Below are 72,089 nucleotides of genomic sequence, written 5' to 3'. Positions count from 1 at the left end.
GATATACACCTGAACATCAACAGGAGAGGACTCTTTAAAGTAGAGACTCTACATACTGATATACACCTGAACATCAGCAGGAGAGGACTCTTTAAAGTAGAGACTCTACATACTGATATACACCTGAACATCAGCAGGAGAGGACTCTTTAAAGTAGAGACACTACATACTGATATACACCTGAACATCAGCAGGAGAGGACTCTTTAAAGTAGAGACGCTACATACTGATATACACCTGAACATCAGCAGGAGAGGACTCTTTAAAGTAGAGACGCTACATACTGATATACACCTGAACATCAGCAGGAGAGGACTCTTTAAAGTAGAGACTCTACATACTGATATACAGCTGAACATCAGCAGGAGAGGACTCTTTAAAGTAGAGACACTACATACTGATATACACCTGAACATCAGCAGGAGAGGACTCTTTAAAGTAGAGACACTACATACTGATATACACCTGAACATCAGCAGGAGAGGACTCTTTAAAGTAGAGACTCTACATACTGATATACACCTGAACATCAGCGGGAGAGGACTCTTTAAAGTAGAGACTCTACATACTGATATACAGCTGAACATCAGCAGGAGAGGACTCTTTAAAGTAGAGACTCTACATACTGATATACACCTGAACATCAGCGGGAGAGGACTCTTTAAAGCCAGAGTAAACATTGGAGGTTCCTTTCCTGCTCTTCACTAAACCAAATGTATATCTATAGGTAACCATGGGCAGTTAGTCTATAATAAAATTCATATTTACACATATAGACTTACGGACAAAAGGGTCATTCACCAGATTAGTGGGAAACACACATTTAGAGCAGCAAACCAAACCAGGAACAAGGACAGAGGCACAAAGAAGGCCAGAATGGACGGTATTGTGCAAGTCAAGAGAAAACAAGTTAACAAATATTCAGAGGAAACGCTAAATATAGGACAAATGACCAGCAGTGGGCTATACTGGTCTCTGTATCTAAGTTAGGCGAGGGTTTGTGGTTTCAGGGAGTCAGTGTGGGTTTCTGTTAGGACACCGACTGAAAGTGTGACACTGCTATCACACAGGCACTCACATGGGGACAGAGGCACCCTGCGTCAGGCTTCACATGCTGCTGGATTTACAAACCCAAGTGTTATAGAAGCTCGGTCTAGCTGCTGAGATTTACAACCTCAGAGGGATGTAGTTGACGCACTTTGCTAATTGTTAGGCTATATAATGCTAGGCTACATAATGCTAGGCTACATAATGCTAGGCTACATAATGCTAGGCTACATAATGCTAGTATTGGCTGTGTTAATAAATCTGCAGACAGGTCCTTAGGTTGTCGTGAACCCATAAATCATAGATCATGTGTTCATGATCAAAGGATTTAAAAGAGTACAAAATAGTTATTCTATGTGTCTGAATATTGCTCTTAATTTATTGCATTTCACTTTAAAATGGTGGTTATAAACAGGAGCGTGACTATACGTACAGTCATGGAGCTTTTAGCAGGTAAAGAGGAAGATATCTAGAGACCAAAACTGAGCAACTAATGATAAGATTGCTTTTTAATCGATCATGTGAACTCGACTCAAATTGAAATAATGCTGGTTCCTGTGTTTGCCATACTTTAAACATGTCAATGACAGACAACTAGCCAACAACTCATGTCCATGTCAACATTGGTCGACCACTTAGAGATGTCCCGCCCCTTAGCCTATCACGTACAATGTTTTGGAGCGCTAGCCAATAGGAGGGAGAGTTTAATTAGTGATGTCACTATGTTCCGGGAGTAAACAATGGAGGCGTTTACATGCACAGAAACCTACACCTACATCGAGCAGAGAGAGAGGGATGGAAGAGATCAGCTAATGGAAACCAGTGGAAAGCTCAAAACAGTCCCATCAGAGAGGCCAGCTGCTCTGCATGAAGTGATGTAACTGGTGGATCAATACTAACTCTGTTGAGCCTGACGCAGCCGGGTTAAGCAGGATCCAGAGCATCAGAACATCCCAACCTGCTTTTCTATTCCACGCAAGATCTACCAAAAAAAAAGGCAATTTCTTTGCCTTTTTTCTGTAGCTGATATCCAAATACAATGCAATCTGTTGGATGTGAAGGTGATGTAATGCGGGGAGGGAGCAGCCATATGCTCTCCTATTTCACCAACAGAGAATCAACAGACAGGGGAAGCCTGCCAGAGAGGGTCCAGAAATCTATACCTTCCACACAGAGAGAAGCTAGTGTTACTGCAGCGCTAATATTATGACTCACCATGCAAAGCAGAACAGGAGAAGGGAGGTCTACCTGTAGGTACCGGCCGGGCGTCTTTAAGTGGAAACGGGGAAGGAAAAAGCTCCATCAATCAGGGACAAACCCAGAGCACACAGCAGTTATACAACAAACTGAGAGCCAGCTGTGTCCTCCTCTCTACTGACAACGACCTTGATGGACGATGACAAAGTCAGAGTGAGGTGAGGACAGGAGGAGACGTCACTGCGATGCTCTTTTCCCTCAGAGGTCCCGCAGCGCTGCAGGGCAAACACACCGCTTCAGCATCGATACAAAAACACTGTGTATGAATGGCACTTGCAGGGGCACTATTGGAAGGGCATGAATGTAGGTCCACTTTTTGGCGTGTGTGTGTGTGTGTGTGTGTGTGTCAACTAGGTGTTTTGTGAATGAAGAGTGCAGCTGACAGGCCTTCTGCCCGACAGGCTGCTCTCTCAGCGGGGGGTGGGGGCAGGAACCAGAGGCCCTTCCACCTCGCGGAGCAAACCAAGCTGGGTCCATACGCTCGGCCCCCGGGGCCTCTGACGGCATCCAAATCTCACACACACTCACACACACATATATGTATACAAACACAACACTTAACACCCGAGCATACAGCGTCAACAAAAGACACAATGCCAAAAAACGTTCCCCTCTACCAGTGGAGAAAGTGGCATTATATGAAAAAAGTGAGGAGAGATGAGTTCTGAGGCGAGTCAGCTTACAGATGTCCCGCCCCTTAGCCTGTCCCGTACAATGTGTTGGAGCGCTGGCCAATAGGAGCGCGAGTGTTCCATAGTGAAGTCACTATGTTCCGGAAGTAAACGAAGGAGTCCGATTGAGACGTTTCAGGTGTTTAATCCTATTTCCTCTCTATACTGACACGTTTACTTTGCATATATTAACAGTTCTGTTGAATTTCTTAGATGACTTACAGTGGGGTCATATATTCTCACTGCCAAACGCCGGCTGTAACGAATGGGCCTTTGAATCTTTGTAAAAGGAAGTAGATAAAGCTGTGTAAAGATCAGAGGTCATTTCCGCTCCCGTAGTCTTGGACCGTTTTCCGGCGGGGAGGAAATCTGCTCGCTTACGGCACTTTTGACATTCAACTTGAGTCTCGCTGCTGGGGGAATCCTAATGATGGATGAGGGCCACCCGAGGGCCCCCTGCTGCATGACGAGCTGAAGCGTTGACACCCCGAATCTACGTGAGGATGCACCGCTTACACGACACATCTTAAATCACGAACACAGGGTTCTGCGGTTCTGCACAGAGCTCTGTGATTTATTACTGCTGTGTTCGCTGGAAAAAAAGAGTGTGTTTTCCAGGTTGGGAGGCAGGAGGTGTTTGATGATGTATGGCGTCGGGAGGAGATCTGTTCCAATAAGAGCAGTGCAGCTTCAGCATTATGCAGCGAGCAGGGGACGGTCATTTCCTGCTTCCTGGTCAGACTGCTGTGGATGAATGGGATCCGGAGGGTTGGAGACGCACGGAGTGAATGTGTTAACCAAGACCGTGGTTTAACCATCTGTGTCCAAAGAGAGGATTTAAAATGGATTCGTAAAACATTTATCTGCTATATATTTGATGAGGAATTAAAAAGTCATTTGATTAAATATTCTGGAGTATTTCGAAAGATTTTTTTATCTTAATTTATTTGAGTTTTTGCCTTTTATTTTAAACCAAAGAAAGCGTATTGTGTTTAATTGTGACATGCGACATTGTTAAGGCCATTTGTCATGAACTCTGACGTATCACAACACAAAATATGAATCAAATAATTAAGAAATGTAAAGGTAGATAAACTAATAATTACAAATGGTCATTAGTTGAAGGCTTTCTGTTGTTTATCCGCACTTCTGTCTCATGTATGTCACATTAAATCAGTTATAATGTTGAACATCTATCCGTCCACCAACAGCGTTAGCTAACCATGCTAACCTTGCTAGAAATGAAATTGGTTTTCTGACTTGTTTCACCGAAATGCTACCAGCTCAACATCTTAACCAGCTCTGAGTCAGACATCCCAGTTTAAATGGAACACCTCAAAGACGAACACCATCGACTGTCTTTGCAAACGATTCTAACACTACCAACACCATCCCGCTGAGCATACCACGCCAACACCGAGAGCAGCATCCCGTCAGAAGCAACTGGAAATGATCCCCAAAAAAACACAAATATTTTTGTAACTCACAGAAAAAAAACAACCCAATATTTACATGATGATAGAGTGAGGTTGGGCAATTGGACCAAGAAAAAAGCCAATTGGCAAATTCCAACACTTTCGTCCAACTGATTATACCAATTTGATTAATTGGTGCAAATTACAAACTCCAACGGAAGAGAATCAATCAATCCCTGCACCAGACTGTACGTATACTTGGCATGTTCTCCTTTTGCTAAGTGCCTGTATGAGTGCCATCACCGTTCACCTGCTACCAAGGACACTGTGAGGACTGACCGCCCATCGCTGACTCCAGGAGATCGAAGCTGATGTGCCTTCAGAGGGGTTAACTTCATGTACAATCTAAAATAAAAACACCATTTGGGCTCCAGTGGAAAGATATTTGGGCCTATTAGTGTCACAGAAAGTCCATTATGTGTTCCTCTTTAGCACCCATGAAACATCAGGGTTGATAGACTCCAGCTCCACAGGGATCCATAACAAACTAACAAGCAGGAACGTCGATAATGGCGCTGATGATGGTTTTGTTTATGCCTGACATGGAGGAAAACACAGCAAGAGAGCTGGTCTGGATAAGAGTGGATCAAAACACATTTCAGTATCAGAACGTTGGACTAACATGTTATTAAAGGGGACCTGTCACGCTCCTGTAGTGTGTTAATAGGTTTTAGTGCATGTTAATGGTCTGCAAAGGCTAAAATCCCTCCAGAGGAAGACAAAAATGGGTCGTTCATGGTAGCATCCTCTGTCAGACCTTTTTCACGGTCATCTTTCAGACGGTTAAAAGCTTTTTTCTCAAAGGCAAAGAAGAAATGAGACAACAGTATTTTCCAGGTAGTCCACTCTTAGGGCAGGTAAACAGACCATAATGTGTTGAAACGGTTGATTTCTTCTTTAAATATGTATGTTTTCACAGTACAAGTGACAGCTTTATGTCCTAAAGAATATATTCTGTGCTTTTAATAGACCCAAGAGGTCAATGTGGCCCTGACCAGCCGGCTGCAACAACACAGCGACAGCACGGTGATTGATGCAGGTATCAAACCGGGAACACGGAGTCGTGGATTGTTGTGTCCCTGCTGAGGTGAAGGACACCTCGGGGGAGAGAAACATGATAATAAACAACCACAGGCTCGTCTACGGAGGAAAGAAATCCCCTGTCGAGGACGCCGTGGACCAATATGTGACCTTTCAGATCGGAGGGAGACAACGTGACGGACTGAGAGGAAGCGTCCGGCTGAAGGATGCAAACAGAAAGACTTAATATTGCAATGATGACTATGAACCATTCTCCGGTGTCTTGCTCAAGGGCCTCTCCAAGTAGCAGTCCACAGTCTATATTTTTAAAGGTCTGTTCGGGGACTTGAACCGCCGACCCTACGGCTTCCATTCCAAGTCTCTACTGACTGAGCCACTGCCTAGCTAACAAGCAAAAACAAGATCAAAAAACACTGACTGAGCAATTAAGGAACTGGAAGTGCACTACACTAACTAAAAACCTTTGAAAATATAAAGATAATACTATGGTTTAACCTTATTTTAATATGTTAGACTACTTATTTTAACCCGCAGCGGGTCTAAAAAAGGATTTCTTATTCTGATTCATTATTTCTAACGAGATCCTTTCCCATTATCCAATTAGACAATTACAAGTCAATTGATCTAGGAGAGGTGTAAGGCAATTCTCAGGCGAACAGTGATAGACAACTATTCAAATCATGAGGATTTTCTTACATCTTAGACACAGTTTATACGTGATAATAGAGCAGAGTTGTTGTCGATAATGCCGGAACAAAGAGCCTTCTTCAGGGTGTAGCCAGAAAGCAGTTCCCCCTTCTGTAGAAACATGATAAATGCAAATATCTAAAAAAGAATCTGGTGGGAAATGCATAGCAGTGCCACCAAATACAGTGATTTTGATCATTAATCAAAGAAGAAATGTGAAATAGTCTCTGGTTCCAGCTTTTTAAACGACGATTTGTTCATTTATTAGGTTTGATATATAGTTAGATTGACTACGTTTAGATTTGTTGGTCAAAAGAGTGATCAGGATATGAATCAATAAAGAAATAATCATCCTTTCCCAGAGCATACCCCCTCCCGCCCTCCCTCCCTATAGCAGGACAATCCCTCACATTATTGATCAAACTCTGTAAACCCAGACAGATATAGCTCCACTTTGTGCCCAGAAATGTTGAGCGCCTTCGGAGAAATATTCTAAATCTTGTGATAAACCAATAGAGGAAATGAAAAAATGCCTTGTTGTTCCAAGTGTGTGTGTGTGTGTGTGTGTTTTGTTTTTTTTGCACCAGCAGCAGAGCAATGTTGCAAGCTGTCCTCAGATGCCCTCTAATCCAGCAGGCAGAGGGTTGGTGCTGCAGTGATGGTGTGGACAGTAGGTCAGCTTCCTGCTCTTTATAAACACACCATAATGCACATTAGTGTTTATATTAAGAGGGGGGGGGGGGACATTCAAAGGAAATACGAAATTCCCGGTAACATGGGACGTTAAAACCACTGCAAATCATGCCCACCAATTCAAGTTCATATGTGATTATGTAATATTATTGGCGATTTGATCCAGCAGCCACAATATAAATAAATAAGTCCGCCTGTTTCTCACGCATGATGTCATGTTGTAAGCAGGTTTTATGCAGAAATGACCGAGCAGCAGCAGTTAAGCTTTCTGTTGCATGTGGGGAAACAGACACAGCGAATTCAGTCCAATAAATCACACATTTAAGTCTAAAATGTGCTTCTCAACAAAATGCATGAATTAAAAAACATGATAACTTAATTTCTGTGTAGTGAAAGTCTGTTTGTTAATTCGGCATGATGAAATTAGTGCATTTGGATCTCTGATACCAATTCTAACAATGATTTTGAAGCACAAATACAAAGCAGCGACGCCAAATTCGAACATCTAAGTCTTAAATGTGCATTTCAACAACATGTAAGCATTGAATATCATGATAAATGTGTTGTATTGTTATGTAATGTCTATGTGTTTGTTCGGCATGATCAGTTTCACACAGGTGCACCTTTAGTACCGACTCTAACAATGAACACCAAAAATCGAATTGGACGACGAATTCCGTTCAATACATCACACATTTAAGTCTAAAATGTGCGTATCAACACAATGCATGCATTAAGCATCATAATAAATATATTTTATGGTTGATAAAGGTCTATTTGTTGATTCGGCATGATCAATTTAGAACAGGTGCACCTTTAATACCGATTTTAACAATGAATAGCAAAAATTGAAACAGCGACGCCAAATCCCCTTCAATAAATCACATATTTCAAGTTTAAAATGTGCTCTTCAATTTAATGCATGTATTACATATCATAATAATTGTATTTTAAGTGTACTGTAGGTCTATGTGTTTATTCGGCAGTTTAGTACAGGAAGACGCTTTAGTACCGATTCTAACAATGATTTTATACCAAAAATCGAATTGGACGACGAATTCCGAGTTAATAAGCTTTTCGACAAGACATTATATAATAAACAACATTAATAATGCCGTTGTATTGCTACTGAATGTATTTGAGTTCATTCGGCATCAGTAAATGTCTCACCAGGCATGCGCACTTACAGAATCATTATTATAATATATTGGAGGTGCCGGATTTCTTGAATGGAGGCAGGTTTGCTACAGGGGCGCAGAGCTGTAATACAGCCCAATGAAACAACCAATAACCAAAAAGCCAAACATGACACACACAAAAACAGTCTTATATGTGGATTAACAGCACATGCATTTACTCCGTTATAGAGCAACAGCAGGGGTAATATCGATTAACAAAACACCAGTGCACCGTGGAGGCAGATTACTCCACTTCTCCTACGTAGCCCCTCACACACAGAACCATGCAGCTACTACAACCAGCGTCAAGCCGGCAGCAGGAACACAGGTACAGTATTTTCAAAATGAAACTACATCAAATCTGAGCAGTTCAACCCATGCAAGTGTTTCCTGTGTTCAAACACAGCGTCAGCCAATTGAAAAACACCGACTGTACATGCACTGTACAAATAGAAATGCTAGATATTCACTAATTGTATGGGCTTTATATTTAAAGTAGTTCCACTATAGTTTTATTAGCGATATCCTTTTTTAAATTGGTCTTTTAATCATTATTTTTCTTATGATCTATTTTTTGATTATATTATTTATTTCTAAGTATTATTATTTTATTGTATTTATTCATTTTCATTTTTTGTCTCATGTCTTTATCCTTTTATTGTATTTTATTGTTATTATTAAACCTATTTATTTTTATTTATTATTATTATTTTATTTGCTTTTTTTATTGTTTTATTTAATTATTTATTTTCTAGGTTTGAATATTTTATTTTATTCATTTTGTCTTTTCGTTGTCCTTTATTTTACCAAGAGGGATTACTATGAATTATTGTTGTATTTTATTGTTGTTGTTGTTGTTATTATTATTATATAGAAAGTGCTAAACAAATAAAGCTTATTATTATTGTGAAAATCACCATACTTCCGGCTTCGTTAGGTGCATTGTGGCTGACTTGCCGCATCTCGCCACCTCCTCCCTCTCACAGACAATGAATGAAGCCAGTTTTGGGAATGAATAAACCCAGGATCACTACAGCTATCAGAACACGCTTTCTGCATGGCAATAACAAAACTACACACAGCAGATCCAGATTCAGCTCTGGATAGTCTGTCCATCTCCCCCTTTATCTCACCAAATAGCGACAGGAAAAACACTCTAATCAATAACACCCCGCCATGTCACACCATGTGGACATTTAGAATAAAATAAAGCCTCTCAATACGTGTTAGCATTTCCACTAAGGCCTCAGTGATGAATGAAGGAGCTTTCATTACCTGCAGATGATCAACTTCTCTGCGCTGCAGCGGCACGGCGTTACAAGCTGCGGCAAGTCCGCGTCATTCATCAACAGCGGACCGGAAGTGTGACGCCTTCAAAATAAAAGCGGAAGCGTTGGGGTGTTGATGAGATAACGTGCTTTATTGATTTAATTTTTTCGCTACTGCTGCATGGTCAACAAAGGCATTGGACATCATTTGAAAAACAGAGAAAAAGATAAACCCCCAAACGTGTAAAGATCTCAAAATACAAAATAAAACAGAACAAAAAGTTAGATAGAAATCTGTATACTATCTGACCAATAAAAACATAAAGCGCAAAATTACAGCTCACACACTTTTAAAGTAGGATATTATTTACATTAAGTGTGCAAGCAATGGCATCATAAAATATAAATGTAAAAGGTACAGTGTGAAAGCACAAATATTTGGTGGAAAGTAACTAAATACATTAATACAAGTAACTACTTAAGTACTATTTGCACTTTTCTAAAGTATTTCCATGTGGTGCTACTTCACATACCTACTGTACTTCATTTCAGAGGTGGAATAAGTACTCAGATCTTGTACTTGAGTAAAGTAGAAGTACTCAGATCTTGTACTTTAGTAAAGTAGAAGTACTCAGATCTTGTACTTGAGTAAAAGTAGAAGTACTCAGGTCTTGTACTTGAGTAAAAGTAGAAGTACTAAGGTCTTGTTCTTGAGTAAAGTAGAAGTACTCAGATCTTGTACTTGAGTAAAAGTAGAAGTACTCAGATCTTGTACTTGAGTAAAAGTAGAAGTACTCAGATCTTGTACTTAAGTAAAAGTAGAAGTACTCAGGTCTTGTACTTGAGTAAAGTAGAAGTACTCAGATCTTGTACTTAAGTAAAAGTAGAAGTACTCAGGTCTTGTACTTGAGTAAAGTAGAAATACTCAGATCTTGTACTTGAGTAAAAGTAGAAGTACTCAGATCTTGTACTTGAGTAAAGTAGAAGTACTCAGGTCTTGTACTTCAGTAAAAGTAGAAGTACTCAGATCTTGTTCTTGAGTAAAGTAGAAGTACTCAGATCTTGTACTTGAGTAAAGTAGAAGTACTCAGGTCTTGTACTTGAGTAAAGTAGAAGTACTCAGGTCTTGTACTTGAGTAAAGTAGAAGTACTCAGATCTTGTACTTGAGTAAAGTAAAAGTACTCAGATCTTGTACTTGAGTAAAGTAGAAGTACTCAGGTCTTGTACTTGAGTAAAGTAGAAGTACTCAGGTCTTGTACTTGAGTAAAGTAGAAGTACTCAGATCTTGAACTTGAGTAAAGTAGAAGTACTCAGATCTTGTACTGAGTAAAGTAGAAGTACTCAGATCTTGTACTTGAGTAAAGTAGAAGTACTCAGATCTTGTACTTGAGTAAAGTAGAAGTACTCAGGTCTTGTACTTGAGTAAAGTAGAAGTACTTAGATCTTGTACTTGAGTAAAGTAGAAGTACTCAGGTCTTGTCCTTGAGTAAAGTAGAAGTACTCAGATCTTGTACTTGAGTAAAGTAGAAGTACTCAGGTCTTGTACTTGAGTAAACTAGAAGTACTCAGATCTTGAACTTGAGTAAAGTAGAAGTACTCAGATCTTGAACTTGAGTAAAGTAGAAGTACTCAGATCTTGTACTTGAGTAAAGTAGAAGTACTCAGATCTTGTACTTGAGTAAAGTAAAAGTACTCAGATCTTGTACTTGAGTAAAGTAAAAGTACTCAGATCTTGTTCTTGAGTAAAGTAGAAGTACTCAGATCTTGTACTTGAGTAAAGTAGAAGTACTCAGGTCTTGTACTTGAGTAAAGTAGAAGTACTCAGGTCTTGTACTTGAGTAAAGTAGAAGTACTCAGATCTTGAACTTGAGTAAAGTAGAAGTACTCAGATCTTGTACTGAGTAAAGTAGAAGTACTCAGATCTTGTACTTGAGTAAAGTAGAAGTACTCAGGTCTTGTACTTGAGTAAAGTAGAAGTACTTAGATCTTGTACTTGAGTAAAGTAGAAGTACTCAGGTCTTGTCCTTGAGTAAAGTAGAAGTACTCAGATCTTGTACTTGAGTAAAGTAGAAGTACTCAGGTCTTGTACTTGAGTAAACTAGAAGTACTCAGATCTTGAACTTGAGTAAAGTAGAAGTACTCAGATCTTGTACTTGAGTAAAGTAGAAGTACTCAGATCTTGTACTTGAGTAAAGTAAAAGTACTCAGATATTGTACTTGAGTAAAGTAGAAGTACTCAGATCTTGTACTTGAGTAAAGTAGAAGTACTCAGGTCTTGTACTTGAGTAAAGTAGAAGTACTCAGGTCTTGTACTTGAGTAAAGTAGAAGTACTCAGGTCTTGTTCTTGAGTAAAGTAGAAATACTCAGGTCTTGTACTTGAGTAAAGTAGAAGTACTCAGATCTTGTACTTGAGTAAAGTAGAAGTACTCAGATCTTGTACTTGAGTAAAGTAGAAGTACCAGAGTGTAGGAATACTCTGTCACAGTGAAAGTATTCTAAATGTTCCTCCAGTGAAAGTAGAAAGTACTCTCCTCTAAATGTACTTAAAGTAGCGACAGTAAAAGTAGTCATTGTTTGATTGGTCCATTTCAGAATAGTATCTCTGGTATGTTTAGCACACAGTGGGAAATGAACATCACAGTTTCTCTTTATTTATAATGTAATATTTATAAGTTCATGATTAAAGTTTTTTAAAAAGTAATCAAAAATGGTCCCTTTCTTATTTCTGGATATTATGGACATAAAACCTTCAAATAAATAAATCCAGCAAAATATTTTTAATTACTTTTAGTTATTATTATTATCATCATCATCATCATCATCATTATTATTATTATTATTATTATTATTATTATTATTATTATTATTATTATTATTATTATTATTATTATTATTATATTATTATTATTATTATTATTATTATTATTATTATCATTATTATTATTATTATTATTATTATTATTATTATTATTATCATCATTATTATTATTATTATTATTATTATTATTATTATCATTATTATTATCATCATTATTATTATTATTATTATTATTATTATTATTATATTCATATTTTTATATTCATATTTTTATACATTATGAGGATTTTTTTCTCCCGCAATTTTGACTTTTTCAGTGTCTCTTAAACCACATTAAAAATACATGAATACAAAAAGGATGGAGCCTAAGTAAAATATGAATCAGGAAATACCAGCTAAACATGACTTCATTCTTAATGGTCTCATCAGAGTAATGAACTCATTAATTATACAATAACTATTCAAGTCTATCATTTATTGTATTGAGTTGAATAATATCCAATGACACCTTCATCAGATTCCAGGAATGTGGAACAAATCCCGACATTACTTTATTCCTTTTATTTGGTTTAATCCAAATAGGAAAGATATAATTACATTATATAAACAAACATTAAAAAAAACTTAAAATCCTTTAAAATGATTTTAAACATAAATATACAATTACACAAATATTCACATTCATAAACGGATTCGTTCTGAAAATGGTATCTATGGTTCAGCGTCTTAGTTAGCTGCAATGAAGCATAAATAAATAATACAATCTTACCTTTTTCTGGATCAACCTGTGACACCAGGTGAGTGGATCACCATGGAGCATCTGATGAACACAGAGAGAGCCTTCAGGTGTCGGAGCTGCATTCAGCTTGTTTTCTACCTGTTGCCAGGTGCTCTAAAGCCCCTGAGGAGGAGGAGGAGGAGGGTTGAATCTGTTGGGAAATGAGGATGAAGATCCCCCAGGGTCAATCAGATCCCATAACTAACGGTGTTGTGCAACAATCAAGAGTGTGTGGTTATATCAGAGCGGGGGGGTCAGCCTGCTGCTGGACGGGGACTTCCTCTGTCATCACAACAGCAGGGTTACATCACGGTGTCACAGAGAAGGGGGTCCCTGACTCCACACGGTGAAAACATGAGAGGGGGGGGCTGATTGGATGGAGGGATTACAGATATCACTTTGCAGAGTGTTCTGTAAGTCAACATTCAGCTCAGAGGAAACACTAACTCTGATTAGCTCCAGGTGTTCTGGTTCATCCTGTTGTCTGATTTACTCCCAAAACACCTTTCTTCACCATTCTCTTAAAAGTACAACAATAATTAGTTGGATTTAAACACTACGCTGATCGTAGCTTCCCTGGACTTGATCACATGTTTACTCCAAAAGTTGCAGTTTTGCTACGCATCTAGATTGGTGTAACTGGTTCCCACTGCATGCTGGGAATGTCTTCAAATACTGAGTAGAGGTACTAACTGAAATCAAGAAAGAAACACACAGATTACCAAAGGCCTCAGGATTTAAGACTTATTGCCTAATTGATGTAAAATGCTTAAATAAACCTGGATTTGAATAGATATTCATTTTAAACCCTTCATTAATTTGTATTAAATATTATTTTGGGTTTGTGAAGCACTTTGTGAAACCTTCTGTGTATCATGTATAAACACAGTTTGATGAAGTGGCTGAAACTGAAAACTACATTTTCTTTAAATGAGTAAGTTGCTACTGATTGGTTGGAGCTGATTGTGATATAATGAAAACCACTCAGGGGAAAGTTAGAGGTTATCCCGTTTAAAACAAATGACATAACATATTATTGTTGAAGGAAAGATTTTGAAGATTGTCGGTTTTCCACAACACCAGCCTGTGAGAGTATAGTGAATAATGAAGTGTGTGTTCAGCTGCTGCTCATGCTGATCTTGTGATATGGTGTGTGTGTGTGTGTGTGTGTGTGTGTGTGTGTGGAATCCTGCATCGAGGGAGCACAATAAATCACATTTTGCAGGATCATGTGATAAATGTTCAGAGGGCAGCGGAGCTTTTTGAATCGCAGACTCAGAGGACATCTTTTATAAACAATAAACTGCCATTACAGTTTTTAGTTTAAATGAAGAGTGACATTTTACTTGTGACGATAAATGTGCTGATTGTTCCTGACCAGGGTCTGCAGACAGAAATGAGCTTTTAGCTAAAAACTGGCGTCATCTTGGATTTCATTTTAAAATAAAGAAAAACTAATAATAATAATAATAATAATAATAATAAACCAGAAATAATAAGAATAACTAAAATAAAAATACCAAAACAAATGTTTTACCAATTTTTCTGCAATTTATTTTTCTAAATGACAATATGTTGAATACGTTTTCTCTGTAGTTTAATCAAAACAAATAGACATTTCCGTTTCATATCCATTTATTCTGTGTTTTCAATGTGTTCTCTTTAGTGTAGGTCTGAGTATTCTCTCATCTTGTGTCTGCTGAGAAAACTACTATTTAATATGACTCAAAATAAAATGTAAAACCAGATAAACTGATCATTTACTTTATTATTTTTATGCTGGATAAAACGTCTGATTTGATGTGCAGCAGCGCCCTCTGCAGGACAGGGAAGCTACTCACAATCACATTAAACAACTTTATCGATTATAATGAAACATACTTGTTATTAAGGAAGTAACTTTACACCCAAGACTTTAAAAATATAACAAGGCACTCAGTATAAAAGTGGACAAAGCTGCGTCATTAAAATAAAAGAAGGCATAACTAGAACAATCTTAGACGACACCTTTCCATAAAGCCTGATTTAAATAGAAGAAACAACCATAACCTGATATAAACTCCTCAATGGGATCATTGAAGATGATTTGGTCCAATAAAAGGCAGGTAGTGCTGGATCATTATGATTGTAACAGTGTGAAAAAGACCTGACGTTGATTAACGGAAACATACTGTTGAATTAAAGCTCGATTTCCAGCGAAACTGCTCATTTTAATTCAGTATAATGGCTTCAGGTAAATAAATCAAAGCATATAACCGTTAAATTCTCCAATTCTAGCTGTGGAGATGCACAATAGTGCTGCACAATTAACCGAAACGTTGGTTTAAGGCTGAGAATGTGTTTAAATGTAACTTTAAATTAAGTTTTGTGGAGCTGCAGAGATATCCCAGCCTATAAATTGTATCCATAATCATATTTTCCTGGCACGAACCCTCTTCAAACACTCAATAATAAAAAAGGATAAAAAGTGATCAAGCCATAAATAAACCTGATCGCAATTAGTTAATTTTCCCAAATTGTGCAGCCTTAATGCAAGTAAATACAATCAATTGGAAGCTAAAGCGGTATTTAGGTGTATATAGCCACATGCTAACATGATAGCTGCTGCGTCTGTCACCCTGTTTTCAGCTGAAGTCTCGGTCGGACAGAATCACCGGGGCGATGAGCGTCCAGAGGAAGATGGCCAGGCCGAACCAGCTGGAGCTGATCTTGACCCACACCGAGGGCATGGTGCTCTTCATCGTCTCGTAGGTGGCGTCAGGTCTGGGGAACAAATCAGGGAGAAGTCAGCGGGGATGGGAGGTGGATCGAATCTACTCAATGTATTGTGTCTCGTTATATGCTAACAAGTTTCTAAATGAGACTGTATTTATGCATGATCTGTAGTTCCTTTATAGCACAACATTAGCCTCCTTTAGCTTAGCGGTGGTGAGTGAAGTCATGTGACGTGCTGTAGTTCCTTCATAGCCCAACATTAGCCTCCTTAGCTTAGCGGTGGTGACGTGAAGTCATGTGACCGTGCTGTAGTTCCTTCATAGCCCAACATTAGCCTCCTTTAGCTTAGCGGTGGAGACGTGAAGTCATGTGACCGTGCTGTAGTTCCTTTATAGTCCAACATTAGCCACCTTTAGCTTAGCGGTGGTGACGTGAAGTCATGTGACCGTGCTGTAGTTCCTTTATAGCCCAACATTAGCCTCCTTTAGCTTAGCGGTGGAGACGTGAAGTCATGTGACCGTGCTGTAGTTCCTTTATAGCCCAACATTAGCCTCCTTTAGCTTAGCGGTGGTGACGTGAAGTCATGTGACCGTGCTGTAGTTCCTTTATAGCCCAACATTAGCCTCCTTTAGCTTAGCGGTGGTGAGGTGAAGTCATGTGACGTGCTGTAGTTCCTTTTAGCCCAACATTAGCCTCCTTTAGCTTAGCGGTGGAGACGTGAAGTCATGTGACCGTGCTGTAGTTCCTTTATAGCCCAATATTAGCCTCCTTTAGCTTAGCGGTGGTGAGGTGAAGTCATGTGACCGTGCTGTAGTTCCTTTATAGCGCAACATTAGCCTCCTTTAGCTTAGCGGTGGTGACGTGAAGTCATGTGACCGTGCTGTAGTTCCTTTATAGCCCAATATTAGCCTCCTTTAGCTTAGCGGTGGTGACGTGAAGTCATGTGACCGTGTTTTTATTGTGATATAAATCATATATTGTGGCAAAACCTTATATCAACCAGATATTATTTATAAGCAGAAGGATAAATAAGGGATACTTACATGAACCAGTTGGTGAGGGTCATCATGATGTAGAGGGAGGCGAGGCAGAGGCTGAAGTGGAAGAAGGAGTAGCTATAGGTGACTCCGTCCTCCTCGTTGTCCACAGCGCGGTGGACCCCGTCCTCCCCGGTCTCATAACTGTCGCTCGTCAGACCCTGGCCCTCCTCCGTCTGCATCAGCTTGTTCACCGTGGCATTGTTGGAGGAGCGGATACTGAGAGAGCACAGTAAGTTAATTCACAGTGAAGAAAACAAGCAGGTCGTTCTTACTCTGCCTGCTGATTACTTATAGTGTTTACTCATGGTTCTTTATTTATACAAAACCACAGCATTTAGAGTAACGCACCTGGCGTAAAGCGTGCAGAACAGGAAGATGATCAACCCGACGATGCCCTGGGCGTCCCACCACTGGGTGGACCCTGGGGCCGTGGTGGGAGCCGGTCCTGGAGCTGGAGTCGCAGAAGGGTCCGTCACCAAACTGAGCAGGCTGGGGTTACACTTACGGTCTGTGACGGAAACACAGAGGCAAATATAAAGCTACTGTCACAGCTGCAGGGGCTGGGTTATTCTGTGTATCTATACTTCTGAGTGGTGCAGGAATAAGTCTTAAACCCTGGAATGAGTCAGCATTTTATCATTCCTGTCCCCTGGTCTAGAAGTCAGATTTTTTTATGGATATCCTGAAATAAGGTCTGTGGTTAACACAAGCTGTAGTTCCTTTATAGCCCAACATTAGCCTCCTTTAGCTTAGCGGTCGAGACGTGAAGTCATGTGACCGTGCTGTAGTTCCTTTATAGTCCAACATTAGCCGCCTTTAGCTTAGCGGTCGAGACGTGAAGTCATGTGACCGTGCTGTAGTTCCTTTATAGCCCAACATTAGCCGCCTTTAGCTTAGCGGTCGAGACGTGAGGTCATGTGACCGTGCTGTAGTTCCTTTATAGCCCAACATTAGCCGCCTTTAGCTTAGCGGTCGAGACGTGAAGTCATGTGACCGTTCTGTAGTTCCTTTATAGCCCAACATTAGCCGCCTTTAGCTTAGCGGTCGAGACGTGAAGTCATGTGACCGTGCTGTAGTTCCTTTATAGCCCAACATTAGCTTTTTATTTCAGAAATCATAACATGGTGTTAATATTTGGAGATTATCCTGCTGAACTAAACGTGTAAGTATCATCCCTGCACTGCTCTAACGTACTGGGGTTGTTGCTCATGGCGGACCAGGTGATGTACATGGTGTAGAGCGAGATGAAAGAGGCCTGCAGCAGGCCGGAGCTGGGCTGAGCTTCCTGTGGAGACATGAGGAAATCAATCATCTTGCAACTAAAACAACTACTTTGTCTTTTCTTTTTATTTGACTTCTCAACCATGTGACAGAAATTGTCTCACCTGGACTTTGGGCAGGATGGACACGATGGACACGATGATGCAGAAGATGAAGTTGAGACTGATGAAGACTTTGTGCTCGGTGCAGTCATCGGGCTTGGTGTAGTAAATGTAGAAAACCACGACGAAGCTGAACGCCAGGGCGTAGAAGATGACGGTGACCGTGAGCAGAGCTGTGGAAAACATATTTAATTAATGCTCTAATGAAGTCTGAGTCCTAAGTGGTCCAATTTATTCATACTACTAGACCCATATTACTGCAGTGCATGAATGTACCTCAAATAGTAACATAGACCTACCGGTGTTGGCTGGGGCGGCTCATGGGGGAAGTAAGGCTTGTACCAATCAGTGGTTTGAAGTGTCTTATGGCAAGATACCACGTCTGCAGTTGGTGTTTGTACGTAGTGTATGTAAAGAAAAACCACTGGAAGAACCCTCACTGTTGTATCATTTTGGGTAATTACCTGCGAACCAGAACTTGGAGTTTCCGTCTTCGGCCTTCAGCAGCCAGGACTGGTTCCAGGAGTGAGCGAAGTCCACGAGGAGGATGAGCTGCACCGCGATGAAAAAGAAAGAGCCCACCATGCCGAAGTAATACCACACTGAGGGGAGACAGGAACGTGTGCGCATGACATACTGTACAATGGAGGTTGATGAATGCAAATATCATACCGAAGAAATGACGTGTTCTTTGTCTCTAACTTGAGCATAGCAAGCTTTTTCAACTAAAACCTATTATCATTTAGCAAAAGACAAAAACGTAAACCTAACAATGAAGGTGATGCTTTAAATCACAGGTTTTCAAGTAAAGAAAAAGGTTGAAAAGTGAGCAAAAAGTCTATTTAGATAATCACAGACCTTTAGAATAAACACTGTTAAAATAAAACCAACAGTCTATCTGAGAACCTCACAATCCTTCAAAATAAAAGCACAAAGAGCTGCTCAAACCAACTCATAAATAATGTTATGATCAAATAACATTATCAAAAACAGCAATAAAATAAATACATGTTTTTAATAAACACTACAAACAATGAATACCTGTGTTAAAGATCCCGTCTGGAATGAAAAACGCTCCCACGGTAATTCCCACCAGCACCAGGAACTTGAAGAACCAGAAACTGAGAGGAAAAGGAGAAGTTATTCCAGGTGTTTCTGCTCTCTGTTTAGAGACGCAACAATGTGCAGTCCCTGTGTTTCACCAGCAGGGCGCAGCACATCACACAGTCACACACACCTAACACACATCTCACTGAAGGTCTGACTGCTTTTCCAATTTCTGATTTCTTTTCTAAATGTTCACTTTTTTAGATCAAATTCGAACTCCTTTTCAGAATTCTGAGTGGATCAGGTGTTACTCTTCTCTGTAAACTGTAAATGTTCTGAAGGCTAATACTTTCAGTGGTGATTATGGCCACATGAAGAAAGAGTTAGAATAATAAGAAAATAGTGGGACGTTTTTAGAAGTCGAACATTTAGAAGAAAGAAATCCGAAATTTGAAAAAAAGTCAGATGTTTGAAAAAGGAAAAAAGTTCACATTTTGAAGAAATATTCGGAAATTAAAGAAATCTATACACTACTGCCTGAATCTGCTTTATTAGATCTTGTGGCCCTAATCATCTAGTTTCAAAAATGTAAAACTAAATGTTTTTGTCTCCCGATTTCTTTTCCTTTTGATTTTCTTTCCAAATTATTATTTTTTGCAAATTTTGACTTTTTTGAATTTGCGATTCTTTTTCAAAATGATCTATTTTTCCTAAAATCTGACATTATTTCTAAATTTCGACTTTTAAAAATGTCCCAGTTTTTTCTCATTATTCTATCTCCTTCTTCATGTTGTCCTAATCATCTTCTTTTATTTCCGGCTATCCCTTCAACATTCTAACTTTTTTCCTAAAAAATCAGATTTTTTTTTCAAATTTCAGATTTTTTTAAACTAAATATCGACTACTAAAAATGTCCAATTCTTTTTTTGAAATTATCACGTTTTGCTAAATATGAGTAAAGTATTTTAACATCTTTTTTTAGGAATACATTGAAATGGGTCACAACAACAATTACATTTGGCCAGTTTCTGAAATATTTTAAATCACATCCGGGTTTTAAAACATCAGTTTCATTGCAAATTTGAGTTTTGTCAGTATCTCATCAGAAGGTAGAAGGGATTTTGTGTATTTTTAGAAATGCACTGAATACTAGTACACAGGGAATTAGATCTGGTCAACTCATTTAAATCAGATCTCTGTTTTTAACCCTTTTTCAACATTAAAATGTGAAGTGTTTCGGACTAGTGAATCATGACCATTGTTTCCCCATATCATGATTATCCCTCACAATTTCAAGGTTATATCTTATAATAACAAACCAGAGCAGATCATCCAGCTGCCAGTGGCATCTGCATGAGAACAGCTGATGTAAACAACAGTGTGAGGCCATACAGAGCCGATAGCTAGCCTACAGTATTCAATTCTTTATACACAGACCCATTTTGGATGGCGCCTCGGGGGTCCTTGCTGCTGCGCACTCGGATCATGATGATGGAGAAGAGGAAGAAGAAGCAGGCCATGGCGAAGCACATGCGGTACACAGACTTGTAACCCACGATGATGTCACAGTTCACCTTGTTCTCTATCCCTGGTACAGAGGTTCCTCCGAGACAGAAACCTGGAATCTGAGGGATTTGGATTAATGATGGTAAATATAATCTCCCTTAAATCAGACTTTAGTTCACCTGCAGTAAATCCAGCAGCTACCCTGCAGTATACAAAGCCATTCAAACTAGCTGCACCTTTACCAGCTCTGAGAACACTTTAATGATCAATCATTATAAAACATATCAGAGATATTATTCTGAAATGGACCAATCAGACAATGAGTACTTTTACTGTCGCTACTTTAAGTACATTTAGAGGAGAGTACTTTCTACTTTCACTGGAGGAACATTTAGAATACTTTCACTGTGACAGAGTATTCCTACACTCTGGTACTTCTACTTTACTCAAGTACAAGACCTGAGTACTTCTACTTTACTCAAGTACAAGATCTGAGTACTTCTACTTTACTCAAGTACAAGATCTGAGCACTTCTACTTTACTCAAGTACAAGACCTGAGTACTTCTACTTTACTCAAGTACAAGATCTGAGTACTTCTACTTTACTCAAGTACAAGACTGAGTACTTCTACTTTACTCAAGCACAAGACCTGAGTACTTCTACTTTACTCAAGTACAAGATCTGAGTACTTCTACTTTACTCAAGTACAAGACCTGAGTACTTCTACTTTACTCAAGTACAAGACCTGAGTACTTCTACTTTACTCAAGTACAAGACCTGAGTACTTCTACTTTACTCAAGTACAAGATCTGAGTACTTCTACTTTACTCAAGTACAAGATCTGAGTACTTCTACTTTACTCAAGCACAAGATCTGAGTACTTCTACTTTACTCAAGTACAAGATCTGAGTACTTCTACTTTACTCAAGAACAAGATCTGAGTACTTCTACTTTACTCAAGTACAAGACCTGAGTACTTCTACTTTACTCAAGTACAAGATCTGAGTACTTCTACTTTACTCAAGTACAAGATCTGAGTACTTCGACTTTACTCAAGTACAAGACCTGAGTACTTCTACTTTACTCAAGCACAAGACCTGAGTACTTCTACTTTACTCAAGTACAAGATCTGAGTACTTCTACTTTACTCAAGTACAAGACCTGAGTACTTCTACTTTACTCAAGTACAAGATCTGAGTACTTCTACTTTACTCAAGTACAAGATCTGAGTACTTCTACTTTACTCAAGTACAAGATCTGAGTACTTCTACTTTACTCAAGTACAAGACCTGAGTACTTCTACTTTACTCAAGAACAAGATCTGAGTACTTCTACTTTACTCAAGTACAAGACCTGAGTACTTCTACTTTACTCAAGTACAGATCTGAGTACTTCTACTTTACTCAAGTACACGACCTGAGTACTTCTACTTTACTCAAGTACAAGACCTGAGTACTTCTACTTTACTCAAGTACAGATCTGAGTACTTCTACTTTACTCAAGTACAAGACCTGAGTACTTCTACTTTTACTCAAGTACAAGATCTGAGTACTTCTACTTTACTCAAGTACAAGACCTGAGTACTTCTACTTTACTCAAGTACAAGATCTGAGTACTTCTACTTTACTCAAGTACAAGATCTGAGTACTTCTACTTTACTCAAGTACAAGATCTGAGTACTTCTACTTTACTCAAGTACACAATCTGAGTACTTCTACTTTACTCAAGTACAAGACCTGAGTACTTCTACTTTTACTCAAGTACAAGATCTGAGTACTTCTACTTTACTCAAGTACAAGACCTGAGTACTTCTACTTTACTCAAGTACAAGACCTGAGTACTTCTACTTTACTCAAGAACAATCAAGAACAAGGTCTGAGTACTTCTACTTTACTTAAGTACACAATCTGAGTACTTCTACTTTACTCAAGTACAAGACCTGAGTACTTCTACTTTACTCAAGTACAAGATCTGAGTACTTCTACTTTACTCAAGTACAAGATCTGAGTACTTCTACTTTACTCAAGTACAAGATCTGAGTACTACTACTTTACTCAAGAACAAATCTGAGTACTTCTACTTTACTCAAGTACAAGATCTGAGTACTTCTACTTTACTCAAGAACAAGATCTGAGTACTTCTACTTTACTCAAGTACAAGATCTGAGTACTTCTACTTTACTCAAGTACAAGATCTGAGTACTTCTACTTTACTCAAGAACAAGACCTGAGTACTTCTACTTTACTCAAGTACAAGATCTGAATACTTCTACTTTAATCAAGTACAAGATCTGAGTACTTCTACTTTACTCAAGTACAAGACCTGAGTACTTCTACTTTACTCAAGTACAAGACCTGAGTACTTCTACTTTACTCAAGTACAAGATCTGAGTACTTCTACTTTTACTCAAGAACAAGATCTGAGTACTTCTACTTTACTCAAGTACAAGATCTGAGTACTTCTACTTTACTCAAGTACAAGACCTGAGTACTTCTACTTTACTCAAGTACAAGATCTGAGTACTCCTACTTTACCTCACACAGTACGCAGTGTAAGTATAAGGGGACTGCAGCAGCCTCAGTAATGACGGATATTGGGTAATGATGGTACTGGTTGAACTCCTGACTGCCTCCAGCTGCTCTGCAGGATCTCTGTTGCCGGGTTACAGTCTGAGCCTTAAGAGACTCATTATTTCCCTTCTTTATTTCTGAATTGGAAATGATGCGAGGGTTGAGAAGATTTTAAAAAGACACACTGGTGTTACATTAGCGCACATCTTGTGACATCTGCGTGTACTTCTCTATTCACCTCGCTGTAAACCGCTGAACCTCCTGTTGCACATCTTGCAAAACACAACCACTTTAAAACTGCACACGTCTAACCCTTCTAGATTCAGATTTACGGCAGATATTTTACAGGAAAAAGCGTCACTTTATGTTTCTGATAAATGTATTTTAGATTATTCTTTTTCATAAACATTTTTCTATATTTGCTTTAATTCAAACTATAATACTGAGAAATAAAACTCTTACTGTGCACCTTTATACACCACATTTATATTCTGAGAAAAGCTATTAAAATAAAAATGATTTGAATGAAAATGTATTTAATTTAAGTAGTTAGCTACTTATTAAGTCAGAATAAAATAAATTACATTTAACTTTATAAATAATGAAAAATATTTATAAAAGTTAAATTTAAAATGAAAATTATAGGATAAAAAAATACTATTAAAACAAAAGAGTTCTTTATTTGAAATTTCCAATAAAATAAAAATAATTAAGATTAAATAATACTTTTTTTTTTTTTAAAGAAGCAAAAGTTAAATGCCCAAAAGTAGTTTTTAAATACAAAACATAAGAAGTTAATTAAAAGAAAATGTTCCTATAAATTGAAATAGAATAGAAATAGTAATATTAAAAGTAAAAACTAAATACATGTCAAATATAATAAAATATAACAGAATGAAAGATGAATTTCTCAAACTGTATTTGAAGGTGAAAACCCTGCAAACAATGAAGCTGGTTCTCATGGATTAACTAAAAGGTGCCTCATGCAGCAGCGCAGTGAGGAGCATTGGATCTGCTGTACCTGCTTTAGGTGCTCCTCCATGCCCGGCAGGATCATGATGATGGACACCAGCGTGCCGAGCAGCAGCAGGAAGGAGAAGGCCAGCCGGGTGATGGTTGAGTTAAAGGCTGACGGGCAGCAGGAGGACAGCAGGCAGGAGGCCGAGCCGCACAGACACGACGCCTGCAGGGAGAAGAATAACAACAATAATTAAGCTGTATTTGTAGCATGTTAGATACACCTGGTGCCACTCAAAGCGCTTTAACAAGGCACACATCACAGTTTAAAACAGAACGATGTGCAGCATGGCACCGTGATATCACAGGTTCAGAGAGACACGGGGTAAAAGATGTGATAATGAAAAATAAAACACAATAAAATGAAAAAGAAGACAAAACCGATAAAAACGATAACATTTTAAACCCAAAAAATACACAAATTTAAATAAAAACCCATAATATTTAAAAAGAAAAATGAAATAAGATAATACAAATGAAATAATAATAATAAAAAGATGTAAAGACCAACTTAAAAAGGGAATGTTGCTAATAAGATTGTACAATAAATAATACAATAAAAACCTGTTAAAAAAACAAGCTGATATAAAACAGGTTTAGAAATTGAATAATCCAATTAAAAGCAGCGGCAAAAAGAAAAGTCTTCAGTCTGGATTTAAAAGGACCTGCAGGAGTCTGGGAGTTTGCTCCAGATATTTGGAGCATAAAGACTGAACTTCTCCATGTTTAGTTCTGGATCTTAATGATATGAAACTCAGGGCTCAGGGATAACCAGCGTGATGAATGCATGGCAGAGAAAGACAACAGATAACAATGAGTCTGCTGTCAGGGCAACTATCTTCCTCCCTCTCCTGCATGAGACAAACGATGATTTGGGGAGGCAGGAGTCAGGCCAGTGGGCAGGATCAGGGAGGACTCCTGCATGATTCAGATGCTGAGGCGCAGATCAGACATCCTTCACTAAACACGAGTGTGCAGCAGCAGAGGACCGGAGTAAACAATGCAGCCCTGACGAGATAAACCCTGTCTCCAGGGTTCAGAACGGCCTTGGCAACAAACAGCTCTCAGAAATAATGCTCATTCTAAAGCAGCCAAGAAGAAAACAAAGTAAACACCAAAACAACACTCAGAGTTTACTCACATTCGGACTCCTAAAGGGTCAATAAGGTCTGTGTATAAAAACTGCAATGATATAAATTATTATTTTTGAACAATTTACTCCAGTCCAGATCATAACTACCAAATACTGGATCATTTTATGAATTTTAACCCTTTAAAATAGTTTTTATAATAGGAAAAACACAAAATAAAAGTTCTTCATGCGTACTACATTTTAAGGGGATTTTGTTTCATAATTCAGACTGGCCTTGGCAACAAAAATGTCTTATAAAACGTTGATTCTTAATCAGTCAAGAGGAAAACTAAATTAAGTTCTCCCCAAATAACACTCTTTAATTAAGCTTTGGACAACACTTTAATTAAGCTTTGGATGTCCTTGATGCTTTCAATTTTAACCAAGCTAATTCCAGATTTCAACCATCAAATAATCAATATTTCAGAGCTTTAACCCTTTAAAGGCCAGTTTGTGAACATAATCCCACTATTGTTTTCAATAGTAATACTACAATATACTATAATGAGATTGTAGTCTACTGCGTCTGCATTTTTCTCACAGTGTGAGATATTTTAATGATTAGCAACCACATCTTAATACATAATACAGTTGCCATGCCAAATATGGCAAAGTAGCTCAATGTATTGGAAAATAGAAAGAAGGAGGCTCTATATTTAAAGACTGATGTAGAAATGAAAGCATCTATGGCCATGGGATCAAAATTGTGCACTTGATCAGTTTCAATTGGGAGATTTTTGTCAGTTTCAAAAGGTAATAATGCTAAACACCTGGATGCTTATTTGTTTTCAAGTATCTTTTATATCAAAATCATGCATTTTAGGATTGGAGGTTTTGATAAGCAGTGTGATCTTTCAGATAAAACAGCTAATTTGGGCTAAACATCTTCATCCAAATCTCATGTGTATGCTAGTGGGAATTAGGGTGACCAGGTAGGGTAGCCAGACGTCCGGCTTTAGGCCGGACAGTCCGGCTTTTCAATGCCCTGTCCGCAAGCCGGACGCGTATTTGTCCTCCTTCTAAGGATGGTATGCACCTAAGGAGGACAAAAAAAAAACGAGTCCGGACGCCGGACAGGGCATTGAAAAGCCGGACGTCTGGCCACCCTAGTGGGAATCCATGTTGTATATAATAAAACGTGACAAAGTCCAAAAGGGATAAACACCTAAGAAAAAGGTTCAATATAAATGAAAGGATGAATGGTTTGCATGGAAACGACAAGGAGAGAAAAACAAACAGTGACGCCCTGAGACTGAAACCCGGAAACTGCCGATTTTAAAGAAAGATCTTACAAATCTAACAAAACTGTAAAAATATTTATATTATTAATTAACTGCAGTCATGATAAAAATTCAAAGCAGAGTTTCCCTACAAGTTCATAACCGTAAATAAAGTAAACAAAGACGAACGTGTTCACACACCAAACTCCATTCACACATCTTGCAATTCAACACTAATTTCAGGTTATTTTTAATAAAAACACATTTAGAGTTTGTAAGAGTTAGTTTAAGTAAAGTATAAGGTTAACATTTACGAATCGGCCCAGGTTTGTCATCTTTAATTAGATGTTTAGGTTACATATGTTCACTATATCCTATGAGAGTTGCTCGTTAGCGCAGGAAGCCAAAACAGAGCTACTGTAGATGAAGAAAGTGCCCAGATGTGGGCCCACAGAGCATGCGCAGTAGAGTATTGCCGTAACCGACACCGATCTCCCGCTCGGGTCAGTCAACTGAATGGCGATGTAAAATAACTCTGGATTCAGCTTTTAGTGTGTTTTACAACTTTTTGAATCCAACGACTTAAATAAGGGTTACATAAGTGCACGTACTGAGTATTTCATTTAGCTAAAAAAAAATACACGCTGATTTACATACGTCTCTTTCGCCAATGTAAATCAAGTATCTTTGGTCCAAAATGACGTCATGGATGTTGTAGTACCACTGCTTGGCCACTAATTCCATTCATATAAAATCAGCTTCAACCGCCGGAGAAGAAACATACATTTATAATTAATGTAACCTCAATTGTTTGGTTCCCTGTTTTTTTAAATGTATGCCGAGTCTAACCAGAGCTAGGCTTTTATTCATAGTACTAATAATGTTAAATCTGTCTCCCGATACTGGGGTAGTAACATATTTAAGACTTGTTTATCTAGTTTGTCACATGACTTGATGTGGCTCTTATTTATTTTCCTTTGCGTAGTTAAAATAGTCAAGAAACCGTAAAAGTACAAAGTGTACATACATCATGTTACAATAAAACAACCAGTAAATGTTTACTTACACAACTGGCGAGGGATCCTAGTGCCAAACAAGCTCCCATGTTGATTTAATTCACAAATAAACAAGAAAGGCGTAAAAGGTTGAAAAGTTCAGGAAGAAACCGAAACTGTAAAAAGTAAAGTTGGCGATGTGAGAAGTTTTAAAATAAACAGACGCAAGCCCCCTTCAAAATAAAAGCAGGCAGTCACGTGAAGCCAACACACAAGTTGTAAATACATCGTTTGATGTAGATTGTTGATTTCAGTTTGAATTTGTAAGGCAGATATCTAAAGATACCACACATTTCTGGGATATTGTAGCATGATTTGTTGCTATATTAAGATTCACTCTGGCGTCCATATTTTATTTTGACTGCCATTTTTTTTAACTACTTCCGGTAATGTTAGGTTGAATTAGTATTTCTTTAAAATAGTTTAATATTTTATATTTCTTCGAATCTGTATGAATATTTTTCTGACGGATTCGCATTGTGTAAATATGTTTTTTGTGTATTTTTCCTTTATTTTTCTTGAAATGTAATGTAATCACTTTTTATTCAGATGTTTTATTGCATTTTACTTAGCTACATTCTTTATACATGTGTACCTATTAACTTATTTTAAAGTATTAACATTTGCTTTTTCTATATGGATTTTCTATTTCTTATTTCGTTATTTGATTGTATTTCTTTCTATTTTCTCGAGCATTATATTCAACATATTTCCATTATATTTTACACAGTTGTTTAGTATTGTTTCACATTTACATTATATTTGTCTTCATATCTTTCATATATTTTACAGTTTTTTCATACTTCAATTTAAATGATTCTTGTTCACATTGTTGTAGTTCTTTTCACGGTTTTATTGTACCTTAATTTTAATCTATATGTTTCTTGTACATATATCTATAGTATTTTTCATCATGTTTTTATTTTTCTGCTATTCTTATTTATGCTCCTTTATTTTGCAATACTTTTATTTGTTTACTTCATGTTATTCACCAATACAGCACTTCTTGGCATTTGTGTGCATAGTATCACAGCTAAACAACTAGACCCCAAAGTAAGAGTATCATGCATTAGAACATATTTGTATTTATTTCTACTAAAGGGAAATCATGGAGAATAACAGGCCATTGCAAAGTCATGGCCATATAAGAGCAGATAGGTAGAATACTGATTAATTTAGCAAACAGTAAGTAATGAGGTTTGTTGATAAAGGTCGGTGAGTTTAAAACCACAGGAGGTAAACTCTCCATCTGTCTCTGGCTGACCTTCAGGGGAACCGTGAAGGTGTTCACCTGTGAATAATGTGAGCAAAGATACAGCTCCTGCAGACCCTATGCATCCTGCAGCAGGCGTGTTATATCCTCAACGAGAAAGCAGAATAATGGTGTACATTAATGCACCTGTTAATGAGCAGCTTAACGATGCTTATCACATAATATACTCATTGCAAGAAAACCTGTTGACTGAACCATCACAGCCTCTGGTGAAAACACTTGCTATAAATGGACTGGATTACTGTTTTCTATGGCTATTTAAGGAGGTAGTATCTACAAAACAAGTGCCTTAATGTCATCATCTGGTTTACAACAAAGAGATAAGAAGAGGTACAATAAATCATCCTTATAATTTAGGACTGAAGACAAATTACTGAGTGATTTTATAATATCATAAACAGGATAAAAAGCAATACTTGTGTTACAATCTGAATGTGTAGAGACAGTGCACCCCTTACTAAAACACAATGGTACAAACCTTGGAGCAGCATCAGCAACACAAGACGTTCAGAGTTACACCGGAAACTCTACAATAAGGATTTCAGAATAAAACCACTTCAAAATACATGCCATTCGCAATCACTGCTGGAACTTAATAATACAAAAGAAATTATATAGAATATATTATCATATAACTTTGTGTTGTTTATTATCTTTACTTTATATATGTTCTGATGGATTTACTTATTTTCATTTGTATTATTGTTATTATTGTTATTATTATTATTATTATTATTATTATTATTATTATTATTATTATTATTATTATTATGATAAACTGTATAGTATGTGGTTTTATGAGCTAACCCAAGACAATATTTATTCTTTAGGTTTGACCAAAATATTTTCTGCACTTATATTATTTTCTTTAACAAAAAACACAAAAATCAAAATTAAAAGAATAATAATAATTCATTTAATTTATACATCACTTTTTTATATACTATAAGAAAAACATTGAATACAAGCATTCAAACAAACCTATATAAAAAATGTAAACACAAGATAAATGAAATGGAAAAGAAAAGCTCTGTTGGGCTTTTACTTTGAAGGCCTCCTCCCCCTGTCTCCTCCGGGCTCCGTGCTGTCAGCCTGACTCTCCTCCCTCTCCTGCCGGGAATGAGCGCTCAGAGCCCGGCTGTCGGTGTGATGTCTGCCCGCTGAGCTCCACTATGCCGCGGGTCCGGCAGTTGTGATGAAGCCGTCCTACGAGTCCTACTCTCCGCTCTTTCTCTTCTTCGTCCCTGCAGAAGATGCTGGCTGGCGGTTAGTTCCAACTTCGGACACCGTGGGGTATTTTTTCCTCGGAGAAGCGCACTGAAATCAGAAGGTGAGTGTCCGTAAATGCAGATGTATGCACACTGTCACCTGTTCTGCTCCACAGGTAGGACATCAGGCTGCTGCTGCACACGTCGAGAAACCTGCAAAAGCATGCAGAGGAATGAATGCTGGACAAAAACAAAACTGCAGGTCATATGAGATTATTACAGGCGTGCATGCAGGAATAATGAGGCTGGAGATTTATGCACTGAAACGGACCAAGAAAAACAACATGTCCTGATGTGCAAGACTCTGATCTACTAAGAGGCCTACAATAGGCTACCTGTCAGCTCCATATGGCCTCTCACTATTGTTTGCATCAGCTGTGCTCATGGAAATGTCACTGGCAGCTGGATTATCTGCTGGGGTTTCTTTTGAAAACACAATACAACCTTGAAATGCTCGGAATAATCACGATATGGGACAAAACTAGTCAGAATTCAGTTGTCCCAAACTAACATTTTACATTTTAAACTTTAAAAATCTGTTGAAAAATAACAGAAAAGCATATTTTGGGTTTTATTTCACTCAAAGCCGAAGGATTTCTAAAGTTGGCCAAATCTAAATCCCTTTGTGACATAAACAATACAGAATCTTTCACTTATACCTTCATTATATGTTAAAATATATCATTGAAATCAGATTTATGACACTAAATTGATATGATGTAATGTCCAATATAAAATAGAAAACTACATGTCTTTAAGGAAGATATATGTCTTTGTTGAATATTGTGGTAGCAATATTACTTTCGTTAAATATCATAAATCCAATATTAAATCTGCTGTTAAATTACAACTAAAGTGAATTATTTCAAATATTATTTCATTCAGAAAATTGAACATGGAATTCCAAATGCAGTCTTTAAAAAAATAAGAAATAAATAAAATAACATTTAAAGTACAGTTTTCTACTGTTAATCTCAACTAACCTACAAAATAAATAAGAAATTCCAATGTGCAATGTCACCTTTAATAACTGCAAAGAAAATACAAGAAATCTAAATATTTTGCACCCTTAAGTCAGAGACTAGATGCTAAAAAACCTTACAATAATATTTTATAACCCTGACTGTTTATGTGACGTAATGCCACTATTATCAAACCCTGAAGTCTGCTGGCAACTGTCCTTGAAGAGTAAACTTCCTGTGTGTGTGTGTGTGTGTGTGTATCCTTATCCTTTGGAAAGCATCTAGTGGCAGCTCCTCTTGTCCAGAAGCCCGTCAACAAGCCTCAGTTTTTATGCCTTGGTGAATGTGGAGCAGGAAAGGTTTCCAAAAGAAGAGCAACTCGCTTACATACTTCTGGGTCTTCTAGTTGTTTTACATAGAGTGAATCATGAATGTGATGCACCATGGTGAGTAAGGGAAGGGATGTCTGCTATGATACCTTCTGCGCTATTTTTAAATATTGGCTTTACTTCCCTGCAGGCGGTCCGTTAAATTTGAGGATTCCACCGGGTGTTAATTGCTTATTCCTGAGGTGAGATTTTTGGTTTTCCTGATCTTTATTCAGTGGCTGTCTTTGCTCTCAGATGCACTGAACACATGTGCATTTAGAGTGGTGCAGGAATGAGTCCTTAAACCCTGAAATGAGAAAGCATTTCCACTTCTGGATCCTAAAAACGGAGGTTCCTTACAAGTGTCTAAATGAGACGACTAAACGTAATCACGCCCAACATTAGCCGCCTTTAGCTTAGCGGTGGTGACGTGAAGTCATGTGACCGTGCTGTAGTTCCTTTATAGCCCAACATTAGCCGCCTTTAGCTTAGCGGTGGTGACGTGAAGTCATGTGACCGTGCTGTAGTTCCTTTATAGCCCAACATTAGCCACCTTTAGCTTAGCGGTGGTGACGTGAAGTCATGTGACCGTGCTGTAGTTCCTTTATAGCCCAACATTAGCCGCCTTTAGCTAAGCGGTGGTGACGTGAAGTCATGTGACCGTGCTGTAGTTCCTTTATAGCCCAACATTAGCCGCCTTTAGCTAAGCGGTGGTGACGTGAAGTCATGTGACCGTGCTGTAGTTCCTTTATAGCCCAACATTAGCCGTCTTGAGTTTGCGGTGGTGGTGTGAAGTCATGTGACCGTGCTGTAGTTCCTTTATAGCCCAACATTAGCCTCCTTTAGCTCAGCGGTGGTGACGTGAAGTCATGTGAGCGTTTATTTATGCATATACTAATTTCAGCTTTAGTCTAAAAATATCTCACCTATATATCCATATTAATTGATGAAACTTTTAATTCTTCGTCCTGGCTCTTTAATGAGGAAGAGTTGGAGACGGGCGGATGGAGATAAGCTGCTCAGGAGAGGCAACTGCAGATTAAAGAGATTTTATTGCTAGAGCACCTGCTAGCTGATAGCACTGCAGCCTTTGTTCCTCGTTAAGATCAATGTGAGTCTGCAGGAGGCCGGAGATAAAGGGTGACACCATAATGTGTGTGTGTGTGTGTGTGTGTGTGTGTGTGTGTGTGTGTGTGTGTGTGTGTGTGTGTGTGTGTGTGTGTGTGTGTGTGTGTGTCTCACCTGCCACCATGTGTTAACATGCCGTGACACAGATCCTAATTTCCAAGAAAGAGCAGGAAGAGGAAGGTGAGCAGATGATAGGAAGTCAGATGATTCAGAAATGAGTCGTAATACATCCCATAACAAAATATGATGTAAGGGCAGAAGTGTTCCCCTAATATTAAAAGTAAGTCCCTCCGACTCTGTGTGACGTTAGATGGCTTTAGAGATTGTTTTTAAAGAGCTTTAAGAGGCCCTTTAGAGGCTTTGTTGGGGGTTTCCCTCTCCTGTTGTGAGTTATATAGGTTTCAGTGCATGTAAATGGTCTGTAAAGACTAAAATCCCTGTGTTCCCTCCAGAAGATAGTGACATCACTATGTACCACTCGCGCTTCTATTGGCTAGTGCTATACATGTTTTTATTTAATCTACCTCATGACTACTCTTAGAAGGAAAGACAAGTCTCCAGTGTGTCTTCACAGCAAGACAAACGACCGCCACGTGCAGCTAGCTTCAGTTTCACCAGCCGGCACTAGATTTAATTCCTATTGATTGCCGGCCCCGCCCACTCATGATGGAAACAGCAATTTGCAGGGCTAAGTTCCAGTCCTCATTATTCCTATGTATTGACCAGTGACCTATACGTGTTAAATCCAAGCTGGTGATCTGCAAAGCCCACTGCCCTTTCCTGTGACCTATGGCTGACTACTTTTATCTTTCTGCCAGCTCGTCCACCTCTTGGGCCTGCAGGACGTATACAACCGTTTTGCAGGGATGTAGAGGATGACAATAGGAACACTGTTTCCTCTGAAGCAGTGTACTGACCTCCACATTTTCCCAGCAGCCCACTGTTGCAAGAAACAGCTTAACTGTGGGTTCGTGAAAGTCATCTGTCCTGCTGCCAGCCTCTCCATACTGATTAGATGAGAATGGGAACAGTAGGTGAGGTGGGTTGGATCCTCTGTGCAGACAAAGGGTTTATTGTAATTCCCAAGGCATCCATTCAGCGACCTTTTCAGCGTCGGACGGCACAATAGTATCAGCTGCTTCGTTTCCCCCCGCAATTAACGTGTGGAATTTCGTCTGCTCTATAAACAGGCACGGCATTGCTCCAAAAAACAAGAAAGGAAAAACGAGTCGTTCTGTTGAGTGGCTAACTGAGAGGTTGGGAAGAGCTATTGGTGCTTTGAATTCTGTTTCAGTTGGCAGCATCAAACAGGTTTTTAACGGCCGACAGACATTGTTAGCAACGAGCTAGTGGACGTAGCATTTAGCAGCTAAAGTAGATATTTTGTTGGTTGTTAAGTACACATGCTGTTTAAGCTACTATTAGCTCATGTTAAGAAGCAACTAATGCAAGATGAATGCCACAAAGCTAAGTAACAGCTAGCTAGCTAACCTTAACTCAGGTTTTATTACATTACATTTAGCTGAAACTTACTTCCAAAGCGACTTACAACTAGTGCATTCAACCAAAATTAGCTAGCAAAAGTTAGCAAGTTGACTGCCTCTGCCATGCTTCGCTATTAGCAAGAAGTTTATAAGCAACTAATGCTGATGAATGCCATGTAGCTAAGTAACAGCTAGCTGGCTAACCTTAACTTAGGTCTCATTGCATTACATCTCATTTCGCTGCCCCATCATCCAAAGCAATTTACAACTAGTGGATTCAATGAAAGTTAGCTGGTAAAAGTTAGCATTTAGAGAATGTTAGCAAAGTAGGACGTAGCATTTAGCAGCTAAAGAGGCCGGTTTTTTGTCTCAATATTAATAAAGCTGTAAATTAACTGTAGGTCTTCCACTAAATCATATTTCTTATAAAATAAACTTATCTGCTAATGTTTAGAAGCAACCAATGTCAGATGCATGCAACGTAATAACAGGTGGGTTTTTTTAAAGCTATTTTGCCCAATTTTCTCTGTTTCCGTCAGATTTGAGGATTTGCTGCTTTAGCTTTTCTTATTGTGGTAAGAAACTCAAGCAACAAAACAAGCAATGTACTATTACTTCAATCCATTTCTTCAAGGCCATTCAGAAATTTAAATCTGATTAAATGCAAAGAAAGTCATAATTAAATGCAGGCCTGGGGAGGGTGGGTTTGTCCCTGAGACTGGAAGCATGTGTTGTCCAGTATGGAAATGCGTTGGGATTGTGTTTGGGAAATGGATTCAGGTCATTCTTTGTTCAGTTCGGACTAATGTGCACCGTCACGTTTGGATCTTTGTAGTCGTTTGAGATGGATTCCCAGGGTCTGTACTGCTGGAGATGAAATCCTGTTTTTTCCTCTTTGCTGAGTGCAGCTTAAATCCCAAACACAACACAAGAGCTTGACACTTGTGCTGATGCAGGGTGGCAGTGTGAGTTTGGGGCTCATAGCATTTTGAGCATTTTAGAGTAAACTCCTGTGTGTGTGTGTGTGTGTGTGTGTGTGTGTGTGTGTGTGTGTGTGTGTGTGTGTGTGTGTGTGTGTGTGTGTGTGTGTGTGTGTCAGTGCTAGAGGCCCTCGGTTGGTAGCCGGTGTTCAGGAGGGCCACGTGCATCTCTGTGCTGACAATGGTCTAGTTTGGAGAGCGCCCGGGGAGGAGGATGCCCTCGGTTACACTCCCTAACAACAGACTGTGTGCTGAAATATTGAAGTGACAGCCACACACACTGTATGGTGTCACACATGTCCGACATGTGTGTGTTTATCCTCAGGGCAGCTACTGGTCTGTGGGCGATGATTGGATCTCAATACTTGGCATCGAATGTCTGGCTGTGTTTATAGTTCTTTGATTGCGTTGTTGCAACCACTGAAATATTTCTTTCTTGAATGAATTTTTTAGGTGATATTCTCGTACGGCTGCTTGGGTTTTTGAACAGTTACATTTGTGATTTGAAAAAAAGAAGGTTTTGTAGTAAAACAACCAGCTCTGACTTTTCATTTATTTTTATTTTGGATCTGACCAAACATTCATTTAATTTTTTAATTTTTGACTTTAAACTCAGATTTCTGAAAAACAAATCAGATTTTCAAATTATTTTCAGTAAAAAAAAATCTGAATTATCACATTTTTCTTTTTTATTAAAATCAAAGAATTATGAGAAAAAAAGAACAACATGTTTTTGGGAAGTTGCAGAATTCAGAGAAAAAAGTCAAAAATGAAGGCTTGCAACTTCTCCATTTACAAGAGCTTTTAAAGCTGTGTCTCATCTGACTAATAAATCATCCTTTTCTACATTTAAGTCAAAGTCTGAATGATTAATAGTCCATCTTACTCTGATATTAAAAGAGTTTTCAGTGATTCAATATTGCACTTCCATAAAGTTAGAGAACTGGAAAGAGACAGATTAAAAAATAATACTCAAACTACATTTAGCAGGCTCCAACAACGCTGGACTACATTTCCCACAATGCAATGCTATGATGTCCTGCCTGCTTAGTAAACAGCCATTCTATCAGGGGTTTCTTAGACATCAGAGGAGTGGTCAAATGTCTTTATTTTGAGAGGCTTTAGCCAGCATTTTCTGAATGCTTTTACAATATTTTGTTAACTTAAGGATGGATGGTTTATCAGAATTGTTGGCTGAAGGCTTTATGGTCACATGCACACTAGTTGGTATTGAACATCTTAATGCTCTTCCAACTATGCAGCAAACATTGTACTTAAGATATAAAAAATGGAATAAAATACGGCAATAAACGGGTAAAAGAAAGACACGTAAAACAGAATCAGAATATAATGGACTAAGTGTTGCAGCTCATTTTGATATGGATATTATATTTGATGCGTTGATTGCTTGAGTTCTTCTGTTTTTATTTTAGTGAGGATAATCTGAAAAGGGTAAAGATTGGAGGCCACCAATACGTGCTCACTGTCACAGAGGAAATACAACAATGCCAACAATGGAGTCACTTGTTTATCCAGCATAATGACCTTAACAATGATGCAAATTGGAGGGCCATTTGTGTTGGCTCAAGATAAGTTGATAATCAGAGTTAAATTAGGATGGGGAGTGTTAAAGTCGTGCCCAAATACCAGTGTGTTCCTGTCTGCCATGTCCTGTTCTTCAGATCAGAGTCGTGTCTGTCTGCCAGAGATCCTCCGCAGCTCTCCGTCAAGTGTGCTAATTGCTGTAAATACCCGGGTGCTCTGCTGTTGTGATTGACCCTGGTGAAAGCCGCTCAATCCGACTCATATTTGGCACCGTGGAGAGCCCTCATTCCAGATAATGGCTTGTTGTTATTGCGCACTAAACGCGGTTAATTGCAAAGAGGGCGGTTTGCTTTAAGGGGCTTTTTGAAGGATGGCGACGGAGGATGTGCACCAGCGGCGCTCAATTATATCAGCGAGTGGTTGTTTTTGATCGGCTGTTGAACGCAGCATCTGTTTCTCCTGCAAGGAGGTTTAGATTGTGAAGCTCGAAATGGAAGACCCAAGAAACACAAGATGGACCAAAGCGTTCAGAAGTCGCCTCAAGAAAGGAGTTGGTAGTGGATAACACCTTAATGCTTAAAAAATGTAGAACCTGTGTCAAGTGGGACAAGACAATTGAGGGAATCAAGAGGAACTACAACATTTAAACAGATGGAGACAGAAGAGGCCATGTTGGAATTCAAAAATGGGACAGGGGGACATGGTGAATGGTTACAGGGGACATGGTGAATGGTTACAGGGGGGACATGGTGAATGGTGACAGGGGGACATGGTGAATGGTTACAGGGGACATGGGGGACATGGTGAATGGTTACAGGGGGACATGGTGAATGGTTACAGGGGGACATGGTGAATGGTTAAAGGGGGACATGGTGAATGGTTACAGGGGGGCATGGTGAATGGTTACAGGGGGACATGGTGAATGGTTACAGGGGGCATGGTGAATGGTTACAGGGGGACATGGTGAATGGTTACAGGGGGACATGGTGAATGGTTACAGGGGGACATGGTGAATGGTTACAGGGGGACATGGTGAATGGTGACAGGGAACATAGTGAAGGAAAAGCATATCTATCCTTTCAGTCAGACAACAGAAAGCACTGGTCTTAATAATGATGAGAAACCTTTATCCATCAGATACTTTGAGAAGAAGGGGACATTAACGGGTTGATTTCTAATAAAAGAGCTTTCATTTCTGAGTCATCTGGATTACACGCACAGACCTGTAGCCCAGGACCTCTACGATGCATCTCTCAAAGCCAATGATTGACCGGCTCTGATGCCTTTCAGTCTGCGAGTCCTGGCTTTCTGAGACATGAAAGCAGGCAGCCGTGGAGAGAAAGAGCTGCGACGCGAGGATCTGCTCGGGACGTTTGAAGGGAGGCTGTGATCATGTTGTCTCATTACATCAGCCTCAGATACCCCCTCTGTCTGGGTAACGCTGCTCCGGAAAGGAAACACATCTCTTGTCTTTAAATGCAGATAACAGTCGAGCTTCACCTTCCAGAAACTGTGCATATGCATGACCTTCTGTGCACCTGGTGATATGAGGATAATGCACCTTCTTCACAGTATTTTGTACATCATTTGACAGTTTTGAACTGCATACATCCCCTAAATGCTGCATTTTTCATCATTATTCCTCCATTTTACTGGTCCTTTTTGCTCATACAGCAGCAGCAATGCCTCAAACCAATATCATCACCTGTCAATGTGATGATATAACGTGATAGTTTTGCACTGAATAAATCCCATAAATGCTGCATTTTCCTCGATTTTGTTCCATTTGATCATTTTAAATGGTAATGTTTGCCTACAGCTGCAGCATTAATGCCCCCAACTAAACATAATTAATATAATCATGTGTTTATGGGATGATATTGCTGTTTTTTTTGCTGCATTTTGCATGAAACGTGCTAGTTTTGCACCACATCTATCCCATAAATGCTCCATTCGTCACCATCATGTCTCAAACTAAATAATATTTTAACGAAAGACGTCTGGAGGAGCAGAAACAAAGCAGCACGGAGACTTCTCTCTGCTCGGCTCCCCTCCTCCACTTTGAAGCGATGGCGGTGTTTCCATGGCAGCTCCAGCACGTTAAGCTTCAGGATAACAGTGAGAAAAGTGGGGAGAAGTACGGGGAATAATCACAGAGTACGAGGGACTAAAAATAGCGAGGGGACTTAATCCCAGGCATTATTTATTCATCTCAAACGTCTCGTGTCTGCGCCGGCTGTGTAAACATCATTCCTTCTGCAGTTCTTCTCAAGGGGGGGGGGTTATGCTGTTCTCTGACCTAAGCCCCCACTGTCTTACTAAAGCCAGGACTACAGGGATGAGGATGGGGTATAACACGAACAAAAGGAGCTTCAGATGGACATGTAGGGGCTGGATCTGTGAGGGACAGCGCTGCACATCTTTCTAAATGACGAGGCAATATTATCTAACGTGCCGCGTCGTGTGTTATTTTTACTCGCTGGTGTGTGTGGCGGTGCAACTGCAGTGTGTGCAGGACTGTGGGTGTCACAGAGTGTGTGAGACTGATGAGAGGCAGGATGGAGGTCAGCCTCCGGCGGCAGGATCAGATCTACCATTGTCTCAGAGAAGACCGCTTCCACTGGAACTGCCTTTTTTTACAGGCCGGTACAGTACGAGCTGATATTTAGGGTTAGTATTTCCATGTATGAAGAGTTTAAGAGCTTTGAAAATGCATAACATTTGGGCTGTACAGATTTGAAACAGGACTAATTGCGATTATTTGGACGGATACTGCAATTGCAATATGATTTTGGGAGTTTGGATGAGAGAAAAGTATGTTTAATGAACTGTATTGAACCTTAGAGACCAGGAAGAGACATCACTCATGTTATCCAAAACCATTTGGATAACATGAGTGGAGATACTGCCCAAATAAATGAAATGTTCTTATTAAAAAAAAGGTCAATTTGGTCCACATTTTTGTCTAGTCCTCCTAAATGTTCCTGTTTTCTTTCTTCCTTCTGCTTCCTCTATAAGCCTGGTGGTGGATGTTCTTCTCTTTGTCATTGAAACATATCTTTAAATGATCATTGTTCATTTTTTTAAGAGGAAAAAAGTAAAAAGAGTTAAAAAAGAGTACCAAACAAATGTGTTTTTTGTTCATTCAAAATGGTATAACACAAATATTGTGCTTTCAATTTGAATATGGCACTCATCCATTTTGGGATTTTGGTCAGATTTCAATTGTACAACCCTAAAAGAACTAAAAACGTGGGAGTACACGGGTAAACATGTACTGGGCTTATAGTATTTTGTAACACAATCCCTGGACAGAGCTATATTCCTTTGAGCAGAGACAGTGTTCACTTCCAATTAGATCTTAGTGCAGCCCGGAGAGTCTTTGAGCGAGACCATACACAGCTGATGTCTGATTTTAGCTCATTTCAGATAAACTATAGTGTGTATAAAAAAAACACTGCAGCACAGGAATACCAAAGTGGATTCAAGCTTAAAGAGGACTATAATATATGAGTTAGTATCAGTACCGTCTCTACTTTAAAGAGTCCTCTCCTGCTGATGTTCAGGTGTATATCAGTATGTAGCGTCTCTACTTTAAAGAGTCCTCTCCTGCTGATGTTCAGGTGTATATCAGTATGTAGTGTCTCTACTTTAAAGAGTCCTCTCCTGCTGATGTTCAGGTGTATATCAGAATGTAGTGTCTCTACTTTAAAGAGTCCTCTCCTGCTGATGTTCAGGTGTGTATCAGTATGTAGTGTCTCTACTTTAAAGAGTCCTCTCCTGCTGATGTTCAGGTGTATATCAGTATGTAGTGTCTCTACTTTAAAGAGTCCTCTCCTGCTGATGTTCAGGTGTATATCAGTATGTAGAGTCTCTACTTTAAAGAGTCCTCTCCTGCTGATGTTCAGGTGTATATCAGTATGTAGAGTCTCTACTTTAAAGAGTCCCCTCCTGCTGATGTTCAGGTGTATATCAGTATGTAGCGTCTCTACTTTAAAGAGTCCTCTCCTGCTGATGTTCAGGTGTATATCAGTCTGTAGTGTCTCTACTTTAAAGAGTCCTTTCCTGCTGATGTTCAGGTGTATATCAGTCTGTAGAGTCTCTACTTTAAAGAGTCCTCTCCTGCTGATGTTCAGGTGTATGTCAGTATGTAGTGTCTCTACTTTAAAGAGTCCTCTCCTGCTGATGTTCAGGTGTATATCAGTATGTAGTGTCTCTACTTTAAAGAGTCCTCTCCTGCTGATGTCCAGGTGTATATCAGTATGTAGAGTCTCTACTTTAAAGAGTCCTCTCCTGCTGATGTTCAGGTGTATATCAGTATGTAGTGTCTCTACTTTAAAGAGTCCTCTCATGCTGATGTTCAGGTGTATATCAGTATGTAGCGTCTCTACTTTAAAGAGTCCTCTCCTGCTGATGTTCAGGTGTATATCAGTATGTAGCGTCTCTTTATGTTTCTCATACTGCCTGTGCTGCAGCTCCTCTTTTCACTCTCTGTCTGAAACCAGAGCCCAGTCTGCTCTGATTGGTTAGCTGGCCAGCTCTGTTGTGATTGGTCAACCAACTTAGAGATGTCCCGCCCCTTAGTCTATCACGTACAATGTGATGGAACGCTAGCCAATAGGAGATGAGTATTTGAAAGTGATGTCACTATGTTCAGGAAGTAAGCAAAGGAGTCCAATGGAAGCGTTTCAGATGGTATGGCCCACATTGAGCTGTGAAATAAAGGATTATTTGATATAAAAAACAACTCTTTTAGACATGAAACAAATGTTATACACACAAAGGTGTAAAACCTCCACAGGCTTCATGCTTTGATATAATATCTTTCATATGTCAACTTGTTTAAATCCTTTTCAGTCCAGGAAAACAAAGTGTTTGAGGTTCCATTTTAATCTCAGTTTAATAAAAATGAAAATGAGACATTGGAGTTTCCCCGACCTGTTTACAGAGAGTCTGTCTCAGCGCTTCTTCTGCTTTATTGCTAAACAGGCCCGACCGTAAGCACTCCTGAAGCAGAGAGAACGCAGGAAACATGTCCCATTTATTCTGACATAACCACCGACTGTAATGGACTTGACATTTTCAAACCCATGCATTTTCCTGTGCCAGAAGATCCTTAAAAGCCTCTTTTGCAAAACCGTCCACGTGTCTGTTAGCTGTTATTTTTAAACCATAGTTTAAATATTGTATTGTGCATTCTCTTAAACTTAAACCAGGAAGCTGACCAGTATATTTACTGTTTTTTATTTAGTTTTTTGTTCAAATCAGCTACTGCTCCTGCCTGCAAAACGCTAAAGCTGCTTTAATGCTCAAATGTATTTCATTAGTAGACCCAAATGAACCTGCGCATTGCAAAAGAGGTCGCTCATCATGACAAAACCTCCAAAAATCATGACTTAACTACGATTTTCCCACAACTTTATGGAGCATTTCAGCTATTTTTAGCTTTGTTTTTCGACTAAAACTTAGAATTTTGTGTCACAATTACTCATTTTCCAGGTGTATTTTTCAGTTGCAGAACACAGCTGTTATATATTTTTTTAAAAAGAAGCTTTGCACTACACTAGGTACTGAAAATAGTGGATAATTCAGCAGCAAAATTGAGGGTGGAGACCAAAACAGAGCTAAAAGGAGATACTGTTTAGACAGACAAGCTGTATGAAGGAAATGCTTCAAGTGAATATGCTCCAGAGTACTGCTTCTCTGGGTGTTAGTTTTTTGTGAAAGGTCTCCAGTCTTGTCATTAATCAATACCAACAGAAATGTAATTGCCAGGTTTCTTGAATAGAGACACACAGAACAGAGGAAGGCAATATTATCTGTGGTTTTCGGTCGCCTGGTTGCACAAAGACAAAGTTATGTAGCCTCTCTCTCTGGCTCTGTCCGTGGTGCTGAAAGCCTCCATTTATATTCTCAGAAAACTTCTCTTGAGATTTTCTTTTTTAAGGGTCCTTGGACTTGTTTTTCCATTTAAAATGTCAGCCGCTGTCTCTGAGAAACAGCGAGGCTTCTCCTGAACACAGCTGCTCTCTGTACGTGCGGTTCTGCTGTTCCACATGACACTTCAACTCTTAAATATGTAGGAGGAGACACAAGTTAACCAGCGTTGTTTGGCACTGGCGATGTAGGAAGGAACAGATGAATGTTGATGCTCACTGGCCCTGCATTATAGAGGAAGTTTCAAGTACATGCTGTGTAATTTGTTGCTAAATTATAGACGTCACTGTGTTTGAAAATAGCCCAGGTAGCAATTTGCAGTATTAATGAGCTGTTGTTGAATTCAAGGGCTTGTAGCATGAAGGAAATAAAGCCTTGTAGTCCTCTTTTTATCGTCAGCAACCCTTGACCTGCAGCAGTTTCCCAATAAAAGGCTTTTATAACTCGTTGTGTAACGTACCTGCAACTCGCTCCTGCGTCTCCCTGAGCGGCGTCACAGTATCTGGGTCAATTTTCTTGACAAGTTAATCCTATCTGAACTGTTGTTGGATTACCAGCTAAAATAAACCTGTGCAGATGATGGGTCACTGCCTGTTCAATGTTCAATCCACGGGATTAATGAAAGTTACCAAACAGATGTTATAATTAAGAACGGACTCATGTTGGAGGCTGTGATTCACACCAGTGGTGGAGGGAGTGCTCAGGTCCTTTGTGTGCATAAAAATATACCGTTTAAAGTTAAAGTCCTAACCCTAACCCAAAGTATGTTAATTCAATCAGGAAAACGTACCTAAAGTCTTAAATTAAGCTAAATAATTAGTGCTAAACCTATTATTCCAGTAATTAACCAATAGTTTGGTTTGTAAAAATAGTTAAAGTATTGAGAAATTAAAACACATTTACTCAAAATGACAACTTTATAATGTTTATAAAAAATACGTAGATTATTTTATTTAAATCAAAGGAACATCTAAAAAACCTCCACATTGGAGAATATAGAACCAGAAAATGTTCCTGTTGGATAAAAGACTTTAAAGACTAAATCAAATCTAACAAGTGGCTCTTATAGTCCAACCTTTCATAAGTTTTCTGTACAAGATCGACATTTTTCAGAGATGAATTAAGTAAAAAGTGGAGAAGTACAAGGTGTCACGAAAAGAAAAACTCAAGTAAAGTTGAAGTATTTTAAGAATGTATTTGAGTACTTCATTACATTTTCTTAGTTAAATTCCACAGTAAAAAAGCAGTTGAAAAACGACTACATTGAAATTAAGAGCTGATGCTAAAACTGAAACCAGAGCCCAGTCTGCTCTGACTGGTTAGCTGGACCGCTCTGTTGGGATTGGTCAACCAGTTTAGAGATGTCCCGCCCCTTAGCCTATCATATACGGAGTGCTAGCCAATAGAAGCGCAAGTGTTCTGTAGTGATGTCACTATCGTCCGGAAGTAAACAAAGGATTCCAATGAAAGCATTTCAGCATGCTGCTGTGACATAGACTGAATACACTGAAGCAGGAAGTGGAGACACGTTACTCTGAGTTTCCTTCCTGCTCCTCGGCCCCTTATCAAAGCCTTTGTTGGCGCCTGATCCAGGACAAAGAGCAGCTTAATCACGTGAGGCCAGGGAAACTGGAACAATGTTCTGGCTTTAAGGAGGCTAATCTGTGCTGTAGTTCCTTTATAGCCCAACATTAGCCGCCTTTAGCTTAGCGGTGGTGACCTGAAGTCATGTGACCGTGCTGTAGTTCCTCTATAGTACAGCATTAGCCGCCTTTAGCTTAGCGGTGGGGACGTGAAGTCATGTGACCGTGCTGTAGTTCCTTTATAGCCCAACATTAGCCGCCTTTAGCTTAGCGGTGGTGACCTGAAGTCATGTGACCGTGCTGTAGTTCCTTTATAGCCCAACATTAGCCGCCTTTAGCTTAGCGGTGGTGACCTGAAGTCATGTGACCGTGCTGTAGTTCCTTTATAGCCCAACATTAGCCGCCTTTAGCTGAGTGGTGGTGACGTGAAGTCATGTGACCGTGCTGTAGTTCCTTTATAGCCCAACATTAGCCGCCTTTAGCTTAGCGGTGGTGACCTGAAGTCATGTGACCGTGCTGCAGTTCCTTTACAGCCCAACATTAGCCACCTTTAGCTTAGCGGTGGGGACGTGAAGTCATGTGACCGTGCTGCAGTTCCTTTATAGCCCAACATTAGCCGCCTTTAGCTTAGCGTGGTGACCTGAAGTCATGTGACCGTGCTGTAGTTCCTTTATCGTCCAACATTAGCCGCCTTTAGCTGAGTGGTGGTGACCTGAAGTCATGTGACCGTGCTGCAGTTCCTTTACAGCCCAACATTAGCCACCTTTAGCTTAGCGGTGGGGACGTGAAGTCATGTGACCGTGCTGCAGTTCCTTTATAGCCCAACATTAGCCGCCTTTAGCTTAGCGTGGTGACCTGAAGTCATGTGACCGTGCTGTAGTTCCTTTATCGTCCAATGTTAGCCGCCTTTAGCTGAGTGGTGGTGACGTGAAGTCATGTGACCGTGCTGTAGTTCCTTTATAGCCCAACATTAGCCGCCTTTAGCTTAGCGGTGGAGACGTGAAGTCATGTGACTGTGCTGTAGTTCCTCTATAGTGCAGCATTAGCCGCCTTTAGCTTAGCGGTGGAGACGTCAAGAAAGAATAATGACTCAATATGTGAACCCTGGCTATGACCCGGGTCAGACTACATTAAGGGGGTTAGACAGGGAGTAACGTTAAGGTGCAACAGTCTTCGTCATCAATAAATCATAAATGCATTCATGATTACTGTGTTACTGTATGTACATTAAGCTGCTGTGGGGGGGGGGGGGACGTTTTAAATTACATGTTGGTGATGTTAAAGAGAAGCTATCAATCATGCATGGTAATTATGGTGATTGTAGGTAGAAAAGTATAATGTCATGATTATATGTTGAAGTTTACCACCTTCATTTATTTAACCCTTATGATTACAGTTAATAACACCACCAGCTGTTAGCCTCATGAGCTCTGTTGTAGCATAGCCTGTAAGCTCATCCAAGCCAGAGTAGCGTCTCAAAAGAAATACATAACTGTCCCATGATTATAAAGATATTTCAGCTACAGTAACCATATTTGATTGATAGCTTTTCTTTAATCAGCACAAACATGTTAGTGTTTTTTCAATTGTTTTGTTTACAAGCACAAAAAAGCCAGAAATACATTTAAATATTTGACATTTTACCCTCAATATGTGGGACGTTTTGCAGGAATTTTGCTTGATTTAATGTGGTTTAGCATTTATTTAATAATGAAATCATTTGTGGTTACAATTCCCATAAATGATGACGGCACAGCACAACCTGTTAGCCTTAAGCGCTAATGTATTATAGATTAAATCCCATAAAAGCCAAAGGAGTGGCCTTTTTTAAATAAATACATGATAATTAATGAACTTTCACATAATTATACTATACACAGTGACTCTGTGTATTAGGAGAGGAATGGACAATGTAAACAGGTAGCTTTTGTTCCATTAGTAAATACCTTTTCTCCCAAACACAGACTGTCATAGCATAGTCAATAAGCTCCTATAAGGCATAGTAGCAGCCTTTTTTCTAGACAAATAAATAACAATATTATGTGTGTGTTTAATCCAACATGCAGATGGAGGACTGGTTACTGCAAATACAAATTACAGGCTTTGTGGCTAAAATGTGGCATGCAGAATGCGAGTCTGAGCATGTACTACATCACAGTAGTGCTTCAGGCTCACAGATGGCTAACCTGTGGCCCTTTCTCCTGCAGACCTGAAGTGTGTGTGTACATCTGTGGATCACGTGTCGCTCCTTTGTTGAACAGAGAGGGATGGAAACGGGATTTTTCTCCCCAGAATACAGTTATTTTAAGAGAGGCGACACAACAGCAGAGGGGGGAGACGGGGGGATGGGTGGGGGGTTGTGAGGTAATGTAGAGAGAGAGAGAAAGGATTCGAATCATATGTTTACCTGCCAGTGGTGCCTTTTTCTGCATTGCTGCCATGGCAACAGCGGCTATTCGAGTGTGTGTGTGTGTGTGTGTGTGTGTGACAGGGGATGTAATTCTGCCCGTCACCATGCAGCCCTGAGCTGACTCCCCAGCTGCTGGTTGCCATGAGACCAGACACACACACACACACACACACACACACACACACAACACACACACACACACACACACACACACACACACACACACACACACACATCCTCCGCTCCACTGATGAATCTCCTTCCTCTCTAGATGCTCGAATCTCTAAACTTGATCAGGACTGTCTGTTTTTCGGAGATACGTCGAGATAAATGTGCTCTGTGTTTCTCAAAATGTGAGGAGGGAAGACACAGACTGGGGGGGGGGGGGGGGGTGTATAATAGGATGACGACATCATTTAAAGGCACTATGACATAGGTGGGGTGCAAAAAAGGTGTGTGATACTGAAAAAGCTTCTCCTTAATAATCAACACAGTGTAGAATAATGTTATTTTTCTATTAGCCACATTAGCTAACTCCAAAGCTAATGCTAATTCAGCTAATATTATGGCTAACTGTTAGAATTTACAAGTAAAATCAAGTGGAATTATGTTAAATTAATGTCACATTTCCCTTAATTTAACTAATTAAGGCCTATGATACACAATTTTTACTTAACTTGTCCTAAATTGTTCCCTTTTTATGTCATCTCAGAGCAGTCCTGAGATGACGGAAGTGGAGCCCGTGTTGGACTTTGCCACCTCGGGTCGGTCGGGCAGGAGGAACGCTCTGCCCGACATCCTGGGGTCTCCGGCAGGCGTAAACCCCGGAGACCTGCCTCTGAAGCTGGCAGAGATGACCCTCAAAGGTAAAGTAGTCAATGTGCTCTTTTTAATTATTATAATTATCTGCTGCAGGGAAGAGACTTGATCCTGGAAATGAGTCAGCAATTATGCCATCCTTTGTCTAAAAGTCAATGGGTTTGTCTGGTTGGATGTCTAAAATAAGGTCGGTTTTACATCAATATCCAACTTCTAAATGAGACGACTAAACGTCATCACGCCCATCATTAGCCTCCTTTAGCTTAGCGGTGGTGACGTGAAGTCATGTGACCGTGCTGTAGTTCCTCTATAGCCCAACATTAGCCTCCTTTAGCTTAGCGGTGGTAACGTGAAGTCATGTGACCGTGCTGTAGTTCCTTTATAGTCCAACATTAGCCTCCTTTAGCTTAGCGGTGGTGACGTGAAGTCATGTGACCGTGCTGTAGTTCCTTTATAGTCCAACATTAGCCTCCTTTAGCTTAGCGGTGGTGACGTGAAGTCATGTGACCGTGCTGTAGTTCCTTTATAGCCCAACATTAGCCTCCTTTAGCTTAGCGGTGGTAACGTGAAGTCATGTGACCGTGCTGTAGTTCCTTTATAGTCCAACATTAGCCTCCTTTAGCTTAGCGGTGGTGACGTGAAGTCATGTGACCGTGCTGTAGTTCCTTTACAGCCCAACATTAGCCTCCTTTAGCTTAGCGGTGGTGACGTGAAGTCATGTGACCGTGCTGTAGTTCCTTTACAGCCCAACATTAACCTCCTTTAGCTTAGCAGTGGTGACGTGAAGTCATGTGACCGTGCTGTAGTTCCTCTATAGCCCAACATTAGCCTCCTTTAGCTTAGCGGTGGTGACGTGAACTCATGTGACCGTGCTGTAGTTCCTTTATAGACCAACATTAGCTTTTTACTTCAGAAATCATGAAGTGGTGTTAATATGGGGGGATTATCCTGCTGAACTAAACGTTTGTTTGACACAGAGATTATTTCTATGCAAAAATCCACAATCTGAGGCTGCTAATGTGTAGTATATCACAACCTGTCACAGCTGTCAGATTCGGCCCCTGCTCTGATACAAATATGGCAGCCAGATATTGCACAGATTGTGGCTTTGACATCGGGTTCAGATCAGCTTTAGTATGGGACATTTGCTCCATGTTTGGGCTTGAAAGGCCACTTGGGAATTGGCTAAAACTGGCCAAAATCATTCATCACGACTCTGGCATGAGTGTGGCTACCATAGGCACATTAAGACTGCTGTGGATTAATAAGCACGCTGATAAATCAGGAATTATGACACAATTTGTCTTGCAAGCTCCAAAAGCTAATCAGCTCCAATCTGGCGTCTCAATGTTCTTGATGGATTGTAAATATGCAAGTGCACTCAAACTAAATTAAGCGTGCAACTACTTTAAATGTTAAAGTTTTTAAATGTTTTAAAAGGTGACATTATTCAAGGTGAACATTAAAGTTTTGCAGTTATAAAAAGGTTTAGGGGTAAAAGTTTTGAAGGTAAACGTCCTAACCTTTGTGTTGTCTTCCTATCAACTGTGCAACTTCTGTCCTCAGGGTTTCACTGTTTGTGAAGCATATAGTATAAATAAATACCCAAATCTGTGGTGCACCTTTTGAGCCAACTTTATCCAGATTTAATTGTTACTCTTCTTTTCAAAATGTGTTGTCAATAGATCTCATTTACACAAAATCAAGCCAAATTTCTGATGTAAAAAAGACGTATATAGACGTTATTTTTCTGGCACTAACAGAAAACAAACCTTTATCCTACATAAAATCCAGCACAAAATGGTCCGGCAGTGGCCCACTCAGTAGGAGCTTGGACTTGGAATCGTAGGGTCGCCGGTTCAAGTCCCCGAACACACTTGAAATATGGAAAGTGGACTGCTACTTGGAGAAGTCCCAGTTCACCTCCTAGGCCCTGCTGTGGTGCCCTTGAACAAGGCACCGGACACCTCCAATCCCCCCTCCCCATTGCTCCCCGGGCGCTGCACGATAGCTGCCCACTGCTCCCAGTACTAGGATGGGTTAAATGCAGAGGACACATTTCACTGTGTGTGCTCTACTGTGTGCATGTATGTGACTAATAAAGAGGGTTTCATCCTCCGACTCTATTCTATCTATCATTTGGAAATGGGTCCAATGTGACTCAGGGACAACAGGAAGGTTAAATATAAACAACATTCCAAAGTTTTCGATGTCAAAACTTTAACTGTAAAAGTTATAAAACGTTTTCAAAGGTAAATGTTATTAAATGTGAAAGATTAAAGTTACATTTGTTTAAATAAAGACTTTGAGGTTAATGTTTTAAAGGTTTTAAAAAGTTTGTAAGTTCAAGGTTTTTATAGACATAAGTAACACAATTGTATTTAATACTATTAAAATAGGTTTACTGGTAAAGTTTCATATAAAAAGTTCTACAAGTAAAATGCTGTAATTGTGTAAAAGTATTCAAATGTTTTCAAGGTTTCAATTTAACATTTTTAAAAGATGAAACACTTTCCCCTCCTGCAGCCTCAAATTGATCCACTAAATTCACTCTATGCTCCTTTTGGTCGTCTTGCCTCTTGTCCTTGAAAGTGACTTATTTCTGGGTTTGTTCACAGATGGTCCTGGAGGGGCCCAGTCCCCGACGGCGGAGGGGCCTCCAGCGCCGCCGGAGGGCTCGGAGGGGAACGAGGGATCGTAGGGAAGCTGGTTTATTTTTTCTTCCCCGGAGACCTGTAGAGATTACCTGAGCGACGGGACGAGTTACAGAGGGCGACCCGAGGGGTGATCCGTGGAGAGTCGGACTGTTTGAGAAGCAGCTGAGCTCCACGGGAGAAACAGAAACCCCCCCGAGGACCAGCACTCCAGGCGACACTTAGCTATGACCCAGTGAGAGTGTGTGTGTGTGTGTGTGTGTGTGTGTGTGTGTGTGTGTGTGTGTGTAGGACACTGAGAATCAAAGGTGCCATGACAGATTGTACACTATTTTTGTATGATTTATGTAAGAGAAAGCAGACGCTGTGTTCCTGCTGTTTTTTCTAGTGGTGTGTGTTCCTTTACATTGAGCTGGATGCTAGATTAGATTTAAGGAAACTGGGAATCTCTTGTGTCGTCTCTGCGTTTTACACCACATGTGTTCGATCTACTGTGTGTTTTACAATCTGAGCTGTTGTACAGTATATCTACGTGTTAAATGGACAGTTTTTACCCATCACTGCAGACTGTTTTTGATCCCATAACAGGGATTCAACCCATTTTTTCAAGGTGAATACTCTTAATCTTGAGACGTTTCTTTAGAGCGTAGTGCCCCACTGCCAGTCGTATGCACCCTGATCATTATCACACAGAGAAATGGCAAATTTCCTTAATTTCAAACCTCTGACAATGTGCCTGGTGGCAGCTCACAACCCTGAACGTGTGTTGTGTTCTTTCTCTGTGAAGATCTGTTCCTAACCTCCTCAGTTTTAATAGGAGGTTTCATCTTAAAGTGTAAATAAAAAGATACAAAAAAATACACTTTTCTAACTTCTGCAGATCCTACATTTGTCAGGAAATTAAACTTAAACTTCGGCAGGGCTTTTTTTCCAGCAGCATATGTCCGCCGGACTGAACTCGAGAGGGAGCGACACGAACAAGAAAAATGTGTTTGGAGTCACCGAGAAAAAAACCCAGAAATGGCAGCACAGTCGCCTTCTGCCTCTCAGCACGGAGAGCGTGTTCACACTCATCAACACACACACACAGAGCTGTGAAGAGAGAGAGTCACTGTTACTGTATATAAACTGTGTGGTAGTGCAACCCGTGTGTGTCTGTGTGTGTGTGTGTGTGTCTGTGTGTGTGTGTGTGTCATACACAGTGGTGGAATGTAACTGACTTCATGTACTTGAGTATTCCATTTGATGCTACTTCATACTGCCGACTCCACTGCGTTTCATACTCCGACTCCACCTTTCAGCTGCTTCTCGTGATAACAGACATCCTGCTCTCGGATCGCAGCAACATCAATCAGGGCAAATATTAAGAGACCAATTCAAATCCACTGAAGTCAACAAGAGCCTTTAACGTCCCGTGCACAAAGAGTCCTTCAGTGTAACTTTATTAAACCTTGATTTGATTGTAGGAATTAGAACCTGAAAATACTCGACATGCTGATATGTGATGAAGTACTGTACTCTAATCAACCCACTATTTAGAAGGATCTAAAATTGGCTCCACATTAAAATGCTCCTAAACCTGATTCTGATTCAGGTACCATAATGAAGTTTAATTTTTACTTTACTTGAGTATTTCCACTTAATCCTACCTTATATTTCAGGGGCAAGTATCACACTGTTTCTCCACTACAGTCCCTAGTTAAGTACATACAAAAATGTGATAGAATCGTATTTATAGCACCTTTCATGCAAACAAAATGCACCTCAAAGTGCTTAAGAACTAATTGAATCAACCAGTATGTTAACATTTTTCTTTTAAGCAATACAGGGAAATACACAAGAAAGATCTTAATCAAATAAGAGTAAAAAGTAAAATCAGAGTTATAAAATATACTATCAAAGCCAGATTTATGTTAAAAAACGAAATATTTAGAATGCAGTACTGTACTTAAAATCAACCCAGTTATGAAGTAAATAAAATTGGTACCACATTAAAAACTACAACTCTTCAAGTACATGTACTATATAATATCTTATAGTAACATATTACTGTGAAACAGGGCTAATCTGCCTAGCAACACCTTTAAACGTTGATGCTTAAATGGCTTTTACCTGACAATTTCAGGACTTGTGTTGGAGTATTTTAAGAGGCATTTGTTTGACTGGTTCAACATTTACAAACTACAATATGTAATGCTCATACAGTACTTGTATTTGTGAGGGATAAAAACAGAACAATATAATATTCTATAATAATATTTTACTGTGAAACAGAGCTAATCTGCCTAGCGACACCTTTATGTTGATGCTTTAATTAACCTGATTATACTGTTGTTTCAGGACACGTATTGGAGTATTTTAAGACTGTAGTATTTCTTTGACTGGTTCAACATTTACAAACTACAATATTAAATACTCTTACAGTACCTGTGTTTGTGAGGAAAAAACAGAGTGATATAGTACTGCAAAAAGAGTCATTCTGCATAACGAGAACTCTTACTTGTCTGTGTTTTTTATGGATTTCAGGACGTGTAATGGAGTAGTTTTAGACTGTAGTATTCCTGAAGTAAAGGAGTATATTTCCACCACTGGCCATGCAGTACACGCAGTACTTCTCCTCATCCTGTACTCAGAGGAAAGCTGTCCTGTAGTCGTCTCTCTGTGAAGCTGTATTGGTGGACGTGTCTTTCTGTGGATGTTTCACGATGCAAAGCCTGGAGTGCTGCTCTGTTTCTGATGCTGTACTTCTACTGCTGAGGAAGTTTTATCATACAGGATATATAACATTTATCTGGGGGGGAAGGGTTGGTGAGTCAGAGGTGTATTTTGTAGTGACCCTGATCTCTGAGTGGTGCGTTTATTTTACTTAGCTGGACTGAATCCTGTGTGTTGATTCTATCTGCTGGTGAAAATTGCCATATTAAATCCACAAGCTTTACATAAACATCTGTGTTTCCAGTACTTCATTTCTACACCAGGTCTGTACTTAAGAACTTGTACTGTACTTGAGTATTTCCATTGTATGCTACTGTGTACTTTTACTCCACTACCTGTATTTAATACCTTCAGTTGCTAGGCAGATTAGGATTAATGATGGTAAATATAATCCCCCTTAAATCAGACTGTAGTTCACCTGCAGTAAATCCAGCAGCTACCCTGCAGTATACAAAACCATTCAAACTAGCAGCTCTGGTACTTCTACTTTACTCAAGTACAAGACCTGAGTACTTCTACTTTACTCAAGTACAAGATCTGAGTACTTCTACTTTACTCAAGTACAAGACCTGAGTACTTCTACTTTACTCAAGTACAAGACCTGAGTACTTCTACTTTTACTCAAGTACAAGATCTGAGTACTTTTACTTTACTCAAGTACAAGACCTGAGTACTTCTACTTTTACTCAAGTACAAGACCTGAGTACTTCTACTTTTACTCAAGTACAAGACCTGAGTACTTCTACTTTACTCAAGTACAAGATCTGAGTACTTCTACTTTACTCAAGTACAAGATCTGAGTACTTTTACTCAAGTACAAGACCTGAGTACTTCTACTTTTACTCAAGTACAAGACCTGAGTACTTTTACTCAAGTACAAGACCTGAGTACTTCTACTTTACTCAAGTACAAGATCTGGGTACTTCTACTTTACTCAAGTACAAGATCTGAGTACTTTTACTTTACTCAAGTACAAGACCAGAGTACTTCTACTTTTACTCAAGTACAAGATCTGAGTACTTTTACTCAAGTACAAGACCTGAGTACTTCTACTTTTACTGAAGTACAGGATGAGTAGTTCTCGTCTGACGGTGCTTTATCTTTACATTTTGAGTTATTCTTATAAACTTTAGAAGCTGAAGTAAATTGTCCACTTAAAGACCATAGAAATCCACTCCTTATATCTGGTGCCTCCTACTGCGGCTGCATGGATAAACCAGGTTGACCTACAAAAAGCAAAGTTAACCAGTAAATAAAAGGAGGGTTTTTACAGTATAATAATGGTGGTGGTCACTTTTAAATGAGAAAATAAAGTTATTCTCCATGAGATTCTGACCTGATCGTCTCCTACCTCCTCTCAAGTGTAGAGTAAGAGCCCTCATACAATCAGGATAGCCACGTTAGCTCCTGTTAGCTCCCTCCTGTTACATAATGCAGCAGTTCAAGAGTGTGTGCAGCAGATGGAGACATCCTCTCAATTATTATTCCCCCCCCACATCATGCCACTGCCACCGGGGGACTTTCTTTGTTATGTCGGGTACAAAGAAAATGGCCGAAATACAATTTTAAACAACAAAATCTATACAAATACCTGAAGCTAAGTGAACATGGTGAGTTACATCATGATTTGGAGGCTGTTCCTTCATGATCTTTAGATGTAAACACAGTGAGGGGGTCGATTGGACACACCCTGTGGTGTCTCGGTGCAGCACATGGGAGGGATTTGACAAAAAATGACACTTTTTTAACTGAATTTTGGGTTAATCTTAAAAACTGCTCATATCTGCAATGGTGGACGTTGCTAAGAAGAGTGTGCGTGCAAAATGCTGTTTTGATGAGAGCATGCACCCAAGGGCTCTTTGTCTCTCTGCAGACACACCACAGTGTGTGTGTCAGGCAGTGTGTGTGGTGGCTAATGCTGCAGATTATGTAACAGGAGCATCATGTTTTAAATACGCAGAGCAATGCCTCGTCTGCATGTGGTGCTCTTGTGTATTGGCCATTAATCGAGCAAAACAGAATGAGTTTAATCCTCGTTCTTTTGGCCCAGATGTCCCTGTGAGTCTCCACCTCCGAGCTCACACAGCCTCCTCTGTCTCTACGTAACATGTTGCTAAGGTAACCTAGCTGACAGAGAAGCTAACGCCTTGTTGCATTGTGTGCAGACGTGCTTTTCTACAAGTGCACGAGGGAAGGGAAGGTGGAGAGGGGATCTGAAGGCATGGCTGCAGAGAGGACTGTTAGCATCAGGGGCACTACAGGTGGATAGGGTGAACAAATAAACAAATAGATATCACCATGAAACTTCCCAAATTCATTACTGACATCAAGACAAGTACTTTTTGCATTGCAGGTTTTCTGAAGTGCTATATTTGAATATGCAAATGAGGCAATATTGTATGCCAATATTTGGTTAATTTAGGAGAAATCTGCAGACGCAATCAGACAAAACAAGTCAAATATAATCCTACATGTGTGTCATGGATGTTTCCATTTCCCACTAGTCTTAAATAAATAGTTCCCTTTAATTGATTGTGATAAAATGAGAGTGAATGTTGAAGCAATTTGTAAAAAAACCCACTGAAATGCTGACATTAATCTCTGTGAATGTGAATATATACACCCTTAAATGTATTTTAGATGTTTTATTCTCACTATATTGAAAGGAAACATGATATGGAGGCAAAATAGCCAAAAAATCTCAGAATTAAACTGCAAAATGTGCTTTTTGTTATTGCCTGTAGAGTCTCCTCTTGTGATTAATTAAAGGAGCCATAAGTCGAGGAGGAAGCAAGATGTGATGTAGCGCAAATTAGCATTAATCTCTGCCTGTCACACTTTACAAATCCACAATAACAACACAGAGTTTGGCGCTCCACAGAGAGAGAGCGGCTCTCTTCTTACATAATTGAATATGGTGGTAGAAGCGGTCGGGTGCTGGCTTCTCCTCAAGGAAGCGTTGTGTAATTTGCCTCGCAGAGATGCACCCTCTCCCCGTGTTATCAATCGAAGATAAGTGAATGAGCTGCAGCCTTTACTCCGTCCAGCCCTCTCTCACCCCTCTCTCACCCATCATGACTTTATGATCCAGCTGTTTGTGAGCGGGAGACAGTAGGAGAGAGGGAGGGCGGGTGATAAGATGGAGGCCGCGCAGACATCGGTCACAGATAGGAGGCCAGCGAATAGAAAAGGCTTCACGTGGAAGTCAACGTGCCATTCTTCAGAGAGCAGCCTCTGGAGGAAGAGGAGGATGATGGAAGACATAAGAGAGGAAGAGGAACAGATAGAAGACAGAAGAGAGGAAGAGACGAGGAGGAGGAGGAGGAGGAGGAGGAGGAAGAGGAGGAGGAGGATGGAATACACAAGAGAGGAAGAGGAAAAGATAGAAGACAGAAGAGAGGAAGAGGGACATATAGAAAACAGAAGAATTCCTTAAACTGTCTGTGGCACTGAAGCCCATCTGTCTGTACAGCATGTTTAAAAACCACACATATGAATTATGGATAAGGATCAGAAATGACCCAAAACAGCAAACCAATCACAACGGAGCCGGCCCTTAACCAATCAGAGCAGACTGGGCTCTGGTTTCAGACAGAGGGTGAAAAGAGGTGCTGCAGCACAGGCAGTATGAGAAACATAAAGAGACACTACATACTGATATACACCTGAACATCAGCAGGAGAGGACTCTTTAAAGTAGAGACACTACATACTGATATACACCTGAACATCAGCAGGAGAGGACTCTTTAAAGTAGAGACACTACATACTGATATACACCTGAACATCAGCAGGAGAGGACTCTTTAAAGTAGAGACGCTACATACTGATATACACCTGAACATCAGCAGGAGAGGACTCTTTAAAGTAGAGACACTACATACTGATATACACCTGAACATCAGCAGGAGAGGACTCTTTAAAGTAGAGACACTACATACTGATATACACCTGAACATCAGCAGGAGAGGACTCTTTAAAGTAGAGACACTACATACTGATATACACCTGAACATCAGCAGGAGAGGACTCTTTAAAGTAGAGACTCTACATACTGATATACACCTGAACATCAGCAGGAGAGGACTCTTTAAAGTAGAGACACTACATACTGATATACACCTGAACATCAGCAGGAGAGGACTCTTTAAAGTAGAGACACTACATACTGATATACACCTGAACATCAGCAGGAGAGGACTCTTTAAAGTAGAGACGCTACATAAAAAAAAAAACACACTCCTCTTTTTTTCAACGTCTGGAAGATACCAAGAGGGGATAGGGGTGGTTAAACTCGGGCTGGGCAAAATGAAGAAGAACCTTGGTATTAGATATTAGTTCTGTTTTGTTAAATATTGAATAAATGTACTTTATTATTTTTGCTGTATGCTCAGTTACAATACTATTCTTAAAATGCAAATAAGAAATAATAGAATATATATTACCCGCTGAAAATGTGGATAATCAGGCATTGCTGATTAAAGTATCTGTACCGTAATGCTGTTCATTGCCCAGCAGATTTTTCCTAAACGTCCCTCCTCCCTTCTTCCTGTTTCTTGTTGCATTTATTGGCAGTGTTTTCACTCTTTGTCCTGCGATGGATCACAAGGCTGCACACACACACACACACACACACACACACACACACACACACACACACACACACACACACACACACACACACACACACACACACACACACACACACACACACACACACACACACACACACACACACACACACACACCCGTGCTTTCACACAGACATATGACATCATCCTAGCAGTGACGGGGCGGAGACTGGCAGCATAAGCCTGGCATCTCACACACACACACACACACACACACACACACACACACACACACACACACACACACACACACACACACACACACACACACAGCTCAGCGGCATCACTCTCTGAATAAGATGAAGCGAGTCTGACCCAGTTTCCTGTCACCTTCCTCCTCTATTCCTACCTTTTCTTGGGACAAATATTATAGATATAAAGGGCTGACTCTCCTTTATCTTCCAGCTGAGGTCTGATGTTACTGCAGACATGGTGAAGTGTTGTCCCTTCCCGGTTTCATCTCATCAGTATTCTCTGTGCACAGTAAAGGTCAGAGGAGTCAGAAACTCCGCAGACTGTGCTGTAAAGACTTTAGTGTGAAGAGCAGGTTCTACTTTAAAGAGTCCTCTCCTGCTGATGTTCAGGTGTATATCAGTATGTAGAGTCTCTACTTTAAAGAGTCCTCTCCTGCTGATGTTCAGGTGTATATCAGTATGTAGTGTCTCTACTTTAAAGAGTCCTCTCCTGCTGATGTTCAGGTGTATATCAGTATGTAGTGTCTCTACTTTAAAGAGTCCTCTCCTGCTGATGTTCAGGTGTATATCAGTATGTAGTGTCTCTACTTTAAAGAGTCCTCTCCTGCTGATGTTCAGGTGTATATCAGTATGTAGTGTCTCTACTTTAAAGAGTCCTCTCCTGCTGATGTTCAGGTGTATATCAGTATGTAGTATCTCTACTTTAAAGAGTCCTCTCCTGCTGATGTTCAGGTGTATATCAGTATGTAGAGTCTCTACTTTAAAGAGTCCTCTCCTGCTGATGTTCAGGTGTATATCAGTATGTAGCGTCTCTACTTTAAAGAGTCCTCTCCTGCTGATGTTCAGGTGTATATCAGTATGTAGAGTCTCTACTTTAAAGAGTCCTCTCCTGCTGATGTTCAGGTGTATATCAGTATGTAGTGTCTCTACTTTAAAGAGTCCTCTCCTGCTGATGTTCAGGTGTATATCAGTATGTAGCGTCTCTACTTTAAAGAGTCCTCTCCTGCTGATGTTCAGGTGTATATCAGTATGTTTCTCAGACTGCCTGTGCTGCAGCTCCTCTTTTCACCCTCTGTCTGAAACCAGAGTCCAGTATGCTCTGATTGGTTAGCTGGCTGGCTCTGTTGTGATTGGTCAACCAGCTTAGAGATGTCCCGCCCCTTAGTCTATCACGTACAATGTGTTGGAATGCTAGTCAAAGCGCAAGTCGTATCTAGTGACGTCACTATGTTGCTATAATCTAAAATCCAGTGGAAAAATCCCATTGGTTTTTGTTGTGTGCTTTTTCTGCATTTGCTAACAAAATTACGTCATCCCTGCACCAGTCCATTAGTCTATGCCCCCTCCAGCCCCTCCCTCCACCTTGGTGTTGCCCCCCCCCTGCTGGGCTGCCTTCTCACACAATAGTCCTGTTTGGGGTTTTCTCCCTAAAGAGCTCCAACAGAGAGAGACTCAGACACCGCAGTGAGAGTTATAACCCTGTTTCATTGGCCAACAGAGAGCCACACTGCATGTCTCTGCACAGTGATCGGAGAAGGGGAACAAAGCATTCAGCAGTGGTTGATTAGCTTTAGCTTTAAATGACTGGATTAATAATGCATGGAACAGAATGGACGATAAAGGCTGCGGTGGCTTTGCCTCATCAGCAGTTTTGAAAGAGGTAGATATTGGATGTTATCCTAAATGAGTCGTCAAACGTAATCAAATGTACAAAATACCTAGATAAGGTAACGCATTATCATGCAGCAGTCATGCAGTTGATCCTACCTTTATAGTAACTGTCAGAGACGTGAAGTTTGGTGATTTCTGAGGCTGCAGGTCATGTTTCTATGCAATATTCTGGAAATTGTGTACCAGATTTAGTAAGAAACCCATCTAAAATCAAGTAACCGCTCACTGTATATCAAGAAATAATAAACATGTGATATATGAGATGATGCATACACAACTTGGAGACTATTTCTTTGACCTGAAAATGAAAAGCAGTCTGTAAAAACTGTAAAGTGTAGGTAGTGCTTTGAGGTCTTCCTCCATATTCATGCTTTCCATGAATATTTGATGGAGGTGTCACCCTGGCGTTTTACAGTAAGTTGTCTGAGGCACAGCCAGCGGTGAAATAAGAGCGCTGCACACGGGAGCGCTTGTTTTCTGCACAGAGAAAGCAGAATGAGCCCAGGAGCATGTGGTTGGGAGGCAGAAAGATGAGTGGAGTAACCACTGCCCGGAAAGTGATGCAGGGTGAGGGCATACTGTACACTCGGTGCTGAATCAGGGCTCCTTTGGGACTGTGATGTAACCCCGGGACAGAAACAGGGGGGGAGGCCCATAAAGGGAGGAGAGGGAGGCGGAGGTGAGGGGTAACATGGGGATTTACAAAGAGGACCTGCAGAGAGGACACATTTGGATTGGTTTCTTCTGAATCTAAATCTAAAACCTTTTTGAAAATTGTGTTTTTGTGCAAAATTAAAAGATCAAATGAAATGAAATTCAATGGAAAATATTCATTAAAACAAAAACAAAAAGTAAAAATGTGTCATAAAAAGAAAATATAATCAAACTATTCAACATAAGAAGTTAAACTCAGAGTATAATAAATATTACATGACAAAGTATAACGTCCAAAAAGGATCAAATAAATAAATAATTTAAATATTGGAAAATATAATAAAATGTGTCATAAAGTAAAAAATAATATAAAAAACTCCCTCTAAAAACAGGAAGTTAATATTAAGCATTTTAACAAAGGATTAAATCAAATACAATACTTGTAGTGCTGAGGTACATGGCTGTTTGTGTCCTGGTGAGTTGTAATCATAATCTCAATCTGAGCGATCAGTGTTATCTGACACAATCAGAGCAACATCCTCCTATAGAGGCCAGCTGTGTGCATGTGGAGCGCAGCTTTACCCCGCTCTGTCCAGCCGCTCAGATCTGTTCAGCCCTCATGATATGAGCGCTGTCTGGAGGAGATTTAGGCGCCGTCTTTATGTGAACACAAGACTCTGACTGCTCCTTTAAGGATGAGCAACTGGACCCGGTGAATGATCCTGTGAGAGGCTGCAAAATGCATCACATCTGGATATCTCGATCTCTATTTAAGTAGAGGAGTACTCCACTTCAAGTCCTTTTAATGTCATCATTATTATTATTATTATTATTTTGTATTTTATTCTTCATTATTTCTTCAGGACTTTCTTGTTTTCTAAATATTATTTGGTATGCACTGTCAAAATAGAAAATAACAAATAAGAAAAAATGATTAAATGTTGATTTTGTTTTGCATTTAATTTGTTTACTGTGTACTTGTTGTGATTTATCCAAAAAAATAATTGGCAGCTCAAAAATGTTGACCTTTGTTTGAAGACTAAAATCACAAATGTCCTCCTTATTGTGAGTAAACAACACAACCGATTCCTACTGTACATTATGCATGGGAGGACACAACACACACACCACACACACACACAAAACACACACACAAAACACACACACAGTGGCGTGGGCTGGGGGCTGGGATGCGGATGCCACTTCTAGAGTAGACGGCCTGCAGCTCGGGGAGCAGAGCAGCTGAGATTATGTAACCCCACAGTTACATAAAAGTTATCACTACATGTAAACATGACTGCTCTTTATATTCAGCGTCATGGTAACAGAGGACGGACCATATCGTCTTGCATGCAATATTTACAAAAAGGGATTTTATGTTCCCTATGGATCAGTGTGTGCTTCTCAGAGGGTTGGGATCTCTGCTGCTCCTTATCAGAGTTCATCACAGCAGCACATGTCGCTGTTTTTATTCCAGATCTGAAACCTTACGTGTGATGTGATGATACAAACCTGGTACAAAATCAGATCTGTGCTGCTTTCAAGTGATGTCAGGAATCAGGACATAATCAGTTATTGGCTTGAATGTTCACATGAACTTGAAACTGGCTCCAAAAGGAAGTCCTTCTCACAGGCGCCCCTTGTTACGATGCCCTACTTTGCAGCGTAGATAAATATTTGTACAGCCTTGTACGCAAAACATATGTTCTTTACAACAACTGTACTAGGTGAGTATATTTATACAACTTATTAAATACATTTAGTCAAAGTTAAAGTCATTTAGACTCAAACGTATGCAATTAGGGGCATGAGGGACATGATACCTGATGCTCTCCTCAGCTCAATAACACACTTGACCTCTCAGACGCAACTATTATATGCTAACAAAGTAGTTTTTTACACGGGTGATGTTCTAGAAGGCTATCATTGCTGTAACACTAATAGGTTAGCAATAGCTTGTTAGCTTAGCTCAATGTACTAAAAATACCATCTAAGATTCAGCATCAGCTGTCCAATTTCTTCAGAAAGTACACCTCAAACAAGCCTTATTTTCACTGGCAAAAATGAGTAACCAAAGGAAATACACGATGAGAGGAATAAAAAATGCTGCTACTTTACCAGGCTAGCATTAGCTGGTAACTTAACACTTGATGTGCTAACAGTTCCTGGCCTCCAGCTCCACCCAAAAAGCAAACGGTTGAAGGTAAAAAAAGACAAACTCAAGGCTTCAACAGAGTAGTCCACAGACCATAGATAAGCCCACTTATTTCCCACTGTGTATGCATGTGTGTAATCTATGTGTTATGGCTCCCTGCACATGTAGCCTCCTCTCTTCCTCCAACATGACGCATGTCTTCCTATCTGGACAATAACAGCACAAACTGATGGAAACATGGAGGACTCCCATCCTCCCTGATCTGCTCACTATTGGACCCTCTGAGGATGGACGGTCGGGGGTGGGGGGAGGCAGGGAGGATGCACGGTGCTTTTTTTGTGGACAAAAAAATGGGTCAGGCTTCCAGCTCCAGCCACGGCAGCATGGCTGAGTGCATCTGAAAGGAGGTTTCCACTCTTACTGTCTGATGAGGACAAGCTTCCTGTGGATCACCTGCTCGTGTGTGTGTGTGTGTGTGTGTGTGTGTGTGTGTGTGTGTGTGTGTGTGTGTGTGTGTGTGTGTGTGTGTGTGTGTGTGTGTGTGTGACACACATTGGCAGCCCAGTAGGAGATGCACAGATTAATAATCACCCCCCCATGGTTCCCATCATGCAACTACTTGTCCTCTGTTTCATCACAAAGCTTTCAATCAGCATGCAGTTGACCCTGTGCAGCGATGCTCGGATTGCTACCATCAGACGGATCCACACTGCAGGGGAGTTATTCCTGAGGATAAAACATGATTTAATCTAATTCTAAACACATAAAACACACCTTATTGTTTGGGAAAACCTGTGAGCAAGCAGATTATAAACCCCGTGGATCGGTTTGAGACATCTCTGCAGAGCTGCTTCTTTTTTGTTGTTGGAAACTCATCAGAAAATGCTAATGAGTTAGCACATTTCAGAGCATCGACCTGAATACTGAATCTTTCTGCAGGCTGAATGTATGAAAAGATAATCAGCAGCAAAAATAAACAAAGTCCACAGCATCGCTCCCAAGACACAGCTTTATGAGCCTCCACACACACACACACACACACACACACACACACACACACACACACACACACACACACACACACACACACACACACACACACACACACACACACACACACACACACACACACACACACACACACACACACACATCTGCACATTTTGGCTGACTAACAGCCCCCACTCCCAGTTCTCTGTGCCGGGCTCTGATTGGCCGGTCTTTGTCCGGTGGAGCGCCACAGACTGCTGCTGGCAGGCCGTGAACACCATCTGCTCCACACTGAACTGAGCTTACAGGACACCGTAGCCTCGACTGATTGATAGCTGAGAAATGCTCTGTGACACGTATGGTGTGATTGTGAGAGAATGACAGCGGTTGCATCGCCGCAGTGTGGCCGGGAACAATCTCAAATACAGCCAAACAACACATGTTGGAGGGGGTTGTAAGAAGCTCCTTGCACTGGGTGGTTTTTTAGGGGAGGAGAGAGTCGTAGGCCTATGGAGCGCTAACACACCGTACATGTGCTTTATTATAAAGATTTCAAACATGGAAACCACTCTTTCATTTTTCTTAAAGTAATGTAATCTACTTACAGTACACCAGTATGTCCAAAGCTCACCGTTAAGAGGAAGTTTTATGTAGTTTTTATAACAAACAAGTCGTTTTATTACATTTATGCTAAGCTAATAACGCTAGGATCACTTTTACGCACTCAGACATAAAGTGATGCAGGGATTAGTCCTAAAACCCTGAAGTTGGTTTGCCTTTTTTGCACGTCTGGTTCCTTCTTCTTGTTTTTCTAAATGTGTTCTTGGTGAGAAAGCTGTAAATAAGGTCTGTGGTTCACATATGCTCTAAAGATTTAGTTGTAAGTCAACTTTTAAGCATTTTCAGGTCTTAAAAAGGACCTCATCCACTTACTGCTCTGACTCTTCACTTTATCAATATAGATCATATACGCCTTTGAATCTACACCCTACACCTGTTCCCTCACACTGTGCAGGCCCTGCATTAACAGATGCTCAAAGGCACCTTGCTCCTTATCTCTGAGACTGCATTACTCTCCTTTCAATTCCCACATTCAGACTCTGGGGATTTGTATCGAGAATATGGGAATTAATAAGATGAGACCCAGTCTTTGCATTAAGGTCTTCCAAGGAGAAATCCACTGCTGTAAGTAAAGGTTATCCTTACTTTCACTGGTAGGAAAAGCATATTAGTGGACGAGATAAAGGAGCCCAGGGGCGTGGCTAGGCCTATAAAAATCATTCACGTCTCATGCTCCTTTTTGAAGTTTTCTAAATGCAAATATTTCACTTAATTGTCATTGGTTATGGTATTTTTAATACTTTGATTGATTGATACATGCTTCACATTAGTGTTGAGAGTTGTGCCCCCTCCCCTTACCAAGACCACAAAGTTCTATTAGATCCAGCATCTGAATGTTGCTCTCAAAGTGCACCAGATGCATGCAATTCACTTTCAAATGTGAAACAAATTCTGCGTGGGGGAGCATGCCCCCAGGAGCTCCCTAGAGGATGTGAAGTCCACCCACTCCTGAGAAATGTCAACATGACTAAGGCCAGGTAACATGGACCTGGTTAACATGAGTAATATATTGAAGACGCAACCAGCACAAAACACACTATGGGTGTGTAGTGCCTTGCTCAGTGCAAAGCTCCCCCGCCCCACCTTTCAAAAAAAGAGGCCCGAAAATGTTTAAGTGCTCGCATTACCACGCACACATCTCCACCTCACCTCCGGGCAAAGCCCACCCAAACTTGAAAACCTAGCTACGCCCCTGAAGGAGCCCATCTCTTAATGGCTGGCATAAAGGTGTATTTGAGTTTGATCCTTTGTCTTTGGCCCGATCTGTCAGAGTGTTTCCTCAGGACGTAGGAAAAGAGACTGCACCGACACTGGGAGATCTATGTGATGTGTCTGCTGAGGGGAAACTACCATTGTCTACTACTATATAAGCACATAGACGCCTTTCCCCTTGTGTTCTTAAAGTGTGTTATGCTGGCTTGAGAAACGTGCAGGGAAACAGTGAATGCATAACTCTATTACTGTGCATATCACAATTCAAACATGTTGAAATTAAGTTTCAGAAGCCTCACACAACGCAGCAAACTGTGTAAAATGTTGACTATAGTTGACCATTTTGAAGTTATTGAATTCAACCCTGCTATGTCCTGACTGTATGATAACTTGTGCTTATATTTAAGTACTCGTTAGTCTTTCTCAGATCCTTGTATGTCGATCCCTTCTGAAAGTTCTGTTTGCTGTATGCCTTGTGCTGTCTACTCCTGCCCTGCCCAGGTTTTTCAAAATAAAAGTATTTTTCTGTTTAAACCTTCCGGTAAAGTCAAGTCTTTGCACCCTGCCCCACTTTGCGTGACATGACTGTAAAAAGAACCTCCTGAAATGGAGCTCCTGTACCCTCCTGTGCAGGTCCGAATATCTGAGCGTCTGTAGGAGGCTGAGGGAGGAGAAGATGCCTCACCTGCACTGAAACATCTCCCTGCCTTCAACTGGAATCTAAGCGAGTGGCCTCAATCTGGAGATGAAACCACATCCACATGGCAGCGGCAGAAATAGATTTAACTTCAGGCCCTGTGGTTACAAATGTTTCCAGCTCTGATCTGCTCCTCCTGTCGTCAGAATATCGGTGAGCTAAAAATAAATAAAATCAAATAGTTGGGTCGATTGAAGCTGAATTGAGTCCAAGTGTTTCCATTTGCATAACGCCCGCAGATTTACTGCAGAGTTATCTGAAATTAAAGAGCCGGAGCAGCAATGATTCTCTCTGAAAGCAGACGGTAGGATGTGATTATAAATGAATTAACACGAGGCAGCTGCAAACTTTAACTCCTGGGAAACACAAGGAACAACAGCTTTGATAATTAATGTGAATTAAAGGGACAGAAGATTTAATCTGAGGAGGTTTTAATCCTGCCTTCTGATCAAATGTTGTCAAAACATGGATAAAAAAGACAAGGGATTCATCTTTAAGCTCAACAAATAGGATTTCTGTTGTCATCACATCTTTTTAATGTCAGTGTCATATTCTGTTGGAGTATTAGAGACAGAGTTACAAAAATAGGGATTCAGAATTCCCAGAAATAGCATTAGTTCCTGATTTTCTTTATAGAAATGCTTGGTCATGTGTCTGTATGTTGTAATATTCTCCATGTCTTTAACCTTGACGTATCGCTCATGGTCAAGAATTATTTATTAAAATGTTCACAGCAAAGCAAAAATCCCCCAAACATTGAACAAATTCCTACTTACATTTTATTGTATTTTTCTTTTCCATAAATAAGGGACAAAGAACATGCGTATTACTTCTTGTGATTATAATCCAATTAGTGGTTTTTACATATCTGTATTTTTTAAAGAACGGGGCGAAAGACAAAGAAAAACACATATTTTTTAAAGTTATTTTCTAGTCATTTTTGTCTTTAATGTCACAGCATTTTTGAGATATTTTTAGGAAATGTAGGATTTTTAATCCCAGATAGGTTCTCAAAAAACAACCTCAATGAAAAAACCATCAAAGCATTGCCTACCTTTGCACTGATGGGTCATTGTGTTTGCTATGGCACATGAGTTGGCAATTTGTCCAGGTGTCATCTGTTATATGAAAGACTTAAATATAGTATTTCTCGGGGTTATAAAGCAGGGATTGTAGGTTGATCTGTCACAAATACATAAATACAAATATTAGCTCTGCCTCCACCTCTCCTCTAAAGAGCACTGGAAGTGGACATCAGTGTGTCCGAGGGTGCTGTGTCATGTGGTGCGATACAGCTCTGACATCTTGTAAATGTGACCTTTTCCCAGACTGTAAAGTCCCCCCTCACACTGCTCTGTGAGCCGGTCCTCGTCCTGCTGCTGCAGAGCGATCTTTAACTCATGCACCGGTTGTTTTTGCTAATTCAGCTTTGGTAACCTTCACCGAGAGGCTGTGTGTCCCTGCCGCAGTTCAGCAGAACGGGAGCAGCAGACCGATCGATCCCTGCGGGAGAGTCTGCTTTCAGCCGTTCTGCACCACTGCACTACTTCTGTTTGGGCCCTGGTACTTGCAGTGTGGTGTTTGTGTGTGTTTCTCCCACCCTCTCCCGCTGATTGTCTCCCTTCAGGTGCAGCCTCTCCCTCAGGTGAGCCCAATCCCCAATCAGGGCCGGCATAAAGGCCTGAGGAGCTGCAGCCTGTCTCCTCCTCTGAGCTGCATGGAGTCTGACCGGTGTAGTCTGTTTGTGTGTTAACTATGGCTGGTGCTTGTGGTTTCTTTGGGGATATGTCCCACAGTGTATACATCTATTTTCTTCATGCATAACTTAGCCAGCTCCTTTGAGATGTGGAAATATTTAATACAAAAATGAACAAAAAGACTCAAATAGTTTTTACTTTATATTCAGTTTCTTATGCCTCGCTTGTTTATGCATTTTCTGAGATCTCTGTACTACGCTTTAAAAAACCATTTGTGTCTGCCGTGGTTTTTCCACAATAAAGCTTTTTGTTTCAATTGTCTGATAGGTAGGTGGATAGATAGGTAGATAGGTAGGTAGGTAGATGGATCACAATAGTGCCCTGTAAATACATAATATAAATTACAAGGATTACAATCAAATGTATATGTCAGCCATGTGAACATAAAAACAACCTGTGACATTCAAACTCCCAAATCCACTATATTATGCCATAAACAACAACTATAACTCATTGTGGAGAGGGGGCGATAACCCTCACAATGCTTTCCATGAAGATATTAATATAAAATAGAAGGAGCACCCTGTCCTAATCATCCAGTGCATTGATATAATGCTCATAAATAAATACAAAATGAACCCTTTCCAATGGAAAACTACTGAACTTCCCTTAAAATATGCCAGGGTTATAGGCCGTGTTAAAATAGCCTCTGTATCTTGGGTTAGAGACTAAAATTAGAAATATAAATACATTTTACAAAAGACGTAACATCTTTCAAAAGTCCCCCTTTTTTTGTAGTAATACACACTATGAATCCATACTTCTCTCAACGGCAAAATCCAGAGGAAACTACATCTCCCACAATCCCCTGCGAGCGAGCAGCCAATGAAACGCGAGAATTGACGTGACGACACTCGCGCTGGTGCTCTTATGTGCGCGCGCTTGGCTTGGTGAAGCACACAGCTCGCGGTAATCAGCACGAGAGGAGCACAGAGCAGAGCTTCTGAAGGAGGGTGTGACAGCATCTCTAGCAACTCACCAGGACTGTGTTTTTCCAATTCTGTGAGTACTGTTATATTTGTACTGTTTTAAAGGAACCCAGGTGAGACAGGTGAGAGGCTTTGGATGGAGGTTGTATTTTCGGACCGTATGTTGGATTTTTCTGCTGCCCTTTTGTTGCTTATCGTTACTTTATGGGGGCTGCCTGGTGGTCTTTGTATGGTGGCACAGTGGGCACAGACATGGCTGCAGACGAGGTCGTTTTTTTTTTTCAGGACTTCTTTCATGTCTGTGCTGTTGTCGGTTAGCTAGCAGTCACATTTCATCAGTTTTTGGATTCCCTGATGTAAGAAAAGCCTGATTCTTGGTGAGTCTGTGGGAGTGACCTGCCATCAGGGCGTCTTTGTTTGCAGCTGCTCGTCAAAAGCGCCTTTGTTTGGGGCTGCTTGATATTCCTGAGCTAATGACACTGCAATGCTAACTCAATCTGAACCAAATGATGAATAATTACCGTTAATGGGGATTTTTTTAGGCTTGTTAAGAGTTAATTAAATTTAAAAAATGGCTAACAATGGAGTCATTTTGGGAAGGCAAGGTGTGGGCTACCTCAATCCTTTCTAATAAACGTATGATTAATAGAATAATATTCCTTACAGATGCAGAAAGCATGCATACAAAAGCTACAATTAGCATTTTGGCAGCCTTTATGAACAATTATGGGAGGGGTCGTTTCATTCATCTGGTTTTTGGTTATCAATCGAGTCGCATTTCCCCCAAATTACATGACATCTGCTCCAATAAGTCGATTTTAACTTTACAATGGAGATCACTGACTTTGCATTTAATCACATTTATGCACGCCTCGTTGCGCGCGCGCGTGTGTGTGTGTGTACCCCCCACCCCTCCTGCGGATCACACACATGGTGCAGGAACAGGTGCTCCCGATGAGCATTTTTCCGCCGCCAGCTCATCGCCCACTGATCCCGTTTCAGATGCTGCATATTGGCTGTTTCTGAGTGTGACTGCAGGCCTGTCTGCACCTGGCACTGCCAGCCGCGCCCCCCTCCCTCCCCACATCCTTTTGTTTCAGTGACTTGTGTAGCGCATTAACAATTGAGGTTTGGAGGGCCCTGCCCCTCCTTCATGTCTACTCTACATGTGGCAGCCACAAGTCAGATAAACAATGGTGTGTTGCAGACATGCTGCTGAGGGGCGGTGGTTGCATGCAGTGCTGCATTCGGCCGCATGGTGTCGCCGCTGCGCGTTTAACATGTGCTAGATTTTATTGCATTTAGCTGCTGCTTTTGTCCAAAGATTCTTACAATATTAAACTCAGAACAGGGCTGATTATATTCTCTACCCACAAGCAAGACCGTGTTAGCGCTGCTGCATCCGTTAAACCCAAAGGGCTCTTTATTTTATTTGTTGTCGAGGAACAATGAGTGGGTTTTCAGTTTGAGACAGAGGCTGTGCAGACTGTCTGCTGTAGCTGGCTTTGGGAATGGTGTAAAGCTCCCACTAGAGGTCACTCTGTCATATAAGAGGCTACAACAGCAATGATCTCACCGTTTCTTTTCTATTTCCTCTTTAGGTTAACTCACCTGCAGTGCACTCTTTAAAAATGGCAGCCGCTGAAGGTAAATTAAAACATGATTTTTAATTAACCTTATTATGGTTCTTTGTGTCTAAATGCATTCTTCCCTTCTGCGTGTTCAGAGATCCTGGTCAAAGAGCTCGACAAACGCGCCTCGGGCCAAGCCTTCGAGGTGATCCTCGCTGCTCCTGTGCCAGATGCCAAGGGAGAATTCCCCCTGTCTCCCCCCAAGAAGAAGGAAATGTCGCTGGAGGAAATCCAGAGGAAGCTGGACGCTGCAGAGGAGAGACGCAAGGTGGGACATGCATTCATTAAATCTGTTATAACCTGAAAGCATTGCGTCTGATTCACATCTGAAGGCTGATGAATTTTCGTCTTCTTGCAGAACCATGAGGCCGAGGTTCTGAAGCACTTAGCTGAGAAGCGAGAACATGAAAAGGAGGTGCTACAGAAAGCGATGGAGGAGAACAACAACTTCAGTAAGATGGCAGAGGAGAAGCTCAATCAGAAGATGGAGGCCAACAAAGAGAACCGCACAGCACTTTTGGCAGCGATGAACGAGAAGTTCAAGGAGAAGGTCAGCGTTTAAGTCTCTCTCGGTGTACAGGAGCACCGTTTATCTCCCCGGTGTTTTAACTGAACCAGGTTTCTGTTTTTCCTAACAGGACAAGAAGTTGGAAGAGGTGCGGAAGAACAAGGAAACCAAAGAAGGCACCGAGGACTGAGCGTTTCACAGGGGGCTTGTATAGGGTTTTTTACGTATCCAAAGATTGATTTATTTTTCGTTCGGCCAGTATTTTTGTTTTCACCTCCCAACCTTTTTGAAATAAATCCAAGTACTTTGTGAAATTTTCAATTCTCCTGCTATGAGTGTACTTGCGCTGGTTTTACATGTGCACCCCCCCCCCCCCCCATGTCTATTCCATTTGATAGTAGCTTGTCGGTGCAGCTTCTCCCCTTTTTGAAACTAGCAGTGTGTCCTTATCCTTTTGTAAGGAAAGCATGTTTCTATGCATAGGTCTTTTACCCCTGCCTCTTTCATAGTGCGTTTTGCATCTCTGTGAACTACATCTGTTCTCAGCACTCACTGTATATTAAAATAAAAAAAAACAAGTAGCAAAAGGTTAACTTGGAGGCGTCGGCTGTTATTCACGCGGGTGTTTTCGTGCAGCTTCGCTCCGTTTTGCTCCTGCAGATGTTTCCGTGCCGCTGCTGATTCTTGGCTTTTTGTAAAACACACTGGGGTCGTCCTTAAAGCACACAACGTCTTGCTGTGAAATACAGAGCCAGGTTTGGAAGATGGTCGCAATCCTGACTGAACGGGGAGGAGGGGGGGGTCTACATGGGATGCAAACGAGCAATACACTTCGGCACCTCCAATAGAAACAGTGGCTAGTGACTTGAACTGTTGTACTAAAACAAATAAAAAATGTGAACTCAGAACGGCTTCTGTTGTCCTCGTACTTTAACACCACTTCATTTTAGACATGTCTACACTTTGAATCCTGCTTTATTTGACAGATTTGGAAAATGTATATACTGTTTTTACAAAACAATGGATCAATAACTTTGATTTTGATCTAATGAACAGCCACAGCAATCCCTCTCTGGAGTACTTTATTTAATATAAAAACATGCCTTATGATTATACTGAGAAACTTTGAGAAATGAAAAGCACACGAAGACTTGAGACGCCAATTAATCATCTGGTCATTTGCTGGGGACATTTCCCCACCTCTTTTCTAAAGTATAATTTACAAATGATCTGGTGCACAGTCGTCATAAAGAACACTGGTTTAGTGTCAAGATGTACAATTTAGTCAACCTTCACTAGGAAATGTAAAAAGTAAGACCGGCACCAGGGCGCAGACACATTACTGCTCAGCGCTGTGAGATAAATGTGGGGAAGTAAACGGTAAAATATTACCCTTTAAGATAAGATTCAACTTTATTGTCATTGCACAGAGTACAAGTACTAGGACAACGAAATGCGGTCTCTGCATTTGACCCATCCTAGTGATAGGAGCAGTGGGCTGCCATTATGTACGGCGCCCGGGGAGCAGTGTAGGTAACCAGTGTCTTGCTCAGGGACACCACGGTGGCACTTGGTCTTTCGGGGACTTGAACTGGTGACCTTTCAGTTCCCAGGCCAAGCCCCTATGGACTTTGCCACCACCGCCCAATGGTAGTGGAGCAGAATGATGCATGAATGAAAACACTCAAGTATTTTATATATCTTGCTTTACCGT

General features: G+C 40.3%; 3 protein-coding genes across 10 annotated transcripts; 2 read left to right on the top strand and 1 right to left on the bottom strand.

Moving 5' to 3' along the window:
* Nucleotides 1–14,446: 14,446 nt before the first annotated feature.
* Nucleotides 14,447–27,740, bottom strand: LOC134875088 (serine incorporator 1-like). The gene is made up of 10 exons (XM_063899498.1): nt 27,612–27,740; nt 24,198–24,359; nt 20,537–20,724; nt 19,094–19,173; nt 18,517–18,654; nt 18,056–18,225; nt 17,865–17,955; nt 17,019–17,178; nt 16,674–16,886; nt 14,447–15,678 (listed from the first exon to the last, which is right to left on the bottom strand). The coding sequence occupies exons 1-10, from the start codon at nt 27,648–27,650 to the stop codon at nt 15,540–15,542; spliced, it is 1,380 nt and encodes a 459-aa protein (XP_063755568.1). The 5' UTR covers nt 27,651–27,740; the 3' UTR covers nt 14,447–15,539.
* A 2,231-nt stretch (nt 27,741–29,971) lies between these two features.
* Nucleotides 29,972–52,890, top strand: pkib (protein kinase (cAMP-dependent, catalytic) inhibitor beta). 8 transcript variants are annotated; one of them, XM_063899510.1, is made up of 5 exons: nt 29,981–30,203; nt 31,382–31,549; nt 31,623–31,674; nt 47,251–47,404; nt 49,976–52,890. In XM_063899510.1, exons 4-5 carry the CDS (start codon nt 47,263–47,265, stop codon nt 50,056–50,058), a joined length of 225 nt encoding a protein of 74 aa, XP_063755580.1. In that variant the 5' UTR covers nt 29,981–30,203; nt 31,382–31,549; nt 31,623–31,674; nt 47,251–47,262; the 3' UTR covers nt 50,059–52,890. The 8 variants fall into 8 exon arrangements, with proteins under 8 accessions (XP_063755578.1, XP_063755580.1, XP_063755581.1 ...); XM_063899511.1 differs by lacking the exon at nt 31,382–31,549 and having other exon boundaries at nt 47,256–47,404; XM_063899509.1 differs by lacking the exon at nt 31,382–31,549.
* Nucleotides 52,891–68,172: 15,282 nt separating this feature from the next.
* On the top strand, nt 68,173–71,283 carry LOC134875095 (stathmin-like). Its single transcript, XM_063899506.1, has 5 exons — nt 68,173–68,309; nt 69,838–69,883; nt 69,963–70,135; nt 70,226–70,417; nt 70,506–71,283. Exons 2-5 carry the CDS (start codon nt 69,868–69,870, stop codon nt 70,563–70,565), a joined length of 441 nt encoding a protein of 146 aa, XP_063755576.1. The 5' UTR covers nt 68,173–68,309; nt 69,838–69,867; the 3' UTR covers nt 70,566–71,283.
* Nucleotides 71,284–72,089: the final 806 nt, after the last annotated feature.

The sequence above is a fragment of the Eleginops maclovinus genome, chromosome 13, assembly GCF_036324505.1.
Source record: "Eleginops maclovinus isolate JMC-PN-2008 ecotype Puerto Natales chromosome 13, JC_Emac_rtc_rv5, whole genome shotgun sequence".
Taxonomy (NCBI): domain Eukaryota; kingdom Metazoa; phylum Chordata; class Actinopteri; order Perciformes; family Eleginopidae; genus Eleginops; species Eleginops maclovinus.
This window is presented reverse-complemented; position numbering and strand designations above follow the sequence as displayed.

Bases quoted from the DNA above. Each gene is read 5' to 3' on its own strand.
- LOC134875088 (XM_063899498.1), bottom strand. From the start codon at position 27,650: ATGGGAGCTTGTTTGGCACTAGGATCCCTCGCCAGTTGT. The intron at 20,725-24,197 runs GTACAGCAGATC...CAAATCCCTCAG, and splicing joins TGGAGGAGCACCTAAAGCAG to ATTCCAGGTTTCTGTCTCGG. The intron at 15,679-16,673 runs GTAAGTATCCCT...TTTGTTCCCCAG, and splicing joins ACCCTCACCAACTGGTTCAT to ACCTGACGCCACCTACGAGA.
- pkib (XM_063899507.1), top strand. From the start codon at position 47,239: ATGTCATCTCAGAGCAGTCCTGAGATGACGGAAGTGGAGCCCGTGTTG. The intron at 47,405-49,975 runs GTAAAGTAGTCA...GTTTGTTCACAG, and splicing joins GGCAGAGATGACCCTCAAAG to ATGGTCCTGGAGGGGCCCAG.
- LOC134875095 (XM_063899506.1), top strand. The intron at 70,136-70,225 runs GTGGGACATGCA...GTCTTCTTGCAG, and splicing joins CTGCAGAGGAGAGACGCAAG to AACCATGAGGCCGAGGTTCT. The intron at 70,418-70,505 runs GTCAGCGTTTAA...TTTTCCTAACAG, and splicing joins ACGAGAAGTTCAAGGAGAAG to GACAAGAAGTTGGAAGAGGT.